The sequence below is a fragment of the Phoenix dactylifera genome, chromosome 8 (genome assembly GCF_051530095.1).
Source record: "Phoenix dactylifera cultivar Ajwa chromosome 8, Ajwa_hap1_PhDact_Kaust_v1.1, whole genome shotgun sequence".
NCBI lineage: Eukaryota > Viridiplantae > Streptophyta > Magnoliopsida > Arecales > Arecaceae > Phoenix > Phoenix dactylifera.
This window is the reverse complement of record NC_143197.1, coordinates 22,102,199-22,174,039: the sequence shown is the minus strand read 5'-3', so window position 1 is coordinate 22,174,039 and position 71,841 is coordinate 22,102,199. Positions and strand designations below refer to the sequence as shown.

Sequence of the window (71,841 nt, the reverse complement as noted above, 5' to 3'; positions counted from 1 at the left end):
CGCAGATCCCTCTTGGGGAATCAGGGCAACCTGGGAGACGCCGATGAAGTCCCCGATTGGCCTATCGAGGTTGTCGAGGGAGGAATCCGATGGCGTCGCCGTCTTGAAGGAGTTGGTTGCCGAGGGCCGGCTCCCCCCGGTGGCTCGCCTTATTTCTGAGGATACCTTGGTGAACGTCGGTCTGAGCTCGGTCCCCGCTGACCGTGAGCCCGCCACCATTTCTTTTTTAGCTCTTTTCTCCTCTTTCGTCTCGTTCTTTCCTTCAGTTTCTCAACCTCCGACCACCTCGTCCTTTTTGCAGAGATCGACGACGTCATGCGGTCGGACAAGGCAACGGCTGTTGGTAGGACGTCCCTACTGGAAGCAGTCCGGAGGAAGAAACGAGCTCCTCCGAGCGGGGCCCCACCGGCGAAGAAGTCCCGCCGGCAGGCGACTCCGACGCCGACAGACGGGTCCGGACCCACCGATCAGGGGGACGCCATGGGCGCGGACCGGGAGTTGACGCTGTATCAGCCCTCCGATGCCGAGACTACCGTTTCTCCGGAGGCATCACCCGGGCGCGCCCGAGATGGACGGGTCGGACGTGATCGGTTCCCAGCCCAGCCTTCGACTCGGTCGGCTCCGGATGATACGAGGAGGGACGCGCCGAGGCCCCGGCCGAGCGGGACCCTGTCAATTCCAGGGGCGGTCCCCGCCCCGAGCATGGTCAGCATGATTCTTCCCCAAGCGATGGGTAAGGGTAAGGCTGCAGAACCACCGTCCGACTCCGGGGAGAAGTCGGGGTCAGCCTTCACTTTCGCCGGCGCCCGAAACCTCATCGAGACGGTGCTGCTGGAGAAGGACCGCAGGCGGGTCCGGGAGATGAGGGTCCCTGATGTTGGGGCTGCCAGCTGCGTCTGTCTCATGTCGGTGAGTGCTCTTTTGGTCACTTTCATCATTTATAGGCTTTGTTGATCCCCGCCTGACGCCCTCGTTTTTCCTATCTCTTAGCTCGCCCAGTACATGATCCGCCTGGAGGAGTGCTACGAGGAACAGGCGAGGCTTCTGGCGAGGGCCGAGAGCCAACTGAAGGCAGTAGAGGAGGGAGGTCAGGCTGCGGCGGGGAGGACGACCAGGGACCTCGAGACGAGGCTCCAGGTGGCCGAAGAGCGGGCACTCGGCTTCGCCACCCTCGAGAAGCAACTGTTGGAGGCTCGGGAGCAACTCAAGGTTGCCTCGGGTCTCGAGGGCGAGATCAAGAAGGCGGAGGAGCGGGCCGAGAAGCAGTCCCGGAAGGCTGCCGACTACCGGGAGAGGTGGGAGAAGGCCCAGCGGTCAGCCGACAACGCCCGCAACCGAACCCGGTCTCTTGAAGCCAAGCTGGGCGAATTGGAGTCGGCCTTGGAGAAGTTCCGCGCGAGCGACCAGGAGCTTCATTCGCGCCTGGAGGAGGCTGAGGCTGCTCGCATTGCTGCCGAGGCGAAGCACAAGGAGGCTCAGGCTGATCTGCTGAGGGTCTCCTCCGAGGCGGATGACCGGATTGTGGCGAAGGTCTTGGAGGCGAAGGCTCAGATTATGGAGCGGGCAGAGGCGGCGCTGGCCGAGAAGAGTGCGGAGATCGGGCGTCAGGCGGTACAGGCTTATCGTCAGTCCGCCGAGTTCACCCGTGATATGTCGGAGGCGGTACAGGCCTATCGTCAGTCCGACGAGTTCGTCCGTGACATGTCAGACGCGGGATCCGACTCCTTTGTCTTAGGCTTCGAGAAAGGCCTGGCAAGGGTGTCGGCTAAGTACCCCGAAATTGACCTGAGTGGGATCTCCCTTCTCGACTCCCCTCCGGCGCCATTGCCTGCTGCTTCTCCAACCGTCTCCCTACCCCCTGCGGACGTGCCCGGCGTTCCCGACCCGGGGGTTCCTCCAAGCTGACCTTCTGTATTTTTCTTTGTGTGTTGGCGTTTTGCCAAGTTGTATGAGTCTCGGCCCTAAAACAATGAAAGTTAATGCAAATAGAGTTTCTTCATTTCACTTTCGTCCTTCTTTTTAACTCTTGGTAGCGTCTCGCTGACTCCCGACTCTTGAAATTCTTTTGGCGCTAGGCCAGGTATCTGAGGGTTAGGCCTCAGGAAATTCTTCCGGCACTAAGCCAGGCGTCCGAGGGTTAGGCCTCAGGAAATTCTTCCGGCGCTAAGCCAGGCATCCGAGGGTTAGGCCTCAGGAAATTCTTCCGGCGCTAAGCCAGGCATCCGAGGGTTAGGCCTCAGGAAATTCTTCCGGCGCTAAGCCAGGCATCCGAGGGTTAGGCCTCAGAAAATTCTTCCGGCGCTAAGCCAGGCATCCGAGGGTTAGGCCTCAGGAAATTCTTCCGGCGCTAAGCCAGGCATCCGAGGGTTAGGCCTCAGGAAATTCCGCTTGTTGGTCGGCCAAGGCTGGCGCAAGCCGAGGCGACCGGTCGGGGCTTCAGGCTAGTCTGCTCCCGGGATGATCATCGGGTTAGCCTGGCATCCGAGGGCCGAGCCTCGGGAGATTCCGCTCGTTGGTCGGCCAAGGCTGGCGCAAGCCGAGGCGACCGGTCGGGGCTTCAGGCTAGTCTGCTCCCGGGATGAGCATCGGGTTAGCCTGGCATCCGAGGGCCGAGCCTCGGAAAATTCTGCTCGTTGGTCGGCCAAGGCTGGCGCAAGCCGAGGCGACCGGTCGGGGCTTCAGGCTAGTCTGCTCCCGGGATGACCATCGGGTTAGCCTGGCATCCGAGGGCCGAGCCTCGGAAAATTCCGCTCGTTGGTCGGCCAAGGCTGGCGCAAGCCGAGGCGACCGGTCGGGGCTTCAGGCTAGTCTGCTCCCGGGATGATCATCGGGTTAGCCTGGCATCCGAGGGCCGAGCCTCGGAAAATTCCGCTCGTTGGTCGGCCAAGGCTGGCGCAAGCCGAGGCGACCGGTCGGGGCTTCAGGCTAGTCTGCTCCCGGGATGATCATCGGGTTAGCCTGGCATCCGAGGGCCGAGCCTCGGGAGATTCCGCTCGTTGGTCGGCCAAGGCTGGCGCAAGCCGAGGCGACCGGTCGGGGCTTCAGGCTAGTCTGCTCCCGGGATGATCATCGGGTTAGCCTGGCATCCGAGGGCCGAGCCTCGGGAAATTCCGCTCGTTGGTCGGCCAAGGTTGGCGCAAGCCGAGGCGACCGGTCGGGGCTTCAGGCTAGTCTGCTCTCGGGATGACCATCGGGTTAGCCTGGCATCCGAGGGCCGAGCCTCGGGAAATTCCGCTCGTTGGTCGGCCAAGGCTGGCGCAAGCCGAGGCGACCGGTCGGGGCTTCAGGCTAGTCTGCTCCCGGGATGATCATCGGGTTAGCCTGGCATCCGAGGGCCGAGCCTCGGGAAATTCCGCTCGTTGGTCGTGCGCCTGTCGCTTGCCGCCCGACGGGATTTCTCCGTGGCCAGCTGCGATCGTGTTTCTCCTCCTCTCCAAGCGTCGCCTGGGGAACACCAGATGGGCATTAAATGCTAATTAAGGGGTTACCTGGGAAATCGGATTGCCAGTTGCTGCTTGCGAGGAGTGTCAGTTAAGCGGCCGCGATACGCGCGTTCTTCGAGGCGGATGCGGCCTGGGCGCTAGCGGAGATATGTGGACCTAGGGGTACAGGCCACCCAGAGTGTCCTGCACAAAGAATGCGATTAAGGAGAACAACGCTTAGGAAATCGCGGGAAGATACGCCTCGAGAGCCGGATCGGCTCCGGATTCAATGCGCCCGCATTTATTGGAGCCACCCGCAGCGGAACGACCGGGGGGGCCGCAGCTTGGCTATAAATATAGGTGCAGGTGTGATGGAGCCTGCCAAGCCGGAGCTGTTCAGGTTGCCATGGATCGTGGGCCTCCTCTCCGGCGCATGGTTGAAAGACCTCTACCGAAAGAACGGGAGGCGCGCCCTTCGCGATTTCCGCCAACTAGCCGTTTCATCTGGGATCAACAAGGAGGTTCTCCCCGGCGGAACTCCGCTCTAGGCATTTCATCCGGGATCACGTCTCCCCTCCTTGAAGTTCGGCCTCCCGATTGAGCTCCGCACCAGGCGCTTGATCCGGGACCGCGCCTCCATATGCTCTTCTCCCTTGTATTCCTTCTCTCCCCTAACACTGGGGAGGACCGGAATATCCCTTGGAGGTGGCGTTCCCCTGGAGGCAGCGTGAGCTTCGTCTGCGGCGGCTCCTCGTCTTTTTCGTGAGGCGTGGATGGCGCCTCTGGGTAGGAGCAGTGTGGACTTCTCCTTCGTCCACTTCTTCTTCATCCGCGCTGGCTCTTCGACTTTTTCGCGGGACGTCGATGGCACCTCCGGTTGGAAGCACCCACTTCCGGTGGGATTGCAGCCGCTTCGGATGGAGGTTTCAGGATCCCAGATCTCCAGCTCCTCGGAGTCTCCACCTCTTCTTTACTTTCTTTACACCCTAATTTCCCTCTGGGAATTCCTTGTAATCACACGAGCACGCCGTTGTAACCAGAAATTATTGAAATGAAAAGTGTTATACATTTTTGAACTGTCTTTCTGGCATCGTCGTTCTACTGGTAATACATCCGCAGGTTAGCGGAATTCCAGCTCTTTGGAATTTCTCGACCATCTAGGGCCTCCAACTGGTAGGAGCCAGGTCGGTTTTGTTAGATGTATGCCCTAGAAGCCAATTTGGCTGACACATTGTTGATTCTAGGGACATAATTTTGTACTTGACTATTTATTATTGAATAAATAAAAGGCATCTTTTTCATTCATATTGTTTATGTGTCTATGAATCGTCCAAGAAATTAATAAGATGATGATACATATTCTCAAGAGTTGAGAATTTGAGCCATGTATCATTGGTGATTAATTTCTAAATGCTCCTGATCAAAGAATCATCACGAGGACGGTGATCGATCCGATCAGTGCACAGATCACTCTCCTTCTGGATGGACGAGACTTGAGTCCACAGTGTAGGGACACTGAAGTGATAGTGCAGGTGCTTGTTAGAGAACAAGGGTACTGAGCGTGACCAATACAAGAAGTCACTTGGATGTCTATCCACTCGTCAGTGACTTGCTTGATGTTGCAGTAGTGTGACTGGTTCTTTGACCTGCGGTGCTTCGGCTACTCACAGTGAGGTTATTGTAGTTTGACTGCACACATACATGGTCTCTAGCCATATGGGTCCATGCAGTGTAGATTGGCTGCAGTAAGTTCACTGTAGGAGTAGGGTATGCACCTATATGGAATCTATCGACCTTGATAGATAAGGAGAGATCCTATGTGATTTATAAGACTGAGTTCGTAAAGACCTCGGCCGGGGCAGTATGCACAGTGGAGAAAGAGTTTTTCACTATCGAACTCGAGTCGAATAAATCTTGACATATGACAGACGATGGGGTTTGACGAGTTGTCCATGATCTCCGTCCTGTAGGGATCCACGATAGTAGGACTGTATCACATGTTAACTGCACCTAGAGGTTCATCATTCCATTCTGCTGGGTAGCCACTACATGCTGCTAGGTGTCACTGGTGGATGGTGGGACTCATAGGGATTATCTTGATGATCGATAAACCCTAATGAGTTGAGTTGGAATCGTTCCAACCCATTGAAAGGAGTTTTCAATGATATAGTGATAGAGATCACAATATATCTCACTACCAGTCAGAATAGAACCTATGGGGTCACACACACTAGAAGTATTGACCGATCCGATGGTTGAAATCGTGATTAGGAATCACAAGAAATCAATTTGATTGATAAGAAGTTGAAGAAGGAAAAAGGAATTAATTAATTGGACTTGAAACAAGAATCCTACTTCGGGTAGGATACCTAGAGTTCTAATTGGATTAGGACTGGGATTCCTACTTGGAATAGGATTCCTCAATCCTAATGAGATTAGGAGTTTTGAATTAAAATTGGATTCCTACTTGGAGTAGGATTCCTAGAAATCCTAATAGGATTAGGACTTCGGATTCAAATAGAGTCCTAATTAGATTAGGACTAAAATTAAACAAATCCTAATTGGATTAGGATTTCTTAAGTCTAAATTAATTATTAATCTAATGAATCAACATGACTCCTAATTGGATTAGGATTGAAGAGTTCAATTGAGTCATGGTTCATTCAAGTCCTAATTGGATTAGGACTAGCATAGATTGAACAAAATTTGGCCAATCCTAATTAGATTAGGATGAAACCATGAGAGAGGCACCTAATCCTCTTTGGAAGAGGATTAGGTTAACCAACTAAGAGGGGCATCAGCCCCTCTCCAAATGCTTGGGGCGACAAGAAGAGAGGAGCTAGGGCCGGCGCCCCCTTCTTATTTGGTAGGTTGTCATTGGAACTCCTAAAAGTTAGGAGCTCCAATCCCTTTTTAAAGAGGACTAGAGGCCGGCGCCCTAAGAGAGCTTTTCATCCTCCTCTTGCTGCCGCCACCCTCCCCTCTCCTCTCTTGGTTCAGCCGCAAGCAAAGGAAGAGCAAGGTCCAAGCGTTGGCGTCTTCCTCTTCCTCCAATCCTTCTTCCAACGCAGGGAAAAGAAAGAAGGCTGCAGAAGCTGTGTTCTTCTTCCTTGAGTTCCTTCTTCTTCTTCCTCCTCTCAAGCACTTTCAAGAGTTGAAAGAAAGAGAAGAGATCAGCCATCAAAGGAGTCTTTGCAAGGGAGCTAGCACCCCGGGAAGACAAGAAAGCTTTGATCGGTTCTCTACTTCGTGTGGATACCCGTAGAGGCCGGACGTTTGAACGGCTTCAAACGAACCCTCTTCCAAAACCACGAATTCAGATTCGCGGTGATCATCTACCCGCGCAAGGTGAAGATTTGATCTTCCTATTAGTTCTAAAAGTTTTAATTCTTACCTAATTACGAAAGGTCTCGAAACAAGCGTTCATGCGATGAACGTCGAACCCGTGCATGCCGATTCCGCTGCCATCTGAAATTTTTTGAAATATCAGCGGCATGGGCGGGTTCCCAACAGTGGTATCAGAGCCTAGGCTTCGTAGATTAAGGTAAGAATTAAATATCTAAAGGCATATTAGATCTGAAAATTAAATGATCATGCATGCTGAAAAATTCTGCATGCAGATTTTTTCAGGGGTGCTGATTTTTACATGCTGATTTTATGTGATAAAAAGATGATTCTAATTGCATTGTTAATGGGATTGCAAAGTTTAGAATCATGATTAGCATGATCAGCGACCTATGTCATGATATAATCAGTTAAGTTTCAGATCTGAAAATTATAATTGTAGCATACGGTGATGATCATAGGATTCAACCCCTTTTGGTATCAAATGTAATGACCTGCGATGTGATCTGCGATGTCATGTAATTTTTCAGATGCTTGCATGCATCTTATTTGATGTTTTGAGAGGCCTGCGTGCCCCCTAAAAGGAGATGTAAATTATTTTTATTTTTATTTTACATCTGGTTGTATTTCTGTGATGTAATGTACATCAACGATCAAGTCGAAGACGATGCATGAGATGAACAGGGGTCTAAGCGGTTGATGGCGATGGGATCAAGAGTTGATCAAGGATCCAATCAAGAAAGCTTGGATCCAATTCAAGAGTTGAAGACCACTTGATCGATTGATGTGCATGTGCTTGTAATACGACCTAATTAGAATCCATGATCATCACCTAGTTAAAGTTTAGCTTTAATTTGATGCCGCGATTATAACTGCCTGCAATGCGCCGTTTGCATGTGATGTGAATGAGAGTCGGGTAGATAGGTCTACATGTGATGTAGCAAACCCAATTGAGACCTAAATTAAAACCTCCTCAATCAAGTCGAGAGTGAACCGACATGAGCAAGTCATATTAGATTAATTGATCTAATTGGTGTCTAGAAAAGCATGAAAGGTGGTTACTTAATTAGGACCTTACTCTCTGAGTAAGGGGAGCCTCCCACCTGCTTACCTGGCCAATTGTTCGATTACCTCTTATGAAAGGCTCAAGTTGCAAACACTAAGACCTGATTAACCAATATTAAGTCAATAGGTCTTCCACTGTAGTAGAGCTGCTAAGGCCTTTCTGATGTTGACTTGTCTCGGCTGGATACAGTGGTCAAGTTGCATTGGGGGGCTGGACCTCTCTATAGACATGAGATGTTGTAGGGTAAAGGTGGGGTTGGGCACCAATAACTGTTAGGTGAGGACCCAATGACGACTTTATTCCTACGGTTATACGGTGGGTCTGACTTAACTAAGAAATGGGACCAATAACTGTTAGGTGAGGTCTTCATGGCTTAGAGACCAAGTTGCACTGCAACATGCTTGAGAAGCATTGTACAAAAGTTGTACACTCATCCATCTATGTGTCACCAATAACTGTTAGGTGAGGTGGCATGTAAATCGGTGGGACCGCAGTACCCACTAGAAACCCTAGTCGTGTGGGATTTCCGTTTTCCTACCAGGGGAGTGTGAGGAATTCGAGAAAATAGTGGGAGCCACAATTTGTTCTAAAAGACCTTAGGACAGATTAGGATCAAGTACAAAAGTCTAACTAGAATCTTTACTCTCTGCAGATACAATGTCGGCTTCAAACCCTTTGACCCGTATTCTTGAGACCAACCGACTGACCGGAACCAATTACAAGGACTGGCTTAGAAATCTCAAAATAGTTTTGGACTGTGAGAAGATAGGCTATATACTCGATTCAGATATCCCCACATTACCAGCACGTCCCACTGATGTTCAGCGTGAGATGCATAAAAAGTGGTTGGACGATGACATTAGAGTAAAATGCTATATGATGGCATCTATGTCTAATGAACTCCAATGCCAGCATGAAAATATAAAGACTGCTAGGGACATACTGGCACACCTACAAGAGTTGTATGGTGAGCAGAGTCGCACAGCTCGTTTTGAAGTGTCCAAGAGGCTTTTCAAAGCGAAGATGCGCGAAGGGCAGTCTGTCCATGATCACGGTCTGACCATGATCAAGGACCTAGAGGAGCTTGAGAAGCTCGGTATGGACATGCACAAGGAATTGCAAGTGGATTTGATCCTACAGTCACTTCCTGATTCATTTGGTCAGTTTATAGTAAACTACCACATGAATAAGATTGAATGCACTAAGACTGAACTAATCAACATGTTGGTAACTGCTGAGGGAGCCTTGAAAGGTTCAAGGGGCAATGTCCTCGCTGCTGAGTTGACTTCTGGTTCCAAGAGAAAGTCTACTTGGAAGAAAAAGAAGCCTGCAAAGAAGCAGAAGAAAGACAAGAAGCCAAAGAAGGAAGTTCAAAAGAAAAAGGCTAACGACAAAGGAAAATGTTTCCACTGCAATGTCGAAGGCCACTGGAAGAGAAACTGTCCTTCATACCTCGAGAGCCTAAAGAACAAGAAAGGTGACACACCTTCAGAAGGTATAGACTTGCTCATTATTGAAACTAATCTAACGGTTTCTTCTACTTCTAGTTGGGTTATAGATTCTGGTTCTAGTGCTCATTTGTGCACTACCATGCAGGGTCTAAAGGAAAGTAGAAGGCTGGCGGAAGGTGCGGTAACCCTTCGGGTTGGCAACGGGGCAAAAGTTGCTGCTGTGGCTGTGGGCACCTACCATCTGCGACTACCGTCTGGATTTAGTTTAATACTTAGAGACTGTTATTATGTACCTGTTGCTAGCAGAAATTTGATTTCTGTTTCATGTCTAGCACAGGAAGGTCATGTTTTTACATTTGACAAAGACTGCTGTTCTATTTATTTAAGAAATAAAATAGTCGCACGTGGTTTTATGATTGACAGTCTCTACCATTTACATATGGATGTATCTGTGAATGTTACCGAGCAAGATGTGAGTGCCAAAGGATCCAAAAGATCCAGAGATGAGATAAACCAAAGATATTTGTGGCACCTCAGACTTGGCCATATTGGAGAAGATAGAATGAACAAAATGGATAAAGATGGGCTCTTAGGCTCATTGACTTCCGAGTCATATCCAGTTTGCGAGTCCTGTCTTCAAGGAAAGATGGCTAGACTACCCTTTGTAGGACATGGGGAGAGGACCACTGAAATACTTACCCTAATACATACAGATGTATGTGGCCCATTCGATGTGCTAGCCAGGAGACGTTATTCCTACTTCATTATCTTTACCGATGATTATTCACGGTATGGGTATGTGTATCTTATGAGACACAAATCTGAATCCTTTGAAAAGTTCAAAGAGTTCAAAAATGAAGTAGAAAAACAAACTGGAAAACCTCTTAAGGCTCTTCGATCAGATCAAGAAGGAGAATACCTTAGTGGGGAATTTCGGGACTATCTCAAAGAAAACGGCATAGTCTCACAATGGACACCTCCGGGTACACCTCAACTCAACGGGGTGTCAGAAAGGAGGAATCGGACCCTATTGGATATGGTCAGGTCCATGATGAGCTTCACTGATTTACCTATGTTCCTTTGGGGAGATGCCTTACTCACAGCGATTTATTTATTGAATAGAGTTCCCTCTAAATCCGTTCCTACCACACCGTATGAGATATGGCATGGTAAGAAACCAAGTCTGGGTCATCTCAAGATTTGGGGATGTCCGGCCCATGTCAAGAGACTACAGAAGGACAAGTTAGAGGCTAGGACCATAAGTGCTCGTTTTATAGGATATCCTAAAGAGTCATTAGGATACAATTTTTACGTCTCAGAGGATCACAATGTGTTTGTGAGCCGTCATGCCATCTTCTTGGAAAATCAGTTTATCCTTGATAGAGGCAGTGAGAGGAAAATTGAGCTTGAAGAGAAAGTCTCTGAAAAGCAACGAGTCATGGATCCTATAGAACCCATTCATACAGAGCCAGTACACGATGTCCCTCGACCACCTCGTAGATCTAGTAGGGTCTCCCATCCTCCCGATAGATACTTAGGTATACTAGAAGAGGATACAGAGGAAATGTTCCTAGTGGGGGATAGGGATCACATACAGGATCCCAAAACCTACAACGAGGCGATATCTGATATCGATTCCGAGAAATGGCTGGAAGCTATGAAGTCAGAGATAGACTCCATGCATTCCAACCAAGTCTGGACCTTAGTAGATCCACCAGAAGGTATTGTACCTATTGGATGCAAATGGATCTACAAAAGGAAGATAGGTTCGGATGGAGAGGTAGAGACCTATAAGGCAAGGCTTGTGGCGAAAGGGTATAGTCAGCGCGAAGGCATTGACTATCAGGAGACCTTTTTACCTGTAGCCATGTTAAAATCCATCCGAACATTGCTTGCCATTGCAGCATTTCATGATTATGAAATCTGGCAGATGGATGTGAAAACTGCTTTCCTGAATGGATATCTTGATGAAGATATCTATATGGAACAGCCTTTGGGTTTCACTTCCAGTGATGGAGATCACAAGGTCTGCAAGCTGCAAAGGTCCATCTATGGACTAAAGCAAGCATCTCGGAGTTGGAACACTCGTTTCGATGATGCAATCAAAACGTTTGATTTCATCAAAAACGAGGAGGAACCATGTGTTTATAAAAAGGTTAGTGGGAGTGCTGTCGTTTTTCTCGTACTGTACGTAGATGACATTCTCCTGATTGGGAATGATATTCCCATGCTAACCTCGGTCAAGGTCTGGTTGTCAAAAGAATTCTCCATGAAAGACCTTGGAGAAGCATCCTATATTTTGGAAATAAAGGTCTATAGAGATAGATCTAAAAGAATGCTTGGCCTTTCACAGAAGATGTACATAGAGGAGGTGCTGAAGAGATTCAACACATGAGCAAGATTCCCTATGCATCGGCAATGGGAAGCCTCATGTATGCCATGCTGTGTACATAACCTGATATAGCTCTTGCTGTGAGTGTCACAAGCAGATATCAGTCGGATCCAGGCAAGAAGCACTGGATAGCTGTGAAAGAACAGTCTTAAGTACTTGAGAAGAACTAAGGACATGTTCTTGGTCTTTGGGAGAAGATCAGAGTTGAAGGTAGAAGGATGCACACATATTGATGATAGAAAGTCTACATCAGAATATGTGCAATTGTGGTTCAGTAAATTGGAAGAGTTCCAAACAACCGATCATTATAGATTTTACCTTAGAAGCTGAATGTTAAGCCGTATCTAAGGGTGCAGTGGAAACCTTCTGATTAAAAGTTAATTGCAGAGTTAGGTGTAATGTCATTAGATGCCATAACACTTTACTGCGATAACATTGGCACCATAGCACTAGCTATAGGAGCCATGGTCTCATCAGAAGTCCAAGCACATAGAGCGGCGCTTCCATTTCATACGCGACTATGATGTAGAGGTGCAGAGAGTAGACTCCGCGGATAACGTGGCAGACCCTTTCACTAAGCAGCTGAGTCAGCAAAAGACTGAAGCCCACCTTGAGAAGATGGGCCTAAGATATATGACCAATTGGCTTTAGTGCAAGTGGGAGATTGTTAGATGTATGCCCTAGAAGCCAATTTGGCTGACACATTGTTGATTCTAGGGACATAATTTTGTACTTGACTATTTATTATTGAATAAATAAAAGGCATCTTTTTCATTCATATTGTTTATGTGTCTATGAATCGTCCAAGAAATTAATAAGATGATGATACATATTCTCAAGAGTTGAGAAGCTTTAGCAAGCGATAAACCGCATTGCTTTAGATAAAGCGCTTTTCTTTTTTCCTTTGTCTCGAACTTCGTGAAGAACTCCATTCTTTGAGCCATGTATCATTGGTGATTAATTTCTAAATGCTCCTGATCAAAGAATCATCACGAGGACGGTGATCGATCCGATCAGTGCACAGATCACTCTCCTTCTGGATGGACGAGACTTGAGTCCACAGTGTAGGGACACTGAAGTGATAGTGCAGGTGCTTGTTAGAGAACAAGGGTACTGAGCGTGACCAATACAAGAAGTCACTTGGATGTCTATCCACTCGTCAGTGACTTGCTTGATGTTGCAGTAGTGTGACTGGTCCTTTGACCTGCGGTGCTTCGGCTACTCACAGTGAGGTTATTGTAGTTTGACTGCACACATACATGGTCTCTAGCCATATGGGTCCATGCAGTGTAGATTGGCTGCAGTAAGTTCACTGTAGGAGTAGGGTATGCACCTATATGGAATCTATCGACCTTGATAGATAAGGAGAGATCCTATGTGATTTATAAGACTGAGTTCGTAAAGACCTCGGCCGGGGCAGTATGCACAGTGGAGAAAGAGTTTTTCACTATCGAACTCGAGTCGAATAAATCTTGACATATGACAGACGATGGGGTTTGACGAGTTGTCCATGACCTCCGTCCTGTAGGGATCCACGATAGTAGGACTGTATCACATGTTAACTGCACCTAGAGGTTCATCATTCCATTCTGCTGGGTAGCCACTACATGCTGCTAGGTGTCACTGGTGGATGGTGGGACTCATAGGGATTATCTTGATGATCGATAAACCCTAATGAGTTGAGTTGGAATCGTTCCAACCCATTGAAAGGAGTTTTCAATGATATAGTGATAGAGATCACAATATATCTCACTACCAGTCAGAATAGAACCTATGGGGTCACACACACTAGAAGTATTGACCGATCCGATGGTTGAAATCGTGATTAGGAATCACAAGAAATCAATTTGATTGATAAGAAGTTGAAGAAGGAAAAAGGAATTAATTAATTGGACTTGAAACAAGAATCCTACTTCGGGTAGGATACCTAGAGTTCTAATTGGATTAGGACTGGGATTCCTACTTGGAATAGGATTCCTCAATCCTAATGAGATTAGGAGTTTTGAATTAAAATTGGATTCCTACTTGGAGTAGGATTCCTAGAAATCCTAATAGGATTAGGACTTCGGATTCAAATAGAGTCCTAATTAGATTAGGACTAAAATTAAACAAATCCTAATTGGATTAGGATTCCTTAAGTCTAAATTAATTATTAATCTAATGAATCAACATGACTCCTAATTGGATTAGGATTGAAGAGTTCAATTGAGTCATGGTTCATTCAAGTCCTAATTGGATTAGGACTAGCATAGATTGAACAAAATTTGGCCAATCCTAATTAGATTAGGATGAAACCATGAGAGAGGCACCTAATCCTCTTTGGAAGAGGATTAGGTTAACCAACTAAGAGGGGCATCAGCCCCTCTCCAAATGCTTGGGGCGACAAGAAGAGAGGAGCTAGGGCCGGCGCCCCCTTCTTATTTGGTAGGTTGTCATTGGAACTCCTAAAAGTTAGGAGCTCCAATCCCTTTTTAAAGAGGACTAGAGGCCGGCGCCCTAAGAGAGCTTTTCATCCTCCTCTTGCTGCCGCCACCCTCCCCTCTCCTCTCTTGGTTCAGCCGCAAGCAAAGGAAGAGCAAGGTCCAAGCGTTGGCGTCTTCCTCTTCCTCCAATCCTTCTTCCAACGCAGGGAAAAGAAAGAAGGCTGCAGAAGCTGTGTTCTTCTTCCTTGAGTTCCTTCTTCTTCTTCCTCCTCTCAAGCACTTTCAAGAGTTGAAAGAAAGAGAAGAGATCAGCCATCAAAGGAGTCTTTGCAAGGGAGCTAGCACCCCGGGAAGACAAGAAAGCTTTGATCGGTTCTCTACTTCGTGTGGATACCCGTAGAGGCCGGACGTTTGAACGGCTTCAAACGAACCCTCTTCCAAAACCACGAATTCAGATTCGCGGTGATCATCTACCCGCGCAAGGTGAAGATTTGATCTTCCTATTAGTTCTAAAAGTTTTAATTCTTACCTAATTACGAAAGGTCTCGAAACAAGCGTTCATGCGATGAACGTCGAACCCGTGCATGCCGATTCCGCTGCCATCTGAAATTTTTTGAAATATCAGCGGCATGGGCGGGTTCCCAACAGGTTTACCCAGCGAACCCTATACGGGCCTTCCCAATTTGGTGCTAGCTTCCCACCTTCCGCAGGTTGAGACGCTTTAGCTCGCCTTAGCACCAGATCTCCGATTCTGAAAAGCTTCGGTCGGACCTTGGAGTTGTAATATCGGGCCACCCTCCGCTGATACATCGCCATCCGAACCTGCGCCATTTCCCTCGCTTCTTCCAAGAGATCCAGGTTCCCTCGGAGTTGCTCCGAATTGGCCTCGGGTCGGTGCGCGACCACCCGAGGTGAGGGGAGTCCGAGCTCCACGGGGACAACGGCTTCCGTGCCATAGGTTAGGCTGAAAGGCGTCTCCCCGGTAGGGGTCCGATGCGTGGTCCGATACGCCCAAAGGACATTCTCGAGTTCTTCGACCCAAGCTTGCCCCGTTCGACCGATTCGTGCTTTGATTCCTTGGAGGATTGTCCGATTTGTGACCTCGGCCTCGCCGTTGGTTTGGGGATGCGACACAGATGTGAACTGATGCTCGATCCCGAACTCCTCGCAGAAGTCACGGAAATGCTTGTTGTCGAACTGTCGGCCATTATCCGAGATGAGGACCCGAGGTACCCCAAATCGGACAATGATGTTCTTCTTCACGAACTTCCGGACTTGCGCCTCCGTGATAGTGGCCAGCGGCTCTGCCTCCACCCACTTGGTGAAGTAGTCGATTGCAACAATCAAAAATTTCCGCTGGGCTGAAGCGACGGGGAATGGTCCGAGGATATCCATTCCCCACTGGGCGAAGGGCCAGGGTGCAGTGATTGGTGCCAAGGGGACAGAAGGGACTCTCTGGACGTTGGCGTGGCGCTGGCAGGCGTCGCATTTCCGTACATGATCCTTTGAGTCCTCCAACAAGGTAGGCCAATAATAGCCTTGCCTCATGATCTTGTGCGCCAAGGACCTAGCCCCCAAGTGTGATCCGCAAACGCCTTCGTGGACTTCGCCGAGGACGTAGGCCGCTTCCGAGGGGCGGAGGCACTTTAAGAGGGGGGCGGTGAACGAGGTCCGATACAGCCTCCCTTCATAGAGTACGTAGTGGGCGGACTTCATAACAAATCGCCGAGCTTGATCTTCGTCTTCAGGGAGGATCCCTTCGGCGAGGTAGGCGACAAGCGGGTCCATCCAAGACGGCTCCGGATCAATCGCCATCACCGCTCCAGCCTCGCCGATGCTCGGGGCATCCAGAGTCTCCAGGTAGATCGCCCTCGACAAGTTGTGCGCGTCTGCGCTCACTAAGCGGGACAACCTGTCGGCCCTGGCATTTTCACTTCTTGGGACCTGCTGGATTTCGACACTGCCGAGGTCGGAAATGAGTGCTTGCACCTTCCGGACGTAATTCTGCATGGTCGGGTTCCGGGCTTCGAACTCCCCACGGACCTGCCCGACCACGAGCTGGGAGTCGGTGAAGACCTTCAGGCGCCGGATGCCGAGCTCCTTGGTGAGTTTGAGTCCCGTGACTAGGGCCTCGTACTCCGCCTCGTTGTTGGTCACTGAAAATTCGAACCTCAAGGCATACTCGGCTATCACTCCATCAGGGCTGGTGAGGACCAGCCCGGCCCCTCCACCTTCGGGGTTCGACGACCCATCGATGTGAAGCGTCCAAATCGGGAGGTCGAGGCTGGGTGTTTCCGGCGACCTAGGTTCCGCCTCCCGCACCGTGCACTCAGCGAGGAAATCCGCGAGCGCTTGGGCCTTGATGGCGGGTCGGGGCTAGTAGCGGATGTCGAACTCACCAAGTTCTACTGCCCACTTCACCAGCCGTCCCGCATTCTCAGGATTGCTGAGGATCTGCCGCAGCGGTTGATCGGTCAAGAGGGTGACAGAATGGGCCTGGAAATAGGGGCGAAGCCTCCTGGTCGCGGTCAGCAGCGCGAAAGCGATCTTTTCAGCCTTCGTATACCGCGTCTCGGCATCCCGTAGGACCCGGCTGATGTAGTACACAGGTTTCTGGAGCTTTGCCTCTTCCCGAACCAGTACCGCACTGACTGCGGTTGGGGAGACCGCCAGATAGAGGTAGAGCATCTCCCCTTCTTGCGGCTTGGACAGCAGGGGAGGAGACGCCAAGTATTCCTTGAGCTGGTCGAATGCTGCTTGACATTCGGCCGTCCAGAGGAAGTCTTTCGGGCGTTTCAGCACCTTGAAGAAAGGTTGGCAGCGTTCGGCCGATTTTGCCACAAATCGTCCGAGCGCGGCGACCCTCCCAGCGAGCTCCTGAACCTCCTTCACTTTGGTCGGAGGGGACATATCTTGGATGGCCTTGATTTTGTCCGGGTTGGCTTCGATCCCCCGCTGGTTGACAATGAAACCGAGGAACCTCCCGGCCGAAGCGCCAAAGGCGCACTTCGCTGCTGGTGGTCCAAATCGAGAACGATTGGCACAGCGGTGTGAACGGAATTCCGTCTGAGTTGTCTTGGTTGGTGTTGATTGCGCTCCACCTTCCACCGGGAAACCTGCAAGCAAGCCTCGCACCACCACTGGGGTAGTGGGGGCCCTCCGACGATCAAGTCAGAGGAGATTGGAGGAGAAGGAGAGATAATAGTAGCAAGTAAGAGAATGCACTGGAAGTTCTTGCTTACCCTCCCCCTTCTCCCCCCAGCCGCATATATACCAGGCTGGGGGGTCCTTCGGGGGGGTTGGTCATCGTGTGGCACGATGGAGTTGCCACTGACATGGCCGTTACAGGGCGTCGTGGGGTAGCGCTGGGTACGGCCATGACAGGGCGTAGTGGAGCTCCGCTTTGTACGGCTGTTACAGGAGATCGTGGAGCAGCACCGGATACGACCGTTGGCAGGGGGTCGCGGCGTGCTTCAGGGGAACAGCCTGTCGTTGTCGAGAGATTGCCGACTCGGGGTCGGACTGCTGGATCAAGGGGCAGCCGACTCGGGGTCGGGCTGCGAAGCCGAAGATATCCGACTCGGGGTCGGACTGCTGGATCAAGGGGCAGCCGACTCGGGGTCGGGCTGCGAAGTCGAAGATATCCAACTCGGGGTCGGGTTACTGGATCAAGGGGCAGCCGACTCGGGGTCGGGCTGCGAAGCCGAAGATATCCGACTCGGGGTCGGGTTACTGGATCAAGGGGCAGCTGTAGTCTTCTTGGGCGCGCGTGCCGGTCACGTGGGGCATGGTGGCTGAGTTCCCCCGTAACAGTAGCCCCCCACTTCCGAGCCTGGAACCAGAAGGGGAACGGGTGAAGGAAGTGATGCTTCGAGATTGCCGCCATCCCTCGGAGAGGCGCGCGCGCTTCGAGCTCCCCGCCTTCTTTGTGGCGTATGGCGGTTGTTGCTGACCTGGCAGTCTGAGGATTTCGGCGGACATCCTTCCTTAATGGCGTCGATTCGCCTTTGGGGCGCGAGCGACCCTTCGGCAGCCAGGCGTCCGAGGGTTAGGCCTCAGGAAATTCTTCCGGCACTAAGCCAGGCATCCGAGGGTTAGGCCTCAGGAAATTCTTCCGGCGCTAATCCAGGCATCCGAGGGTTAGGCCTCAGGAAATTCTTCCGGCGCTAAGCCAGGCATCCGAGGGTTAGGCCTCAGGAAATTCTTCCGGCGCTAAGCCAGGCATCCGAGGGTTAGGCCTCAGGAAATTCTTCCGGCGCTAAGTCAGGCATCCGAGGGTTAGGCCTCAGGAAATTCTTCCGGCGCTAAGCCAGGCATCCGAGGGTTAGGCCTCAGGAAATTCTTCCTGCACTAAGCCAGGCATCCGAGGGTTAGGCCTCAGGAAATTCTTCCGGCGCTAAGCCAGGCATCCGAGGATTAGGCCTCAGGAAATTCTTCCGGCGCTAAGCCAAGCATCCGAGGGTTAGGCCTCAGGAAATTCTTCCGGCGCTAAGCCAGGCATCCGAGGGTTAGGCCTCAGGAAATTCTTCCGGCGCTAAGCCAGGCATCCGAGGGTTAGGCCTCAGGAAATTCTTCCGGCACTAAGCCAGGCATCCGAGGGTTAGGCCTCAGGAAATTCTTCCGGCGCTAAGCCAGGCATCCGAGGGTTAGGCCTCAGGAAATTCTTCCGGCGCTAAGCCAGGCATCCGAGGATTAGGCCTCAGGAAATTCTTCCGGCGCTAAGCCAGGCATCCGAGGATTAGGCCTCAGGAAATTCTTCCGGCGCTAAGCCAGGCATCCGAGGGTTAGGCCTCAGAAAATTCTTCCGGCGCTAAGCCAGGCATCCGAGGGTTAGGCCTCAGGAAATTCTTCCGGCGCTAAGCCAGGCATCCGAGGATTAGGCCTCAGGAAATTCTTCCGGCGCTAAGCCAGGCATCCGAGGGTTAGGCCTCAGGAAATTCTTCCGGCGCTAAGCCAGGCATCCGAGGGTTAGGCCTCAGAAAATTCTTCCGGCGCTAAGCCAGGCATCCGAGGGTTAGGCCTCAGAAAATTCTTCCGGCGCTAAGCCAGGCATCCGAGGGTTAGGCCTCAGGAAATTCTTCCGGCACTAAGCCAGGCATCCGAGGGTTAGGCCTCAGGAAATTCTTCCGGCGCTAAGCCAGGCATCCGAGGGTTAGGCCTCAGGAAATTCTTCCGGCACTAAGCCAGGCATCCGAGGGTTAGGCCTCAGGAAATTCTTCCGGCACTAAGCCAGGCATCCGAGGGTTAGGCCTCAGGAAATTCTTCCGGCGCTAAGCCAGGCATCCGAGGGTTAGGCCTCAGAAAATTCTTCCGGCGCTAAGCCAGGCATCCGAGGGTTAGGCCTCAGGAAATTCTTCCGGCGCTAAGCCAGGCATCCGAGGGTTAGGCCTCAGAAAATTCTTCCGGCGCTAAGCCAGGCATCCGAGGGTTAGGCCTCAGGAAATTCTTCCGGCACTAAGCCAGGCATCCGAGGGTTAGGCCTCAGGAAATTCTTCCGGCGCTAAGCCAAGCATCCGAGGGTTAGGCCTCAGGAAATTCTTCCGGCGCTAAGCCAGGCATCCGAGGGTTAGGCCTCAGGAAATTCTTCCGGCGCTAAGCCAGGCATCCGAGGGTTAGGCCTCAGGAAATTCTTCCGGCGCTAAGCCAGGCATCCGAGGGTTAGGCCTCAGGAAATTCTTCCGGCACTAAGCCAGGCATCCGAGGGTTAAACTGTTGCTGGTGGTCCAAACCGAGAACGATTGGCACAGCGGTGTGAACGGGATTCCGTCTGAGTTGTCTTGGTTGGTGTTGATTGCGCTCCACCTTCCACCGAAAAACCTGCAAGCAAGCCTCGCACCACCACTGGGGTAGTGGGGGCCCTCCGACGATCAAGTCAGAGGAGATTGGAGGGCCCCGAATCTCAGAGCCCCGAATCTCGGAGCCCCGAATCTTGTTCATATGGTAATTTACTATAAATTGTTCATATGAAGCTAGAAGGGATTACGGGATCAAATCTATTTGCAGTTCTTTGTGCATGGTCATGCCGAGCTTCTCAAGCTTCTTTAAGTCCTTTATCATGGTCAAACCATGATCATGGGCATACTGCCCATCGTGTATCTTGGCTTTGAAGAGCCTCTTGGACACTTCAAACCGAGCTGCGTGACTCTGATCATTATACAACTCTTGCAGGTGATTTAATATGTCCCTGGCAGTCTTCATGTTCTCATGCTGGCATTGTAATGCATTGGACATGGATGCCATTGTGCAGCACCTAACTTTATTGTCATTGTTCGTCCACTTAACAAGTGTCTTACGCCGATCAGTGATCGGACGGATTGGTAACACAGGGATTCCATGGTCTAGCATGTACCCGAATTTCTCATAATTCAAAACGATTTTTGAAATTTGCTGAGCCAATCTTTATAATTGGGTTTGGTCAAACGGTTGTTCTATAGGATATGAGTTAAGAGTTTAGAAGCTGACTTTATAATCCTCAGAGAGTAAAGATTCTAATTAGACTTTTGTACTTGATCCTAATCTGTTCTAAGGTCTTTTAGAACAAATGTAACTCCCACTATTTTCTCGAATTCCTCACACTCCCCTGGTAGGAAAACGAAAATTCCACACGACTAGGGTTTCTAGTGGGTACTGCGGTCCCACCGATTTACATGCCACCTCACCTAACAGTTATTGGTGACACATAGATTGATGAATGTACAACTCTTGTACAATGCTTCTCAAGCATGTTGCAGTGTAACTTGGTCTCTAAGCCATGAAAACCTCACCTAACAGTTATTGGTCTCATTTCTTAGTTAAGTCAGACCCACCGTATAACCGTAGGAATAAAGTCGTCATTGGGTCCTCACCTAACAGTTATTGGTGCCCAACCCCACCTTTACCCTACAACATCTCATGTCTATAGAGAGGTCCAGCCCCCCGATGCAACTTGACCACTGTATCCAGCCGAGACAAATCAACATCAGAAAGGCCTTAGCAGCTCTACTACAGTGGAAGACCTATTGACTTAATATTGGTTAATCAGGTCTTAGTGTTTGCAACTTGAGCTCTTCATAAGAGGTAATCGAACAATTGGCCAGGTAAGCAGGTGGGAGGCTCCCCTTACTCAGAGAGTAAGGTCCTAATTAAGTAACCACCTTTCATGCTTTCCTAGACACCAATTAGATCAATTAATCTAATATGACTCGCTCATGTCGGTTCACTCTCGACTTGATTGAGGAGATTTTAATTTAGGTCTCAATTGGGTTTGCTACATCACATGTAAACCTATCTACCCCGCTCTCATTCACATCACATGCAAACGGCACATCACAGGCAGTTATAATCGCAGCATCAAAATAAAGCTAAACTTTAAATAGGTGATGATCATGGATTCTAATTAGGTCGTATTACAAGCACATGCACGTCAATCGATCAATTGGTCTTCAACTCTTGAATTGGTTCCAAGCCTCCTTGATTCGATCCTTGACCAACTCTTGATCCAATCGCCATCAACCGCTTAGACCCCTGTTCATCTCATGCCTTGTCTTCAACTTGATCGTTGACGTACATCACATCACAGAAATACAACCAGATGTAAAATAAAAATAATAATAAATTACATCTTCTTTTAGGAGGCACGCAGGCCTCTCAAAACATCAAATAAGATGCATGCAAGCATCTAAAAAATTACATGACATTGCAGATCACATCGCAGGTCTTTACATTTAATACCAAAAGGGTTTCAATCCTATGATCATCACCACATGCAGCAATTATAATTTTCAGATCTGAAAACTAACTGATTATCTCATGACATAGGTTGCTGATCATGCTAATCATGATTCTAAACTTTGTAATCTCATTAATAATGCAATTAGAATCATCATCTTATCACATAAAAATCAGCATGCAAAAATCAGCACCCTAGAAAAAATCTGCATGCAGAAAATTTTCAGCATGCATAATCTTTCAATTTTCAGATCTAATAAACCTATTAATAATTAATCCTTATCTTAATCTACGATGCCTAGGCTCTGATACCACTGTTGGGAACCCGCCCATGCCGCAGAAAATTCAAAAAATTCAGATGCAGCGGAAGAGGCATGTGCGGGATCAACCGTTTATCGCATGAACGTTGTTTAAAAACCGTTCGTAGATAGATAAGGATTAAAAACTTTTAAATAGCATTAGCAAGATCAGATCTTCACCTTTGTGCGGGTAGATGATCACCGCAAACTGATGATCGTGGTTTAGGATGAAGGTTCGCTTGAAGCCGTTCAAGTGCCCGGCCTCTACGGGTATCCACACGAAGCAGAAAACCGATCCAAGCTTTCTATCTCTCCGGGGTGCTAGCTCCCTTGCAGAGATAACTTTGATGGCTGATATCCTTCCTTTCAATCAATCCTTGATTGTGCTTGGAAGGAGGAAGAAGAAGGATGAAGAGAAGAAGAGGAACGAAGCCCTGCAGCCTTCTTTTTCTTCCTTGCGTTGGAACCAAACGGTGGAGGAAGAAGGAGGCCACCAAGATCCTTTTCTTCCCTTTGTTGTTGGTGGCTGAAAAGAGAGGAGAGGAGGGTGGCCACGTGATGGAGAGGAGGAGGGCTTCACTTATCATTAGGGCACCTCCTTTCAAAGCCTTATAAAGGCATCTAGGGCTCCTATTTGGTTTAGTCCAAATCATGAATCAATTGGGTTCAATCTATGCTAGTCCTAATCCAATTAGAACTTGAATGAACCACGACTCAATTGAACTCTTCAATCCTAATCCAATTAGGAGTCATGTTGATTCATTAGATTAATAATTAATTAGGACTTAAGAAATCCTAATCCAATTAGGACTTGTTTAATTCTAGTCCTAATCCAATTAGGACTCTAATTTGAATTCGAAGTCCTAATCCGATTAGGACTCTAGGAATCCAAATTTAATTCAAAACTCCTAATCTAATTAGGATTGTAGGAATCCTACTCCAAGTAGGAATCCCAGTCCTACTCCAAATAGGATTCCCAGTCCAAGTAGGAATCCCAGTCCAAGTTGGAATCTCAGTCCAAGTAGGATTCCTAGTCCTAATCCAATTAGGACTCTAGGAATCCTACTCCAAGTAGGACTCTTGTTTTAAGTCTAATTAATTAATTCTCTTTATTCCTTCTTCAGCTTATTATCAATCGAATTGATTACTTGTGATTCCTAATCACGATTCAACCATCGGATCGGTCAATGCCTCTAGTGTGTGTGACCCCATAGGTTCTACTCTGACTGGTAGTGAGATATATTGTGATCTCTATCACAATATCATTGAAAACTCCTTTCAATGGGTCGGAACGATTCCAACTCTACTCATTAGGGCTTATCGATCATCGAGATAATCCCTATGAGTACCACCATCCACTAGTGACACCTAGCAGCATGTAGTGGCTACCCAGCAGAATAGAATGATGAACCTCTAGGTGCAGTTATCATGTGATACAGTCCTTCTATCGTGGATCCCTACAGGACGGAGGTCATGGATAACTCGTCAAATCCCTTCGTCTGTCATATGTCAAGATTTATTTGACTCGAGTTCGATAGTGAAAAACTCTTTCTCCACTTTATATTACTGCCCTGGCCAAGGTCTTAGAACTCAGTCTAACAAATCACATAGGATCACTCCTCTTCTATCAAGGTCGATAGATTCCATGTAAGTGCATACCCTACTCCTACAGTGAACTTACTGCAGCCAATCTACACTAGAAGGACCCATATGACTAGAGACCATGTATACGTGTAGTCAAACTACAATAACCTCACTGTGAGTAGCCGAAGCACCGCAGGTCAAAGGACCAGTCATACTACTGCAACATCAAGCAAGTCACTGACGAGTGGATAGACGTCCAAGTAACTTCTTGTCTTGGTCACGCTCAGTACCCTTGTTCTCTAACAAGCACCTGCACTATCACTTCAGTGTCCCTACACTGTGGACTCAAGTCTCGTCCATCCAGAAGGAAAGTGATCTGTGCACTGATCGGATCGATCACCGTCCTCGTGATGATCCATTGATCAGGAGCATTTAGAAATTAATCACCAATGATACATGGCTCAAATTCTCAACTTTTGAGAATATGCATCATCATTTTATTAATTTCTTGGACGATTCATAGACACATAATTAATATGAATGAAAAGATGCATTTTATTTATTCAATAATAAATAGTCAAGTACAAAATTATGTCCCTAGAATTAACAATGTGTCAGCCAGATTGGCTTCTAGGGCATACATCTAACAGACCCCAGCTCTTCATGAGTCGACCCCAGCTTTCCATGAGTCGACCCCAGCCTTGCAGAAACTGAATTTTGAGCTGGTTTTCCTTTGAATGCGCCACACATGAGCCTACAATTGGTATCTGTTAGGATCGTAGGTGCTGCCATCTCACTAAAACCCGCAGGTGATAGTGAAGGCTTAACCATGGTCTTTAAATCGACCATTCCAAGCGCCCCCCGGCGTTCGATTGCGACTTGGCCCACATCGGCCTCCGCCGCGGGCGAGCCTTGCTGACTTTGCCCACACCGGCCTCTACCAACAATCTCTCCCCCAGCAAACGAGCCCTGCTGACTTGGCCCACACCGGCCTCCGCCAACAATCTCCCCCCAGCAAGGGAGTTTTTTTTCTTTTAATCGCATATCCTGGGAATTGAACCCGACTGTTAGGACCGTAGGCGCTGCCATCTCACTAAAACCCGCAGGTAATAGTGAAGGCTTAACCATGGTCTTTAAACCGACCATTCCAAGCGCCCCCCCGGTGTTCGATTGCGACTTAGCCCACACCGGCCTCCGCCGCGGGCGAGCCTTGCTGACTTGGCCCACACCGGCCTCCACCAACACTTATATGCATGTGTTTGATTTGTGAGGCGCCAATTATCATCAGTTTTGAATTCTCTATGATCCTGTACTCAATAATGGTTTAGTTGGATGTATGGATGAGGACTATATTAGTGAATACATGTTCATCCCAAGGTTTCTGATGCACTGCTATTTCCAATTCTCAAATGACCTGCAAAGTTTTTTTATACTGCAATTTATGTAACATTTTCTTTGTTGTAAGCATATGAACACACGTGAGGTTGATTTGTCAAATGCCAAATTTGCTCGGATTGATTACATTGACGGGTCTGTTTGGGAAAACCAACTAATCAATGAACTGTCTTTTCTCAAAGAATCAATGAGTGTTGGATGACGAGGCAAGCTTATTAGTATTAGCAGAAAAATTTGGTATGTTCTTGCTGTTCCAATGAATATTTGTAGCACGAATGATGAACACAGCATGTCCATTCATTGAACATGTGTTGTAACGGACCATCCTAGAAAATCTGAGATTAATGGATGTCTCTAGTTGTCTAGTTTTGATGTTGCATGCAAGCAAATGTATATCGGATATGCTTATTTGCACATTTACATATCATGAAAAATATGTAGTGGGGATGATCCCTCTTATGGCTATGCTGTTATCTAAGATTGGTTTACCAAGCACCCGGGATTTTTGGTTAAGTGCGGATTTCTATATTAGCAGACTGATCAATAGTTCATGTGATTGCTTAAAAAGATCTGAACTAGCCTCCATTTATACGACCTAAATACTACATAGCATTATCTCATGCCTTGTATTTTTGGCACAACATTGCATTTCACCTTGTAAATTGGTTTGTGGACCCTTGCGGCTTTTTTGATTGCCTGCAATTGATTAAATAACTTGTTCCTCTTTTGGGTACTTCTTTGGCACAATCTTCTCCCATCATATCTTTATAGTTACATAATTAATGTGTTTTTATTGGAAAATATTACCTTGTTGAAAAGTATTGGGATTTGTAAGTGATGTTATAGCCAACTTCTCCCCTTCAAGGTTATTTTCCCTCTTGAAGAAGTGTGGCCTGTGGGGAGTTCTACCCTGTTGGTGGATATAATGGTGATGGTTCTTTGCTCATCGGAGATGTACAACTGATTTTCTTTTGAATATTGAACGCCTCCTCGCCAGGACTAAAATCAGATTACTACTAAACTTTAGTATTGTATGACTTATCTATTCATATTCCTCGTTATTGTAGCCAACAAGGATGTGTTTCACTTTGTTCACCTAGTTTATCTTTTCATGTCAATAAATATACAATTCATGGCCACATCCTGCATGAGGCCTTGTAGTGGTCTCCTCCTCCACAGCGAAGCCAAACCCTTGCTTTGAATAGATGGAGGTGAGGTTTTGGAGGACCCGAGAGGTTGTAGGATGAGATGGTGGTCGGTATGGTTGGGGTTGCAGCAAGCAGTCCGCGGCCATACCTGAGCAGTTTCTCAGATTTCAATGCGACATGCCCAGGGAGGTGGCAGTGTCTTCGTGATGGCTTTTTGACTACTTCGGCAAAGGAGCTTCGCTTCTGGAGTGGTGGTGGGTGGGATGGTAAGGATGCCTAGTCTTTCTATAGTCATTACTTTTCAGATACGTCCTTCGATTTCTTATTAAGGTTTCTTAGAAAAATCAAAACTACAATCAGAGTCTGTCGCAGCTAACTAATGGAGACAATATTCTTTGGAAGAGAACTGTTGATCTGGTTCATAATTTATTGGGAAAAAGAAAATCAACAATCAGCAATTTCTCCATCTATCAAGATGCAAGTTGGATTTGAGGGGGTGCTTTGATACAAATAATTTTTTATAGTTGTTGCTCTGTGTCTTTTATGATAGACATAAATTTGCTTGCTTGAGTCTGTCGAGAACATTATGCCTATGTTGCAAGACTTCGTTCTCAATATAAGTTTCCATTTCTGAAGATAGGGTCTTGTTAATGAATGACCTGGGGCATTTGTTAAGAATCAGTTATGATACATGCATGGTAACTAGAAATATTAGATTTGGAATAATTGAACTCAATTTTGTTCTAGAAAATCTGAAAATAGTTTTTTTTTTTATCAAGATTTTTCTATTTCATTAAATCTTGGTCTATTAAACATTAAGAGGTGCCAATTGTGTCAAGTGTAAAGTTATTGTGGATTGGTTACTGTACCTGTAATTTGGGTTTATAGTAAGGCACCATTTCATTGCCAGTGATTCAATTGCCTAAAATTAAATTATAATTAGAATTGCAGCCATAGAAATGGGCTTTGTTTAGTTGACTATAATTGAAAACTGCATATGCAATAATAGCTCTCGAAAGAGATACCCTTACCCTGTTATTGAGGTAATAATATTACCTCTTGAGAAATGACGAACTGTTCATATTTTCATTACAATATGATACAATATTATAGGATAAAATGGAGAAGTAAATGAAGATAAAGTGGATGCATGCAAGAATGTTCATGGCTTGAGATTATAATCAATTGTAACATATGATCTAAGATCAGAGGTGTGACTAAATGAGAACTCATTTTGACTGGGGCCTGAAAATAAAAATGCACGAAGTCAAGAAATGCTACATTATTTCTTGACGCAATCACAATTAGTTCAAACAAGTTGTTCACTAAGATAATGACTTTGGATTAGATCAACAATTCTACATTATTTTTTGTTTTTAAATTGTGTCCAGTTTATTCACCATCAAACTACATTCTTGAGCTGAGTAGCTTGCAACGAAGCCATTGATTTTAGACCTTCAGAGAAATGTTTTACTCAACGGGTAGACGACGGAGCTTTGCCAGCAAGAAAGGCAGTGAAGAAAGCCAAGGAACTGCTTGGTTTGAACGTTGGCACATCATGGCCAGCTCCTCTAAATGTTGCAAAAGTTAGCCCCTCGTACTCTTGTAGCCATCCAGCCACCTGGGGACGAAATGTACCAGATTTTTGTTAGCACATCGGTTTACGTAGAATCGAAGTATGTGGTTTCATGCATGCGTGCACCTGTCGGCACTCGTATGCATGAATATGTCAGTGCATCATAAATCAAGTGATGTATGATTCACTGCAGCACCTGTTTCTTATGGTACCATGGCCTCCAGGGACCAACTGTAGGCAATCCTAGGGTGTCCAAACAGTATCTTGTTGACAGCACTGGGACTCTTCCATCTGTGTCACCACTGGACAAGCAAACAAGGATTTCATGGATGTCATGATCATGGAAATATTAACATAGTAAGCTGATGGATCATGGGATGTCAGCTTCGAGATCATACCTATAGACCCATATCCTGAGCCCTCCTGCAATCAGCTTCTTGTATATGGGGAGAACAGAGGGCATCGAGTCCTTCCACTCGTTAAAAATTTGTTTGCTGTGCTCAGTTTAAACATTTCTATAAGCACAATCACCAAAAATAAGAAAAACACACTCACACATAGAAAGAGAGAGAGAGAGAGAGTTACTTGCAGATGCTCCAGTTCCTGATGTTGTGGCCATCACTAGCATGGAGGGCCTTCTGAACATCTGGTCTGTTGTAGAAAGATGTTGTGTAACCATCAAGGCATGGATCGTAGCTACCCATGATCCTCGGTATCTAATCAATCATGTTAATCATAGTCAATCATTGTAGGCGCAGTAAAAAAATCCGATTTTTGGGTTATTATTATGCAGTAAACTCCTGAGATATTTAAAACAATTTTGCTTCTCTCACATTTTATATGGGAAATTCTTGAATTAAAATTGTATAGGATACCTAGTATCATAGCTCATAAAAATTTAAAAATCTCGATAAACATTGAAATGATCAAGCACTTTGCATATATTTCCATAAAATCATTATGATAACTTGGTATTTATTATTGAAATTGATACTGTTTATTTGATCACCATAATGTGTCCGCACTTCATAATGAAGAAGAATTATATATTTTATATGACTAAAAATAATCTTGTTTTGGTAGGTAATTTCAAATAATCATTCTTATTTGGAAATTTTCCCTTCAAAATAATTATCAATATTGCTCAGGCATTAGTCTTTTTTGTGAACTCTCAGAAAAATGTCAGATCCTTGTGGAAAACGGAGTGGTCTGTTGCAATATTTATAGGTAATTGGTGGTGGCAACTAAAACTGCAATCAACAAGTCTCTTACCATCTTGGAGGTGGACTTGAACATGAGTAGTCTTCTTCCACCATTGTTGGAACCTGATGAGTTCTGGATGCAGGTTGGAGTGTATAGACTGTAGATATCAATTTCACCATATTGTTTAAGGACCTCATCGACAGCATCCCGACATTTAGTGTTGTTCCATGGGTCATCACTGTCAAATTTGCAGTTATCTCTGGTGATGTCATGTGTTGCATCCGAGACGATGGCATGGCTCCAAGCATAATCCACCAAACCTTGCCAGTCATGACTATCAGAGGTTTCAGGATTACCCAACTACAAAAAACAGGAACAAGAATAGTGAACTCGAGTTAATGAGATCATGAGACATCCATCCATCAGACTACTTGTGTGTGAAAATTACCGCAGACATAACATACAAGGAGACAATCAAGAAAACCTTACAGCCTTGTTAGTTTCGGTATCCTTGACTATGAGAAACATGCGCCATTGACTCTTATCAGTCAAGCTATGTATGCTTCATAAAAATTTGGTAAGCAAGACATGTCACTGCTCAGTCTTGCAGGACTAATGACAGATGCTTGTTGAACATATGATTAACTTATTTAAGCAGTAAACCGGTGTTGTCCACTAATCAACATCCATAGAAGAAATAAAGGAATTTTAATTGCTGTTATGGGCTGAAATCAGACTGGAGATTATAGATAATAAAACACAAGAGGATGGAATACCAAGAAACCCTTGAGGTCTATAAACAATGAAGGATTCTTGTTCATGTCATAGATGAGCTCAGCCAACTCCGGAACATACTTTCCTGGCAGTGCAGTACCAGAGAATATTAGACTTATGAAGCAACAAATTAAACACCAAAAGAGTCCAGAGCTGAAGCATACCTGCATAGCTCTCTCCTGCCATGTAAAAGGTTCGGTTTCTGTAGGATGGGAACTTTTCGAACCAGTTGTGCAGAAAAGTGTATGTATCATTTGCTAATCAACAATGGTTCCATAGAAATAACAACGAAGCAAGGTAAGAACTCCAAAAAGCTAAAAATGATTATAACTAGGTGAAGTCATATTGACAAATTAAGTGCATCTCTAGCTAGTGAGTACACATGCACACGCTCACCCAACATATACTACTAATAATATTCTCGTAATTATTGACATGTTCTCGAATTACTCATGATTTCTGTACATATTTTTCACTAAAAGCTTACTGATTACAACTTAATGATATTACTCGTTGCTGTTAGTGCTGATTTTGTTTGCAACTGTTTGGTACTCTTAGTTCTCCCTTTTTTTTTTCTTGCACGAGCAAAACATTTAATGTTCATATTACATGTACCTTGTCTTCTTCTACTTTGTTTTTCTAAACTTTAAGTATCCCAATTCCTTCCAGATATTGCTGAAGTTACAACATTAACATCCAAATTCTGAATCTTTCCCCAAACCAAATTGTTGTTATACCAAACTTGTGACTCTAAGGCATGCAAAAGTTACCTAGTTATAGAGACTTCTACCTCATCCATCACATGGATGATGAAGTCTATATAATAGAGCAAATGAAGATGTGATGGGTAAGAATTCAAATTACAACTGCACATTTTTAAAATTGGATACGAAGAAAATAAACAAAACTTTGTTTAAATCAACAAATCTTGGCACAGAAAGGAAACTCCCAAGAAATTTGAAACATGCTATATTTTTCTGCAGTTTAACAAAGAACAAAAAATTAAAATTTATCATAGATCACCTGTATTGCTGCATATGCCTAGTAAATTTGTAAACATTAAAGAAATTAACTATGTTAGCGTATTTCCATAATGCTTTCATGATAATTTGTTAAAATTATTAAAATAATATGTATGTTTTATTTAAGAATATATTTATAATGAATAGATCAGACAAATTACACACCCATATTATGTTTTAATTAAAGAGTATATTTTACTCTCTAAATTTCTCATGTTTTAATCATTTCTTAAATCTCGAAATAGAGTGGAATATTTTTAGAAAAACCAGTGAGATGTGCGTGCGCTGCACAGGTATGTTGATGCAAAAAAGTAACCTTGTTTGAAGTATTGAAGGTTGGGCTCTTCTGATGCCATATCCTTTGTATATGGAAAGGTTTGGTGGGAGGTGACTGTTATTTTCAAGGACCAAGCATCTTGGGTATTAGACAACAATGGCTACTAGAGGGTGATCACTGCAAAAGAATGGGCTGCTATATTTTTAGAGGTGAAAAATTTTCTATTCCACTTAAGACCTAAGGCTAAACCAGATCGGATACGGATTGGATACCGGCATATCCATATCTATATTTGTTTTATTTGATGAATACATATACGAATATGAATGTTAGTCGGATGCAAAAATTTATATCAATATTTTTCTATATAGGTACTGATATAAATCCGATACTAAAAGTATGAATATAAATATGGATATAAGTCAGAAAATTAAAAATTTATGACTATAAAATCAAAGAAATTACTAAGTAAAAGGTAAAACAAGCTAAGGTCATTCATTTTCTTTAAAAGTTCATTAGTGCTACAAAAATTAAATAGAACCACAAACTAATTTGCATGAACATGTTGTCTCGCTGCAATGCTTGTCTCTCGCCTTCAACCTATGACAATCTCCAACATCAGATTATAATTATATAACTCTTCCTTTCAGTGGGCAACTTTTTTTATTTGATGATATTTTGTTGTGAAAAAGGGTGCTAAATGTGCTATACTTCAAATTCCATAAAAGAAGCATGACAAAAATGTAAGTAATATGTAAATCAAACTAAAAAACTCAGGCAAACATGAATAGTGGTATTAATTCTTAGATGCTTGTGGTATAAGAAGAGCTTAAGTAGGTATTTCAATAAGCATAGTTCACATAGTTCACCTGTAAAGGAATCTCCAAGAATCTCATAGTCGCTGGTTGTGTTTGAGTAGGAAAAGCCTACACCTACTGGAGACTCAAGGAACAGTAAGTTGGCCTCTGCAAAATTAGTTAACAATTATTAGCGCATTTATTTTGGTTAACCAAAGAAAGTTTATGTGTATTGAATTGTTACTGCTCTTGGTTATGTTAATGTGAATGACTGTTATGCAGGTAAAGTACATATTCTGGTATATTTTATATCCTTACATTCTTTTTATCCATTTTTATGAATGTAGATGCTTATTTTGGTGGTATAAGATTACATGGTGTGAGTAATTTTGTTAAAAAGCGGTTTGGATTAGTTAATTACATAATTTAAAGTAATCAAATCTAGTTTATATATTGATGTTTTAAATGAAGTCCTATGTGAAGTTCTTAGAATCATTGAAGAATTAAGTTGGCTTACCACTTTTTTTATAACAACGAAGGAAACTAGGAATTATATGATATGTTGGTCATTCAAATTAAGGATGACAAAAACACACTTATCTTCTGCTACTTATGGGATGCAAACAGCAAGTGGTGGTCCTAAAATATTTTTATTGGATTGCTGGCCAAGAATTAAAATCATTAGATCTATGTTATGGAGCAACCACAAATGTTTTGTACCTTCATGCATTGCAAAGAGCTAAACATTGCATAGCTAACGGAACAGTGGAGGCTACACCAAAAATAGTCTATAGCGATGGAATTTTAGTAATGTTCGGCAAAATGTGTTTCTATGAAAGTTTTCTTGTAATAGATTTTAAAAAAATATTACAAAAGATATATAATATTGTAGCAGTTTGTCAAGAAGTGTTACTGAAAAGTTATTATATAATGATGGTATATATACCATAAAATCGGCACATATTCTATAGTAACAGTTATAATTTTTTTTTAAAAGATCTATATAATATTATAATGGCTATTTATAGATATTGCAATAATTTTTTTTATGTTGGGATAATTTTTTTCTAGTTAAATAAAACTTAATTAGCATTATATACAATTTTGTTGCACGATACTGACTATTTATTGATGAAATAAATTTTGCTCCCCATACATCATTGTATAACTAATAGTTTTGATTGCTAATTTTCTATAATTTATTTTTTATGATAAATTAGTATCATTGCAAACTAATTTGGATTCTTTGTGATGATAGTATTTCATCACTAAATATATTACATTTGCCTAATGATGTTTAGAAGTAATGAGGTTTTAAATACATATATTGATCAACTATTATATGTTCTATTTGTACTTAACAAATTTTAGCAGGTTAAATATGCTATTTTCAACTTCATTTGGCCAAACCTACTAACTGAACGGGTTACATGATCAGTCAAGTTGGATAAATAGTTGGAGAAATGTAGGTTTGCTTTAGCTTGGGATTTTTAATCTATTTTATAATAATTTTACAAACATTCATAACTATTAATTTAGTAAAGATGTGTTATAAATAATTTATTAATATAGAGGGTGCATAACGTACCTACTTTTAAGATAGGTAATCTTTAATGCTTATTGAATATTAGAAGCATTGTAAATTAAAAGAAATTGATTATGTATTATATTTTCACCTAAATTTTTTTATGGGTTAAATATATTATTGTCAACTTGATTTGACCAGAACCATTTAATGGACAAATTACATGAGTCGAGTCAGTTTAATAAATAGACAAAAATAGTTCTCGGTATAAAATTCACTATCAATATTGCAGATGACACACCATAACTAGGTACTGATCCAATATATAATTATTAAAAACTTGCATGGAGACCGATCTAACCAAGGATTTAGATTAAAATATGTAAAAAATGAAAACTACTTAGATAAAATATGTAATATAACGTATTAAAAATATTCTATATTAAATACCATTACTTTTTAATTATAACATGGATAAAAAGAACCATATGCATTATCTATTTTTAAAGGACTTTAGAAAAAAATTAAATGATTATATAAATATATTGAAATTATTAGTATTTTTAAATATTTTAAATAAAAATATTTTCAAGATATTATAAAGAAGAAAATAGAGTTATTTATTTTACTAAAAGGAAGAGGATTGAATTTTTACAAGAACAATTAATTATTAACAAATAAAATACCATAATATAATTGGAATAAGTTTATTTTATAATTTAAATAAGTTTTGAATAAGTATAATAAACTATAACTTCATACTAGAAGTTTATGTTGTTGGCTACTATAAACTTTTTTAATGGTAGTCAATACAAATAGATCTTAACCAAGGTGAGTGGAAGACTATTGTGAATACTAGATAATTAAGCTAGCTAGAGCAGCAAAGATCCTTTGGATTTCTTTTTGTAAAATCATCCTGAATGAGTTTCAACACACTAATTATTATATTCTTTTTCTGTACATAAAATGGAGAACTACTAAATATTAAATTCAAGACATAAATGTTTAGTTTTTAAACCATATTTTGGCCAATAGACCTTCGGATATATCGTTGAATTGATGTAGTCCTCCTCCTGTATCTAGAAAGAGCAAATCTTGGCTCATTGATCTCCAAGACCAAATCTCGGATAATGTCTCTTTATCACCAAGAATCAGCTTTCTTCTCGTTAGAACAAAATTATTATATATGCATACTATTATATATGCATGCATGCATATATGTATATATATGTACGCCATTTTATTTCTAGCAATACCTGTGTTTCAAGAGAATTGATTGAACTTGAGCTTACTCCCATCTTTTTCAACAAAAAAGGAAGAAAACGGGGCTTGAAAGGCTCTTTCTTCGCGTGAAACTGTGATATTGGATGGAGGTAGGAGAGGTGGGGCTGGATTCGTCATCGGAGGGCCGAGTTCTGGTGCGGTGGCAGCGGGTAGCTGTTAGATTTTCGACATTTCGGTTTCTGGGGCAGAGATGCGGGTGGCTTGGATGGGTATGAGTTACACATGGCGAGTACTTCAGGCGAGTTCAATCCTACTGGAGAGAGATTCGGCCACAATGATCAGCTGGGTCTGAAAGGGCTTGAGCAGTTATGGAGTAGTTCATCCCCTGCTCCGTGACATTTAGGAGATGGCGAGGGAAGGTGTCACATTCCAGGCTATGCATGTATATCATGAGGCCAATGGGGCGGCCAATTGGGTGGCGGCATATGTTGCAAGCCACTTAGGAGGTATCCTATGGACTGGAGAGAGAAAGATGCCCGGAGCACTTCAGGACGTTTTGTTTTTCGATTTTATTAGGTGTATTCGTATCCGTAATGTATGAAATGTCCGTTTTAGCCAAAAAAAAATGAAAATAAGAGGACCTTCTCTTTCCCTCTTGGTGAGGCCCTTTTTAGGCTTCACCTAAAGAAACATTGGTCTCTATTCAAGAAGGTTTTGATAACGGGTTGAGTTTTTTCAACAGGCAAATCATTCAAGTTGATAATGGCTGTTCATTAAGTTCTTCAACGGGCAAATTTCAGTTTAAATTTCAAAAAACCTCTTACATATATGTATATATATGTATGTTATATATACGTATGTCATTTTATTTCAAGCAATACCTTTGTTCCAAGAGAATGGATTGAACTTGAGCTTACTCCCATCTTTTTCAACCAGGAAAGGACCAATCTCCTGCGCTGCACCATAGCCAACGGAGGAACACCCGGGACCTACACCAAAATTTAAACAGCTCAGTAGGATGGTTGTAATCCCCATCGTATCACGAACAAGCAAGGATCCTTACCTCCATTGAGCCACAAGACTAGAGGCTTCTCATCAGCATGAGATGCAGCCTCGTAGAACCAATAGAAGAGGCCCCTCCCATTCTTCTTGTTCACCGTCACGTATCCGGCGTAATGCCGGAACTTGACTACTGGTTGGCCAGGCAAATCGGTGACAAGGTCTCCATTCTCAACGAAGCTATTTCCTAGCCTACCACAAGATACTGGGTGTAGTTCATGAACAAGAAGAAAGGCTGAAGCAGCCCATATGAAGAGACCCAAACCCTTAAACAATCTCATTTCTTTATAGAGCATCAAACTGACACCCTTGAGATGAAAATAAAACTTGCTATCAACCTGCTGGTATTTATAGCATTTTTAGCATGGGACTAGATCTTTCAACATATACCAAGAATATGGTCTTATACAAATCATAACGCACAGTATCTTAAGACTGACCTCCCTCTCTCTCTCTTCTCTCTCTCATTAAATGGTACGTAACAACAATATTGAATAAATAGGGCATTAAATTATTCCAACTCATGCAGGGTAGGAATTAAGTGCTTAAATATATTTTAATGTGTAGGTTTCAAAATTTTTAAACGGAGTAATTATAATAATGATAATAACTAAAACATAATAATGTGCATTAGTGGGGTTATAAAAAAAGTATTAAATACTAAACACTAATAGAGCAGTGAAATAATGGATTGGATATTATATTTCCCAATGGAAAATAGTCAAGCCATGCATGCTTCTAAAAGAAATTCTCTTGTATGATCACCTATTGTCATGAATAATATACATGAATTTAAAATCGCTAGAGCACTTACTATTATATATGAAGTATTAGTAATAAAGAGTAGCTATATCTATTGTTTCACTCTTTCTTATTGGTCATTATCATTTTATATGGATGAAATATAAATACAGTAGCAAGTGTAAAATTTGAGCAACAAAGCTATCAAATCAAGTTATCATGAAGCTGAACCCAACTTGATCACCAACCATATGACGTTGGTGTTGTTGGAGCACATTCACATGTAAAAGATATGACATTGACTACCTGCATATTATGGCAGTTTTACAAGCATTTTTTGTCACGCCCCACCTTCACGGGGTACATGCGGCACTAAGTGCCCACGTGGGGGCTACATGAGAGGGGAACACGGAGCCCCCCTGCCAGATATTGTCCGGTTCCGGAGCCAGCACGCGCGCACACGCGCCGCTCAGACCCCTCCTCGGTTTTGTTTTCCGCCCAAAACATGTCTGCAAGATTTGGAAACACCCGCCTCATATCCCCAGGCTCTGGAACGAGTCTTTCCGATGTGGAACTATTAGACCTGGTATCCTGCAGACGCATTTTGGGTGTAAAACAAAACCGGGAAGGGGTCTGAGCGGCATGTGTGCATGCGTGCGAGCTCTGGAACCAGACAATATTTGATAGGAGAGCCCCATGTTCCTTCCTCATATGGCCCCCACGTGAGCACTGGGTGCTTCACGTGCTCCGCGCAGCGGGGGCGTAACATTTGATATCAGAGCTGAGAACAGCTCTTGTCCGATGGTGGAAAGGGTGTGAGGCCTAATAGTCCCGCATCGGAAAGACTCGTTCCAGAGCCTGGGCATATGAGGCGGGTGTCTCCAAATCCTGCAGACACATTTTAGGTGGAAAATAAAATCGGAAAGGGGTCTGAGCGGTTCGTGCGGGCCTCGAAACCGAACAATATCTAGTAGGGAAGCCTTGCGGTCCCCCCTCATGTGGTCCCCACGTGGGCACTGGGTGCCACACGTGCCCTGCGGAGGTGGGGGTCACCAATGGAACAACTCTGGTTTTTCTTAGTTATATTCCCAAATGCAAGATATAACATCAATAGCTTATGTTAGGGTAAGCATTTGGCGGACATAGATATAATCCTATACAAACTTACGATCTTTAGATTCTCATGAGCGTGCAATATTATAAGAATAACAATGAAATTATACTGGAAACAAATAAACCATATGTATGCACAAAGATTTACATACATCACTAGAATCCAAGGCCTACTCTAAATCTAAAGGTGGGAGTACATACAAATTTTTTTATCTTTGAGAAAAAAAATAGAGTGCAAAACAACAACAACAACAACAACAACAACAAGGATAAATTATTATTATTATTATTATTATTATTATTATTATTATTATTATTATTATTATTATTATTATTATATGATTTATCACTACCCAGCATTTCAATTAAGGATTTCCTATTCCTTATGATTCATGTTCAAAGGTTGAGCTTTTTTCATTTTCAATGGCTAATCTAACTCTTTTGTAATAAAATAATCTTCTCTCATTATTTTCTACATCAATTGCTCATGCATTTTTTCAAACTCCAGTGCTTTTCACTAGAAAAAACAAGTATATGAACACTAGCATATAAGTCAGTCAGTTTCAAAACAAGTATGAATCAAAAGAATAAAATTCAAGAAACCAATGTTTGATAGCAATTGTTATGACGGAATACCCAACCTGGTCACGAGTGGAATAACTCTGGTTTTCCTTTGTTATATTCCCAAATGCAAGATATGACACCAATTTGTATTAGGATAAACATTTTAGTGGACATCAAATAATCCTATAAAAACTTACAATCTTTAAATTCTCATGAGCGCACAATATGATAAAAATAACAATAAAATTATAATAGAAATAAATAAATCATATATATACATTAAGACTTACATACTTCACTCGAATCCAAGGTCTACTCTAAATTTGAAGGTGGGAGTACATATAAAGGGCAAAATAACAACAACAACAAAAATAAAGAATTATTATTATAATAATATAATTTATATTTATATTTATTATTATTGTTATTATTATATTTATAATAATAATAATAGTAATTATTATTATTATGATGATGATGATGATGATGATGGTGATGATAAAGACAGTGGCTAATCTAACTGGACACACAAGAAATATATAGAGAAGCAAGGTTCGCCGCCTCACCAGTTCCTCTCGCGATGCGAAGGACGCTGAAGCGATCCCCTTCATCCCTTCGACTCGCCCGCTTGTCCTCCTCCCTCCTCCGAATCCAAACAATTTCTACCCACCCGTCCTCCCATGGCGGCGGCGGCGGCGGCGGAACGCCAAGCCCTTCTCCTCTTCCGGCCTCCGTTCGCCGCCTGTCCGCTGCCCCCTCCCCCCTTCCCCCTCCCGAGTGGATCGACCCTTACCTTGACGTATCCGACCTCGCCCGCCGCCGCCCCGACGACACCCCGCTTCCCCCCTCTCCCTGGCTCGCACGCGTCGTCTCCCTTGTCCTCGACCCGCCTCCCCCCTCACTCGAGCCCTCCCTCGACGCCTTCTGCCGCCGCTTCCTCCTCCGCCTCCCTCCCGCCTTCGTCTCTGCCGTCCTCCGCCACCCTGACCTCCGCCGCCACCCCGCCGCGTCCCTCCGCTTCTTCCGCTGGGCCGCCCGTCAGAAGAACTATCCCGGCCACAATCTCGACTCCTACATCTCCCTCATCGACGCCCTCTCCTCCTTGACCCCCGCCGAATCCCACGAAATACGGGAGCTGGTGGCCGAGATCCGGGACCGGGCGGAGCTTCGCTTCACCCCGCCCGCCGCCGCCTCCCTTATCCGCACCCTCGGGTCGCTCGGCATGGTGGAGGAGCTGCTCTGGGTTTGGCGCCGTATGAAGGAGGGCGGTGTCGAGCCATCCCTGGTGAGCTACAACTGTTTGATGGATGGCCTCGTGAACGCCGCCTTCGTGGATTCCGCCGAGAAAGTGTTCGAGGCCATGGAGACCCAAGGAGACGTCCGTCCCGATGCTGTCTCCTATAACACTCTGATCAAAGGGTACGGCAAGGTGGGAAAGACACAAAAGGCGGTCCAGAAGTTCGAAGAAATGCAACAAAGGAAAGATCTTGCGCCGGATAAGATCACGTATCTCACTCTGATCCAGTGCCACTATTCCGAGGGTCGGTTCTATGAATGCTTGGCCCTCTATCACGAGATGGAAGAGAGGGGATTGGAGATCCCTCCTCATGCTTACAGCTTGGTGATCGGTGGACTTTGCAAGGACGGGAAGTCCTTTGAGGGATTGGCCGTATTGGAAAGCATGGTTCGAAGAGGCTGCAGGGGCAATGTGGCTATCTATACTGCACTCATCGATTCATTTGCCAAGAATGGTAATGAGGGCCAGGCAATGGTGATCTTTGATAGGATGAAAAATGATGGATTTACACCAGATGAAGTCACTTATGGAGTGGTTGTCAATTGCCTGTGCAAGGCTGGGAAGCTGGAGAAGGCAATGGAGTGGTTTAACTTTTGTAAAGAGAGTGCTGTGCCAGTGAATGCCATATTCTATTCTAGTCTTATTGATGGGTTTGGGAAAGCTGGGATGGTTGATGAAGCCAAGAAGCTCTTCAGTGAGATGGTGGAGAAGGGGCTTGTTCGTGACTCATACTGCTACAATGCCCTTATAGATGCATTTGGTAAATCAGGGAGGATTGATGAAGCTTGTGCATTATTTAACAAAATGGAGAAAGAGGGCTGTGATCAAACAGTTTACACTTACACCATAGTCATTGATGCATTGTTCAGAAAGCATAAAAATGAGGAGGCGATAAAGCTGTGGAACACAATGATTGATAAGGGTATCACTCCAACTGATGCAGCTTTTAGGGCCTTTTCGACAGGACTTTGTCTCTCAGGGAAGTTTGCATTGGCTTGCAAAGTACTGGATGAATTAGCCCCAGTGGGAGTAATTCCGGAGACGGCACATGAAGATATGATTAATGTGTTGTGTAAGGCTGGCCGGTTCAGGCATGCTTGCAAGCTGGCTGATGGAATTGTGGATAGAGGCCGTGAGATTCCAGGGAGAGTTCGAACAATTATGATCAACGCTCTGAGGAAGGCAGGGAATGCTGATTTGGCTCTCAAGCTGGTGCACAGTAAGATTGGCATAGGCTATGACAGATTTGGTAGCATCAAAAGGCGAGTAAAGTTCCAAACTCTGTTGGATCCATAGGGTTGAGTATTCCTGATAGGCACTAGCTGCTTGCAAGATTGAGTCCGTTAATTAAGTTATTCTGTTGGTTCTCTTTCCAATTTGAAGCACTTGCTTGATGGTATATGTCTGTATGGTTGCAAGTATGCAGTCACTGGTTCTGTGGTTCATTCTCTGCTGCAGATGTTCTTGAACTAATTTACCATGGGCCTCGATGAGATGTTATTGGAGTGTCACATCATCTTTCTGGTCTGGCATTATGACTAGATTAATGATCACTTTCCTTTTTTACTATCTGTACTCAGGAGGCTCTGCCATTCCAAGAAGTGGGAATTGCATGAAAAAAACAAAAGAAAACCCGAAAGCCTGTAAGAGGGAGTCCACAGGACATGAATTAAGTCCTAGCAAGTGCATTGTTTCCACCTCCAAAGCAACCCTGCTCTGTACTTGAAAACTAGCCAGTCCATGGGTAGCCCCAAAAACTGGAAAAACATGAAATAGAAGAAGGTATTGACAGATCAATTCCAGTGCAAGAATGAGAAGCTACAGAAGATCTCAAGGGGATTGAGCCCCAGTGAGCAATGAGGGATCATAAAGTTGATGGAGATGTTAGCAGGCATGTAGCAACATTTTGTTAAGGCAGGATCTTGGTATGTATATCATTCAGGCCTTGATTTCTTTTGCCTAAGTAGGTTATCAAGATTTATATCTTTATGTCCATATGCACACTTTAGCTTGAGCATTAAAGCTTATAATGTCTGACACTTTCTATTATTTTGTGATTAACACCATCAGATGGGTAAAAGCAGGATTGTCTGCAGGAAAACCATGATATCGATTGCTTATTCCTACCAATGACCAAATATGTTCACATGAAAATTTCTAATAATTGATCACAAGCTTGCAGCTGAACAAAGTTACCCTGCAAATGCTTTAATTCTAGATCCTGTTAGAATCTGAGATCTGTCAAGCTGGATACTGTCCTTAGACTCCTTACTATTATAAGAGGTCACTTGTTTCAATGCTTTTTCTTCACTATGACTGTCCTAATCTATACACGCTGGTCCTTGACGTACCTTAGGGATCATGTCAAGCAAATATTTCTCTTCTGTTTCTGTTTGTTCATGTTCAAGCCTTTTCTACTTTAATGTTTTCTACCTCTCTGACTATATAAACAATAATCAGTATCAAGTATCAATTATAGTTTTGTTAAATGACAGAAGGAGAAGTTCTGAACTTGCTGAAGATACTGTTATGGTCTCAAAACCAACATGACAAGTAGGCTGCTGATCCGTGCATCACAACTTATCTATTGCAATGCTTGAATACCTAGCCATTCGAACCTACAGAAGTTTTCTATGTTGGCAAGCAGGTAAGTTTCTCTAGTATTATATGTGTCAGGATAATACATTAGAGGATTGAAGCATCATGTGAATAGCTTTGTATAGGCTATTTTTAGTTGCTTATTTGAATTTAAATTCTAAATAACTTAATGGTGTAGGTTTTTAGTAAATTAGCCTTTTCATGGCACATAGTGATATCAATATGAATCTTGCTTTTCCCTCTTAATTTGTGGAAATCTTGAGTTTAGTTTCTGGATGCTAAGTTTATGGATTGCATCAAGGTCTGTTGAACCGGCTCGTTTCACACCAGTACGGGGTGTTCTTCATGGGAGACAGCGCGTAGCTAAAGTCACACGCTAAGTGCCACGCGCTGTGGCACTTTCAGTACGGTACCGGTTAGGCTTGGTTCGGTACCGGTACCATACCGGTACCGGACTGCACCGGTACGTCGGTACGGCTAACCTTGGATTGCATGGTCTTGTGTATTGTAATATCTATCTGTTACTAATTAATTTGTGTGAAGATGTTTGATCGCTTGTTGATTGTTTTAGTTTTGTGTCAATGTCCTTTGTTCAAACTGAAAGAAGAAAAATCATTTGATTTGGGAAATACCTATTTGATTTTTTTTTTTGAGTCCGGTTGTGAAGTCTGAATAGTAAATAGTAGGTATGATTTAACTAACAGATGCAGGAGTGTAGTTCATTCTATTATCATTATATAGTACAAAAATTTTATTTGCTAGACAATGGGTAATTCATGCTCTAGCAAGTCCTCTACAATCAGCTACATCACTTAAGATTAGAAAATTAGGAAGTGACTGGGGTACTGTTACTGATGCAAAACAATGTGCCTATCACATTTGAATATGTAGAAATCAATGCCAAGAACACATTTTGCTTGATGTAAAGGAAGTAAACAACTCTGTATACAAGTCTAGATGATATGAAGCCAATTAATCTTTCTTTCGTGACTGAGATGCTAGCTTCTATTTGTAGTTTGCCAGAACAAGTTCTTCAGATAGAAGATAAGAAACGAAAACCTTTAATTCTCAAGATGGTAATTCAACTATTGCATAGTTTTGTTTTAATATATGATTCACTAGAATGGAGCAAGCACATGTTTTTCTTTTGGTAACGAGCAAGTACATGTTTTGAACCTAAATATACTAGCTGAAAAAGCATGCATGCATGCATGCATTCATGTATGTATTCGTGTATGTATGTATGCATGCATGCATGCATGTGTTCATATGTGCATGTATGTGTTTATAGATGTGTGTTCATATGCGCATGTATGTGTTTATGGATGTATCCATGTACATACATATTGGGGGGCAGGTGCGCAGGTGGGGGAGGAAGGAAAGAGGAGGAGAAGATGAGGGAAGAGAAGGGAAGTGGCTGCTCTAAGAGAGTGCAAGACGAGAGAGAGGGCAGCATAAGAGAAGAGGAGATGGCAAGAGGCGGGGGGGGGGGGGGGGGGGGGGGAAGGGAGGGAGGGAGGGAGGGAGAGAGAGAGAGAATGGGTGGGCTAGGCAGATGTGATCTTTTCTTCTTTGTTTTCGCTATTGTTTCCTCAGTTGCTGCAGTTCAAGCTGACGGAAGAGAAACTGCCTTTTGGGCCTTAAAATGCTCTTCAGAAATGTTCCTTTTGAGCCTCTGTCATGGAGCTGATCTGATGGCAAAGACAAGAATCTCTAAATGCTCTACAGAGTGAAAGGAAAAAGTTGTGCATGTTCAGCTAGGCAAAAGATATGCAACTTGCTTAATTATAAGAGAGTAAATACCAGTACAGGGAACAACATTTAGGTTTCCTACAGACTAAAGTGATGAGCATAAGGAAATTATAAGGTGGAAGGTACCAAGTTGACAACCACTTAGATGATGGAAGAACGAAGAATAGGAAGAAAAAAGAGGAAGAGAAAATAGAAGAACTATGTCAAATGCCAATTTTTCCTTGGAACATAATCACATTCTGAATTTCCATGTAATCCATGTTCCTGAGTTTTCTTGCTGAGGACTACATTTGCTACTCTTAAATTAGAGCATCCATCATCAAAGTTGAGGACATTACCCAACGGATCGTACTGAAACTTGACCGCCCTTTGTTTGCTTCCTTTCCTTATGGCTCTCTTAATTTTTTGCTCTAATCCTCCAGAGAAGGCTTCTGTGATGCTTCCTACTGTAGTTATTTACACATACCACCTTCCCTGCCCGTATCATCTCTGCTGCTTTGGTTTTTTTTTATGTATGTTTGCTTAAAAATTGGGCAAAAAATTGGAATATGTGACAGAAAACCTCCCATTACACCTGAGACAGAGGACAAGAGAAGCCCTTCACCATCTTGCAGCCTTTGGATGTCTATGAACCACCATTTCTGAATCTTGATGTTATCCCAGGGTTGTGAAAGGTTACTGCTGACTGGAGTTGCTACTTTCTTCGAGTTGGATGCATTTTTCTGCTTCTCTACTTATCTACCAGTTCAAGAGAGTCCAAAGAAGCTTGCAGGTTTGGAGGCTTGACGGTCGAAAACACTAGCAACATCTCATTTTCTCCGCTAGCTTCCTAGTTAGTTCTTTGACGTGACCATGTTAGTCACAGCCAGAAGATACAACTCTACAGATTATCACCTGCTCCTGCAGTTCACTTGACTTTCAGTTGCCTTAGAAATTGAGTGATGCAGGAGTCAAAAATAAAATAACATCAATCTTTAGCAAGTTCATCATGGTGCTTACCGGAGTGGCTGAGAAACACAGGTTCCATGGTTCAAGTCCATCTTCTAATGGTGGAGGATTCGAGAGACTGGTACATCGCTCTCTCAGATACTTGGGACCTTTGCAACAGCTTTGGGTAGCTCACAGGAATGTAAGTTCGCCCGCAATTCGTGAGCCTTTGAGCAGCTTTAACTAGTCTGAGGTCCAGAGACAATAAACTTGCCATTTTCTGGCATATGTTCTTAGGTTGTGACAACTGAAAATAAAATACTGCATTTCAAGAGGTGTGCATTGTCATTTCACAAGATATTGGGGATCTTTTTCGGTTCTTTCTAGTTTAGTCTTTGTGAAGGCTGCATTTCAATAGTGTTTTTGTGCTTTTAAGAAGCTTTGCTGCTGCCATAGCATACGGGAAAGGAGAAAACCTCTCAGAGAACCATGAACTGGGTGATGATAGTGGGATTCTTTTGTATGATGGATCAAATCATCATGGCTGTCCTGTCCTCCATCCATGGGCCACTTTTCATCAATCAGTAGCTGGAGAAAGAGGAAATTATAGTCTTTGTATACAGATTCTGCATGCCTTCCTCTCCTGTAGTGGGAGAGACTGGGATCACCTGGCCATGCGCTATGCTGTCTCAAACTGCTCCACTTGTTTGAACTTGCTCGGATTATGTGGGCTAGATGCCCTAGGCTCAGCCTTGTTATCTGAGACTGATGGCCTCTGGCTCCTCCACCTGTGTCACATGGTTTTCATAAAAGCCGTTTGCATGATGATCTGATGATTGTACTGATGAGATCATGATGATAATTCAGGTGATCTATCCTGTCAGGTTGTTCGATCGATGATTGTTTGACCTTTCTAGCCCATGAACAGGACAGATGGTGATGGGTCTTTACTCACTTTGACCTGAAGCTTTTGTGCTCAATTACTAGATGGAATGATATCCAAGGTTTCAATATAGATGTACTCCCACATACTGGGCTCTTCCAAAATTATTATTGGCTACTATAACAGTAACGACTGCTGTTATTTATACGGTCAACAATTGACCAACTCGCTTTAGAATATGATTATGGGCCATGTTATTGAACTAAGTAACTATTATAATGAGAAATAAGTTATGGTAATAAAGGCATGATTTGCTGAAGCCGCTATGTGTACAAGCAGGTTTTTTTAACTGTTTACGGAATTTTAAAAAAATAATTTTCTGGTCTTGTATTGATATTTGAGTTTAAAATAGTTGTTTCTTTTTGGCATATTTGAATTTTCTTTTTCCACGTGTCCCATTGGTCATCAGGGGTGGCAATCGGGTCGGGTCGGATCATAAACGGGTCGGGTCACATGCAGGTCGGGTCAGAAAATCATAAATCTGAACCCGATCTGTTTATTAAACAGGTCAGAAATTACAACCTGAACCTGACCTGTTTATTAAATAGGTAACCCGATCCGATCCGTTTAACCTGTTTAATAAACAGGTAACCTGTTTATCCAACTTGACCCGACCTGTTTAACCTGTTTGCCCAACCTGATCCGTTTAACCTGTTTAGACCTGTTTAATCTGCCCAACCCGACCTGTTTAACCTGCCCAACCCGATCTGTTTAGACCTGTTTAGACCCGTTTAACCTGTTTAGACCTGTTTAGATCCGTTTGACCCGTTTAACCTGTTTAGACCTGTTTAACCTGCCAACGGGTTAAATGGGTTAGACATCTAAAATCCGTATTCGACCCAATTAATAAACAGGTTAAACGGGTCGACCTGTTTACGACCCGAACCTGTTTAGGCCAAACCCAAACCTGTTTATGGCGGGTCGAACACGGGTCGGATTGGCGAATCGGGTCATATTTTGCCATCCCTACTCATCTATCATTATAAGCTCATTCCTAGCTGATCCTGGGAGTATGTCAAAAGTGTTTTCAATTTCGCATAAAAGTCTAATCAGCTAATTTACATATCTTCGAGTATCAGAACATGTATTAGAGGCTTCTACCTTGAAACAGAATCCATGTTGATCCTTGCAACGAGCACTCCATGATATTATTTCTTCTAGGTGAGCGAGAATTCGAATCATAAGTAAGACACCTGAAAGCCTTGAAAGCGTGATGGTATCGAAAGCCGTTGGCGTAGGCGTGGCATTTCGATTCCGAAAGCAAGTAGGAATCGAACTGGAAAAGACCGTTAGCGCAGGTGATTTTTTGAAACCAAGCAGGAATCTAACTGAAAAAGACCGTTAGCACAGGCAATTGTCCGAAACCAAGCAGGAATCGAAAAGTTTCCTCTAATTTCTGACCTGATCGGAACAGTCTAAAAAACTATAAATAAAACCCTACTTCATGCTTTCACCCATACGTCTTCAAGCTCTCTTTCGCTATAATCTCTCTCTTTATTTCTCTCTCCGAGCCAACCATGGATCTATGGTTGAACCTTGTCCGCGGCAATGCATCGTTGCAGTTTAGGGCCTTCTTCAAAGCAGGAGGCCACCGCACAGCAGAGCCCATGGTGAAAGTCAAGCTCCAAGTTTCGAGGTCCTGCATCCCCCTGCAGCCGAGCTGCATCGTCTAGGTCTACGTTCTTGGCTTCCTCCTCCCCCTCTCCGACCTCTTGCCCCACCGGTGCCATTAGCTCCAAGTCGAGTGCATGCTCTCGCACGTCGGCCATCCCCATCGCGGCGACATCCACTTCTAGACGGTCCTGACATCCTGCTACGCCTTTTATGTCGCAAATGTCACTCTTCGTCAAGGCTGTAGCGGGTTCTTGATTGTCGTCGACCTTAATATCTCGTTCTCTGAGCCAATGATCCACGAAAGGTTGTGGCGCTCTTTCGAGGAGGCGGCGGGTACCGGAAGGGCATTTGGTGCCGCGCCGATGTCCGAGTCTTTGATCGAGGCTTTGGAGACGTAGAGGTATCAAGGGGACGGAAAGGATGGGTCAGCTTGTGCTGTTTGCTTGGAGGATTTCAAGGCCGGACACAAGCTGACCGTAATGCCGTGTCACCATGAGTTTCACCGGTCTTGCGTGACCAAGTGGCTGGAACGAAGCAACATCTGCCTGCAATGTCGTTATGCGTTGCCGACGGTTTTTGGAGAATGTGTGATAACATAGGTTTTGATGCTCCAATGATGATTTGGTGCATGGATGGTGGTGTGCATTTGGGGTGTATATATATATACATACATATATCTATATACATATATACATACATATATCTATATACATATATACATACATATATATACATACATATATCTATATACATATATACATACATATATCTATATACATATATACATACATATATATACATATATATATATACATATATATATACATATATATATATACATATATATATACATATATACATATATACATATATACATATATACATATATACATATATACATATATATATATATACATATATATATATATATATATATATATATATATATATACATATATATATATATATATATATATACACACATATATATACATATATATACATATACATATATATACATATATATACATATACATATATATACATATAGATATATATACATATATATATATATATATATATATATATATATACATATATATATATATACATATATATATATATATACATATATATCCCCTAATCTTTGACCTCCATGTCTTTCTAAACCCAAATAATTGACCAAACTGGTACCCGCCAACAATAAGATGAGGCTGCTCTCTGTTGTATTGTCCGGATTAAAGGATCTAAGAGCTCCCTCCCCTCAATATAGTAGCATAATACTACCTGCACCATAGAAGTTAGCGTTTGGCCATTCTTTAGCATTCCATAGAAACCGAAATTCCCCCTTGGTTACCCTTCTATCTTTGTCCGGGCAACAGAAAACATCCTGATGCGGATCACTTGCATCCTATCTTGCACCATAATTGGCTTGGGATGATGCAAAAACAAGATAGTTCATCAAAAAAGATGTTGGAAAATCTTAGACTGAATAACAAATTACATAACAAGACAAAAAAAAGGCAATTTCACTAATTATGCAACGACTCAACATTAAGAGAAGCAAACCATCATGCACTTTATCTGGCCTTGCAATTTCTTTTCTTTTCTTTTTTTCTTTTTGAGTTGGAAGCATGGGCATAGCCCCGCAAGTAAATGAAAATGAAAATGCAAGAGGAATTACAAGTAAGAAACAACAAAAAAACGATAGCCAAAGGCATCTACGGTAACGAAATACTGGAGATACCCTCCATGCAACTTTTATCAAAAAATGCAGCGACCTTCACATGATTAATTAGATTATATAGCATTGCACACTGATTCCATGGCTCATTAAAGTTGATAAAATGTGCAGAAATTAGAATGAAAAAAAATGTAGCATATGTGAGAACTGGCTTTGATGGGCCATACTAGGCTAAAGTTGGTAGGCCCAACCGACTTCAGCTCATGGCCAAGAAAGAACCAGAACAGAAGATCGCGATCGTGATATTCTGCTCCTTCTTCGAGAAGATAAGGCCGTAGAGTCGTGGCCGACTTCGCGGGCAAATGAACCCTGACTCAGGGGAAGTTTGAACGGCTGGTGGTCATTCGGTCGAGCCCATCCGCCGCGAGAATCACGACGAAGCAACGACCCCCGACTTTATCCCTTCGAAAGCTCTCCTATAAATGTCCCATCCCTCTACAATTGATCCACCACCGAGCCCTCTCCTCCCTATTTCTTCTCCTTCTCCAATGGTCGGTGTGCCACCCCGGCCGAGCACCATCGCCCGAAGCACTCTTCTCTCCCTCGATTTTCTCCGTATACTTTGTTCCAAGGCTCCTTCTCCCTATTTCGAGGGCCGCCGCCGCTAGCAAGCCGGACCAAACTTCTCAGCTGAGATCTTCCATCTCCGCCACCAGTCGGTAAGCCTCCTTCCCCTGTTCCTCTGGTCGAAGCTAACAGAGATGTTTTCCTTCTCCTATTTTGGGCCAAATTGAGAATGATCTCGGTTTCTCTTTCTCACTAGCCACCGCAGCTGCCGCTGGCCGCCACCTGTTGTCGACGGCTGGCCATCGACCATCCAGGCCCGCCCGCCGCCAGACCTTCTTCCCCGGCCTCTTCTTTCTCCTCTTCCCTCTCTTCCTCCTCTTAGTTCTTCTTCTTCTTATTTCCTCTATTTTTCTTCCCATTTTTTTCTCTATTTGTAATTAATTAAAATAAGGGGAAAACCCTTCTCTCTACTTGACTTGTGGACCAGATATATTGATGATCCTGGATGGCCCGTGCCATCGACAGACCAAACCTAGACCCCTGACTGAACCCGAGCTAAGATTCTCTCTCCTCTCCCTCTTTCTCTCTCTAGACAGGTTTAAGGATCCTAGTGTAATCTTTGCTTTTCTTGTTGCTCGGATCTAAGTTGACCTAGTTTGGAGACTTTGAACCACCCCAGTACATGAGTGGTGGACCGGCCTATTATTATAGTCCCTACGAGATCTTTTAAAATTTGGCTACTTCTGTTCTTCACCTGACCGACCTGATTTGGGGGCATGAGGCCATTCTTCAGTAGTGTTTAATTTTGCTTTGCTTGACTTCTGGAATGATGATGAAATTTATGATGTTTTAATTATATTAAAATAGGTGCTAAAGTCAGATTTTTGAAGCGAGAAGAGTTAAGTAACTAATGCTTTAAAGTATGTTTTCTGGAATCTTGGTAAAATAATAATTAGTTAATTAAATTTAATTATGATATCTATTTTATACTTAGCTAAACGGGTTAAGCATGTTATGTTATGATAGTAGTTATTTTAAAATATGTTATGTGTTATGTTATGAAATCTGAAAAATTTAACTAGGCAAATTATGAAAAAATAGTTTTATATGTATGCGTTCTCAATATGGATATGATCTGATTTGGCCCCACCAATGGAGATTATTTGTTGGCCTTGTTGACTTATAATCTGTGAGAAACTAGTTTCGACACAGCACCACATGTTACTAAAATAGTGGTATTTGGATACTATACTATCGATGGTTAATAATAGTGGTATTTGGCACTTTGAGCATCTAACCCATGCCACTGGGTTATATGGCCATAGCCTGATATCTTGTTTCTGACATTTGTTTATGAAAACAATAGCACACTTCAAAAAGAAATATGCATTATTTGAGAAATAATTTATTTTTCAATCAATATTTTGTGCTTTTGATTAATTATTTGGCATGCTTTGATCCCACTTTAGAGTCTTATGTTGCTTACTGGGCTAGTGTAGCTCATTATTATATTTTTTTAATTTTTTAGATCCGAATGCATAATTGCTCGGGATTTGGGGAGTGCGCTAATTTTTTGAAGATACTTTCAGTTATTGGAGTTTTAGACAGACTAATTAGAATACTTTATTTGATTTATGTTAACAGTTGGCAAATATTGACTTGTGTCACTTTGAAACTATTGTAAGAACAATTTGGATAAGTTCTTGATTAAATAAATTTTTAGAAATTATTATTGGTTTGATATATTTTGTACCCTTGCATTATGGTTTGCCATACAAATATGCGGCATTTGTTATGCTCTAGATTTGAGGCATGAGAGCATATACATTTAAAATAGTGTTTTTTTTTCGCATATAACTTGCATATAAGAACTCTTATTTGCATGATTGTAAAGATGAACCTGACAACATCAAGAAACAAAAGTTAGCTTGCTAGTTAGAAGCTTCAAAGAGCTAAATGAAGTGAGGCTTGAGAATAAGTGAAGGAAGGGCTATGATTGTAGCCGGTGAGACCATCTTTTATAACAGATAAGATGAGGAAAATTGGTCAATAATTTTAAAAGGTTAGCTCAAACGAAAATATTCGATAACATTCCATTATTGGTGTTGAAATGTTGATGGATCTCTAGCGGAAAATTTCTAGAAGAAAGGTATTAATTTGCAAATGTGGGGTTTATCTGCAAATAATCTATAAAAAGAAGATATTTTAGACAAAAAATTTATTTGATGCACAGTGAAAAAATCATATCATGGCCAGTACATATCTAATGGTAAAAGACTCCTTCCCTTTTCCTTGGATATCAGGGAGGTAAAAGCCATCCCTGACCTCTTACTTGAAGGCCAGAGGTTGTATCACTGAGTTAATTTTCTGGTGTATGGGTAAAATCATCCTTACCATAAGGATCTAAAAAGTGAACCAACGTCCCTTCTTAATTAGAATAATGTTGGGTCACCATTAATCATTTCTTAAAAAATGATTTGAGAATTACCTAGGTCAAATAATCAGATAAACTCCTGCTTGAAAACAGAATCTCATCTTTCCAATGGATGAGCTATAGCCCACTTCGCCAAATAGCAGCTGCTATAAGCTTGTTGCTGCTGTTATTTTGAACCCTGGTGATCATCTTAATTGCAGTTTCCAGACTTGATAACCTTGCTGTTTGCCCTATTTTGATGGGGCTGTTCCACTTAACATATCCTTGTATGACATCCCAGATGGCACTGGATGCATGCTGCAGGAAATCCTCGGAGATATTACGTTGAAATAGTGCTGTCTATTTGCAGAAGGGCGAAGCTTTAGACAGGCTGAGTGAAACAATTAGCAGTGCAAGTTGATGCTGTACGTGTTAGCAGATTGTGGCTTGAGAGAGCATGAACTCGAACCATCCATAATCTAATCCTCCACCTTTCCTCTCAAAAACGGATTCTCGATCTCTATTTTATAGTGGAACTGACAAGAAATATATCTTACAAGTGATTACATTAGTTGATACAAATTGTGGAAGGAGCCCAAGATTGAGGTGTCTTAAAATATGTCTAAGAGTTTCACTTGGGAACCAACTTAATTACGTGCCTTAAGGTGTTGTAAGACGATAGGTTGTGAACTAGCTGTTGAGAAGAATATTTTTAAAGATATTTACTGGGAAGAAGACTAGATTAATGGCACGATAAAAATAATTGCAAGAGTAGCACAGCTGTGAAGGAGAAGAGTGATTACACTACCTGTAGTTCTGCCGAACTGTTGAAAGATCAACCACTACTAATTAAACTAGTAGAATTGCCTTCCATTGTCAAGTCATTCCATTGGAAGACTTGATCCAGAAGTTAATAACATCCATATGAGGCTTGTGATCGTGATCGAGAAAAAAAAAATATTGTAGAAATTCTAAAGTTTGCGGACCCTGACAAGGATAGGACTTGTACAAAAAACATTAGTGTGGCGTTGTACTGCTCATTGACAGATATGCAATGAGTTTCATGGCATTAAGAACTCCCTTAACGAGATTAAGGGTAAATTCAATTTATTTTTAGTGGGCAGTCATAGGGGGCTCCCTTCAAGATATTCCTTTGATATTGAAAGCTTGGCCATGAAAACCAACATTTACCAATTAGAAATAACTGAGAGGATAGAGATATACACATGTTCAATGGATTTTGAAATACTGGAATCTTTTCAAGATATTTAGAGAAAGGAAGTCAACCTAATGGAACATAATTACTAGATGCGAAAAAGAATATAGAGAGACTTTTTTTTTTTACCCGGTGAATCAGAAAATTAAACCATTAAACATTCGAGAATAAATATATATATGGGAATCAGAAAATAATATATTCAAAAATTGAGCACGAAAATCTGAAGTAGGATTTTACAGTATAGTTTTAGTATGGTTGGCTACACAAGCCACCATCCAATGAGCTGTATTATTTGTTTTTAATAAAAGAAATATATAGTGATTGATATAAAAGGGCTTAAGAAATCCCGCATTGACAGCTGTAGGCCCTATGATGCTCGCATGGTTGTAGCTGTGGTTAGAAGTAGCTTGAGTTGTAACTTGGGTTCAGAGTTCAGAGAAACGTACGGAATCTCGGCATGGGTTGGGCGTGCGTGTGTTCGTTCGCGCGTGTGTGTGTGAGAGAGAGAGCAGCTTTTGGACCATGACCAAGATATTTTCCCCCGGTGCCACGTTGCACTCTAGGCTCCGAGGATGGTCCAAGTGATAAATTCCAAAGACACCATCCATCTCCTTACAACAAAGTACAGAATTCCATTTCACCAAAGCTGGACAAAATTTCCCACATCTCAAGCCTTGTGTTCTCCTCCAAAAGCACATGCTCTTTCCATCCAACTGTTGTTTGCTATGTCCCTTGGTCGATGCTCTCAAACTAACACACACCCCTCCTCCTTGGGTATCTCCGCCACCCCCCACTATATCTTCCCACTCTCTCCTACTTTGAACACTCCCTTAGCCAACCCCCACCCTCTCCCCAATGGGCTCCTTGCCTTCCCGTCCTCCACCACCACTCTCGCCGGGAAACCGGGCCGTCTCCAGGATCTACGTCCCCTTGTGCCCCCGAGACCCCGCCGCCGGCCTGTCCAACTGGCTCGACTTCTACGACCTGTCCGACGACACATGGCGACGCGCCGGGCCAATTCCCGGCATCCCGGAGAACCACGTTCTCAAAGGCTTCGTCATGGTCTCCCTCGGCAGTTCTCTTTACATCATCGGCGGCCGGCTTTGCCGCAAAGAACCCGATACCTCCGGCATCAGTGATTCCGTCGAGGTGGACGTCGCCGTCCGGCCGGACGTCCTCCGCCACGACGCCGTCACAGGGGAGTGGTCCGCATGCGCGCCGCTCGTCGTCCCACGTTTCGACTTCGCGTGCATGGCTTGCGACGGGAAAATCTACGTCGCCGGGGGGCAGTGCATGCTGTCGAGCGCCCGTGGGACGTCGGCGGCCGAGGTTTTCGACCCCACGCTTGACAGGTGGGACCCGCTCCCCCCCATGAGCACGCTGCGGCACAAATGCGTCGGAGTCACGTGGCAGGGGAGGTTCTACGTCGTCGGCGGGTTCACCGACGGGAGGGTGCCGTCGCCGGTGGCCCGGAGCTCGGCGGAGGTGTTCGATGCCCAGCGGGGGGAGTGGGAACTCGTGCCAGGGATGTGGCAGCTAGACGTACCGCCCAACCAGATCGTGGAGGTGGAGGGGCAGCTGTTCAGCTCCGGCGACTGCCTCAACACGTGGAAGGGACACATCGAGGCCTACGACGGGAAGCTCAACATCTGGAATATCGTCGAGCGGTCGCACCTCCACGACCCATCGTCGCTTGTCGTCGGAGTCGACCTGGGTGGTGGGCCGGCGGTGCGGATGCTGTACCTCACGATGGCTTCAATTGGGACGCAGCTATACTTCCTCGCCGGGTACCGGATGCCGGGGGACGAGGTCAGGTCGGTGTCGGTGGTGCACACGTTCGACACGGTGTCGGGGACCGGGGAGGCGTGGCGGAGCTCTGAGCCGATGGAGGTTGATGAGGTGAAGGAGCTGTGCAGTCACTGCTGTGTGCTGCAGCTCTCTTGAGCGCTTGGTTCTCTCTCTCCAGTGAGTCTAGCAGCAGTTTGCTCTGTTCTAGTTGAAGTTATGAGCACAAACTCCTACATATATATACATATATATAGATACATAAAGCTCATACCTCTGTGCTGAAATTGTCGATGCAGCGTTGTACTCAGTGTCTCATGAATATATACGTTATGTATTTGTGTACTACTAGGAAAGTGATTGTCCTACCCGGCTTTTATAAGTTGGAGTTGATGCATCTGCAAATATATGGACATCATTTGCCCCAATAGATTTTATTTTGCTTTCTCTGAAACTGATGAAAAAAAAATAGGGAAAAGAATCAATTGAATCCAATTAACCTTGAAGGGCTATCCAAATTCAGCATGAGTTGCCGTAATCCAGCTTAAAATCTGCCTTGGATCATTTTGAGGCCTAAAATAAGCCATTTTAATAAATAAATGATTCCTCATTTGCCTGCCTAGACACACTAGTATGTGTGAATCTTGAGAGCATTTTGTTAGATCTAGATCATTTAAGGTTGATCGTTATTTCCATTTGATATACTTCTGCTAATTGTTTCCTTTAAAACTAAAAGAGGGTGTGTTTGTTATGAGATGACGAAAAATAAGTGGGTCATGTAGAAGGAAGGAGCATGGCAGCATATTTCTCAAGCCAGAAGGTTTTCACTGGTGAGAAATCTTGAAGTGCCCAAGCTACAGGCTTACAAGCTCAAGTTTGTAACCAGGCACAAAAATGTGGATTAAGTTGCACCAAGAACTGCATTTCTTCGAGGATTTATCTTCCACTCCCTCCCAAGCTATATGCCAACAATTCCACTTTATCGCCACTTAAGATCTATTTGGATATTCTTGACGTCTCTTAGCCCACCCAACCCGCATCTTCTAAGAGCCTGCTAAAGTTCCAGCCTAATCCCTAGAAAGAAGAAATATTCATAAAAGTATTTTCTTTTTTTTCAAGCTGGGAGGTGGGGGTGTTTGGGTTGATATGAGCCATGCTCAAATGGACTTCTCCGGTTCCGATCCACGAATCCAACAAAAAATTCAGCCCAAATCCTGCTATATACATTACTCTTACAAGCCCTTATTAGTACGACGTCAATTGAATTGGATTAAGAATTCCTGCTTTTTCTTGAGGGCATGCATTTATCTTCCAGTCCAGCTCAATTCAGGCTTCTTGCAGTCTCAAGCTTTGTTGAGCTCATGTGGAGCTAGCTTGACTCGTTTACACCACTAAATTTCCATGGCAATGGACATTCATTTGGTGGTGTGGCAGCGAAGCAGTCAGCAATTAAATTTCTGAGCAAGGCTTGTGAATCTCTATCCTTCATCTTGCTGGACGTGCTTGGCTGTTTCACAAGCTTTGGTTCAATTTGTGGACTTAAGTTTCACTTAAAAATGGCAAGTATGCCTGGTCAAAGCATGGCTATTAGAAGAAATATAACAACTAGCTTTCACTCGAATTAATGGAGTTAAAAATAAGTTGCAGCTAAGAGTATTGCAATCCAAATGGCAGAGTCCTGTTTTCTCCTCTCCAGTTCTTGGCTTCACCTTATTCAAGAGCAGCTCATCCAAGGCAGAGGCTTTGGACTCCAGAGTTTGATGGCTTCGTCTGCCATGTTGATGTGGGGGTAGGAGATCCATCCACTGCCCAGTAATGACGGCAATATCTTCATAAAAGATATTTATCAGTGACAAGAATAAAATGTCAGAGAAACAATCTTTCAAATATTGAAAAACAAATCCAACAGTTGCAGTAATCGGTCAGAACCCTGATCTAAAATTTTATGCTAACTAGTGAAAGCCCCGAATAATGTGGCAAGATGTTAGATCTAAGATCATGAAACATTATAAGCGCTGCACTTCATGCATGTTTGCACACTAAGGGAATGGGTTTTACTTTAGCATGCACCTGATGGCGGCATGATGTACAATCCTTGCCCTGTAGGATGATTTAACAACTCTGGATCCAATTCTCTTTTCTTGCTTCAATCTAACATAAGAGTGATATAATTCTGTAGTATAATTAAGTTTGTCCTTACTGAAGCAAAGTTTGACCAAACAAGCTCAAAATTATTAATGATCCAGGTCCGTGACTAAGAAGAGAGCAAGTTGGCAACTCAGCGATCGCAATTCCAAAGAAGAATCGATGCACATGCCACAACAAAATAAAGTGAATTGAATCTCTAAAGTGATAGCAAAAAGCTTTCAGTAATTGGAAATAATCAACATGTAAACATCTCTGAAACATGACACAACAATAGCAAAATTATATAAGACGGTAATGCCATTACCATCGGGAGTTAACTGCATTCATAACCTACTAGAAGAATGGCAGATTGGCAGAGTGGCCTTGCTGTACTGATTTCAGAATGAAAATGATAAGCAGAGAGGTCGTTCATCATATCCTTTCCGAGAGATAGCATGCAAGTGTATCAATTGGCCTTTTATTGTCGAACCTTCCCCTATCTCCAGACCTTATCTTGATTCGAACCAGGTAATCAGCCGCTATCCATGCAAAGCTAAGCCGCGCAGGCACTGCATCCCCATCTGCCTCCTCGATTTCACTTAACTTCTTAATCCAGCGGGGTTGATAAGTCACTTGGTACCATGCTGAAGCCTTTTGTTCATATGATAAGCACTTCTCATCATCTGTGAGTTGTTGAAAATCAGGCCCCATATTCTCGAATATGCGTCTGAATTCCTTGTGGAGAGCAGAGTACGCATTCCTTAGCCGCTCCTTCAGCTCCCCTTGCTTCCTGCTATTGTATTTTGGCAGGGACCAAATATGCCCGGTTACAACCTCCCCTTCTGATCTAACTCTGTACTGCGCCAACAACGCATTTAGCTGCCCATCATATGAGCATTTGTTTTGCCAAGCATCAGCAAGGTAATCAGAGGCCCCAGGTATATCAAGATCTGCATCATATGGTAATTCCTCAGCAGTACAGAGCAGTTCAGATGACACATCATTGTCGGTGGCATCTTTAATGTTCCGATAAAGAATTCCCAAGACCTTCTGTGACTGGTAGGACATATGGTCATCCTTGCCCATGAAGTCAGGATAAACTTTGGGTTTTAGGGCTGGTGGCATCATTACAAGCTTCCCTGTTTTGGGGAAGTCTACAGCAGTAGCTGCCAGCTCAGCCAGTTGGAGGCACTTTTCATCCAATGCTCCATATTCACTGCAGTCTGCATGAACAACGTGAGCATTGCAAATGACACCAAGATTTTCATTGACCATGTTCTTCAAGAAGAAGTCAATAATGTCCTGTCGCACAACAGAAACAAAAATTTGTAAGTTGGGGTATTTTGATAGTTTCAAAGCTTTTCATGCATTATAACTGAAATAATGGCGTGATGCAGAAATCCATATGTGATAAACCCCAGATCAAGTGGATTTGAATATTTCAACAATAGAATCTCAGTAATGTGGTGAAGACATCCATATAAGGCCCGAATGTCTAGCTATTCTGCACTGTGGAATTTATTAAACTATCAAAATGAATAGATATAAAACAACTCACATGTAAAAGAATTATAACCATAAGTAGGCTGTCAAATCAGCTTCAGGTACAGATATCATTTTCTTTTTTTCCTTGAGCACACAATTTGATCAATTTATCACCATCCATGTAGAGTCACACAAAGAAACTTGGAGCAACACAGTCAGCAACATAATTGCAAGCCTCCTTAATCCATTTTAATTTACAAATTTTGAGAAGTTGTTCACATTGAATATGATATACTAACACCACATGGAGCACTGAACTTGAGCTTAAAAGTTCCACAAGTTTAAATCAACATCTTTCGCAACAAATCTAGCACATTAGGCCTAATGTAGAATCTCTTCACCTTTGAGTTAGAATATTCGCTGTGGCTGCAAATAAGCCGAGCAAATCTGAGTTTTAGGCTGCTCGGGCTCAGCTTGACATACAACAGATGTTTTATGGTTCAGCTCAAGCTTGAGTTCAGGCTGCTTTCAACAGAAGCTGTTCAAGCTTAGCAGGATAAGCAATAAGCCATTCTAGGCAAGCTTCCCATTGTTTCTGCAAGTCCCCGGTGTGTTCCTAATTTCCTAACTTAGCTGAACTGAAATGAGCTCTTAAATAGCCAATCCTGAGCTGCTCAAGAGCAGCTCATTTGCAGCACTAATATTAGCAACCATGACCAAACCACCATCTGATTGTACTAGGAACTAATAAACACATCCAAAAAGGCCACAGGCACATGCAGTCCATTCCACCATAACATTGACTCCACTCTATGGAGTCGACAAAGGTGTAACTACAGGGAAGCAGATCTATCAAATACATGCACCCAAACACACAAACATATGTATATATGTACCTATGTCTATGTATATATTTATGTATGTATATATACATAGATACATGTACATATATACATAATGTATATATGTATGTATGCACCTATGTATTTATGTATATATGTGTATGTGTATGTATGTATGTACGTATATACATATGCTTATGTATTTATGTATTTATATGTATATAGATATGTATGTATATATATAGATATATGTATATGTGCATATATTTTATATAGGTATGCATGTATGTATTTACACATGTATATAGCAAGTGCTTAGGAAGCAGATGCAGGGGTAATTCTCCTAGTAGATTCTGAAACAAATGCCGTAGCATAGGCAGAAGTCTCCTGCTACTTGGTCTACATTTACTCTTTTAAACTTTCTTTCCTACCTTCTCACTGCTCAAAATCACATTAACTAAAAATCTCCCAATAAGTCAAATATATTTGCATCTCGATATAGGGCAGTCTCAAATTTGACTTCCACGTGGTGTTAAATTTTAGATTTCCTCTGGATTTACTCTCTCAAACAGAGAACAAAACTCATGTATTTTTAATATTAGCTATCGTGAAAACCAGTCAAGCCCCAAGTTTTTAAGTTGGGCTTTTGAATTTAGGTGAATAGCTCTAGCATCTGTACTTTTGAGCTAAAACTAGTTCTAAAGTTCAGATACAGTAATATAGTGAATAAAAAGAACAAACGATGGTTATTCAAGGGATTTACCTCAATTCACTCTGAAAATCAGCGACACTTGTTTTTATTAGTTATCTGCGGTGAACTCACTCCACCTGAGTTAATATTGTCCTCCCACCAGTAACATTCTTTAACCAAGAAGAACATGGCTCCAACTTTTATTGATGCTATGAAATACAAGCTCATTACAACAAAAAAGAGGGGTACTCTTTAACAGACCCAAAAACTATTTCTATATGCATCCTACCTTCAACTAATGGCAGTTTTAATATTCACTAAATACTAACTTAAATTTATAAAAATGGATTATTAAGACTACTATAAAATAGAATATTTGTGACCTAGCATTTATGATCCAGGATATACCTAGAGTATGACCACTAGACACAGATTGTCCTTGGAATAAGTCTTGAAAACCTTTCATGAAAAAGAATAAACATTTAATCCAAAAAATAATCAGAAAATATAAAATATCTAACCTATCCCTAGACACTAAATAGAGGGAGTTTCACTTAAATCTTGGCCTTCCATGGGTGCTTCACAATGGATAAACATTATTTCATAATTAAAAAATGCCAAATCGTGGTCCTAAATAAGGATTTCTCCAATTGTAGGTTCCAACAGTTGTCCCCTCTGATCAACAGATCCAAAAAATTAAGTTCTGATAGGTCGAGAATAACTAATTCATGATCCTTCTAATCATTGGATCTGTGGTCATGCAATCACCAATCGGAAACATTTCTTTATTTCCCAATCACAATCTTCATTGGGTAAAAACCTGCAATCTTTATCGCCGTTAGATTTATTATCCCATATAATACAGAATGTTAAATCATTTAACTTGTGACTTCTCAATGCCATATCACTAAACAATTATTCTACAGAAGCAGTGCGTACATGATCACTTTTAGTGATATCAAACACAATACATGGCCAATAAAGTACAAATTGGTTTAATTCCTCAGAAACTAACAGAGATGTATAAAATATCATACAAAAGGATCATATAAAACACGTTCATTATACCTAACACAAATCCTCCTCAAAACAAAGCAAGCTTGATGACACAACTTACATAGGAATAACTTCAGGTGAGAAAATTAGATATCATTTTCTTTTCTTAGAGCAATTTCTCTCTACCTACTAAAGCGAACCCTTAGGAGGAAAGAAAAAGCATGAGAGGTGAAAGAAAATCTTCCACTAAAACGACAAGTACAACTATAACACTGCAATTTTATTTGAATTGATAAACAAATGCATTAGTTACCATGCCTGCAAACTTAATCATAATCATTAAATTAATGAAGCTAGGATATTTGTCTTATCAAAATCTGCAGAATGCTCATACTTTCACTCCATAAACTGAGCTCAAACTACTTCTACAAGGGCTCAACCACCATTTTGCTTCAACCTTTGCACCAGACCAGTCCAACCATCTTCCTTGAAGAGTTTTAGCCTGAATCTTCACATCCTAAGCCCTCCCGCTCTAGAATTTGCTTCAAATAAGCCCTCACTATGAGGGAACCATATTTAACTTATAAAATGACTACCATCTCTAATACCAATTTTAGAGACATCCATTGCTAATACCAATTTTAGAGATTCTACCACCATAGTTTATGTGTAAAGAAATCACATGTTCAAAAATAAGAATTTAGAAGTAGGTATTGTTCTTCCTATATTTGACATCAACCTTAATGGAACTGATCTAATCAGGGAGAAGGAAGGACTTCCTTCAACCCACTTAGCTCGAACTTTTAGAATAGAATAAAAGAAAATAAGGTAAATGGTGAAAGTAAGGTTTAGATATCCTTTACTTTCATTGTTTATTCATGATCCACAAATTGTGTAGTCGAAACTAGAGTTTATTCTCATTTCTTTCAATCCCTTTGTTGGGGTTCTAGTGAGTGGGAAGTAGAGTCTATGCTCTTTGCTTTCACTCCCTCTATTTCTATTCTCCAAAATCATAATATATTCCCTCTATTCATACTAGCAAGGTCCTCCTTATTTGAGTCGGATTCTTCTAGCTAAAAAAGGAGAAGTTGCAAATTCTCTATTATTATATAGAGGTCCAAGCTCTTTATTTCAGTCGGATTCCTCTTTTACCTACAAGAAGATAGAACTTCCCACACGTTATACTAGCAGAGTCCAATCCAAATTGGATTAGATCCAAATTACAAAAATAACAAAAACATTTAAAAATTTCAATTTGAGCAGGAACTAGATCTTAACTCCTATATCATTTTTGTCTTCAATCGCATTGCCAAATTCCTCCCAGATTAGAAGTTATGGTTTCTCAATGTTTTGTGACTCCATTAACTCCTAGATGTGATGGATCTTGCTCTTGGAGCTTGTCAAATTAGTCCATGACAGGTTAGATGATCCTCCTGAATCAAAGCACCCAATATTTAAGGAATTTAGCTTATGCTAGATTAAAAATGGAGTTGGAGAAATTCCTGCTTCCTCATCTTATGGCTGAGCCTCTTATCTTTTTGGCTTGAATTTGTCCTTTGCTATATAGTATCCACCTTTTTCAGCATTAGCAGCATAAACTTCTCGACATACCTCCATGTTACAGATAAATTTTTGCCAAGAATTGCAAGTATTAAAGCTGAAGGCATCAATCGAGTCACAAGCTCTATATCGTATGATTTTTCTCCTCCAATTAACTGAGACATGATTTCACATCATCATTCGCCAAGGTAGGGATCCTAGGCTCTAATACCAACTTTGATTCGATCTGGGAGAAGGAAGAATTTCCTTTGACCCGCTCAACTTGAACCTTTAGAATAGAATAAAAGAAAATGACTTAAATGATGAAAGTAGGATCTAGATCTCCTTTGCTTTTATTGGTTTTTTTCATGATCCACAAATTATGGTCATATCGGATGTGGAAGTAGAGTCTATTCTCTTTACTGTCACTCTCTCTATTGGGGTTCTAGTGGGTGAAAAGTAGAGTCCATGCTCTTTACTTTCACTCCCTCTATTCTAATTCTTTAAAGCCATAGCAAGTGATGTCATCCTTATCTGAGTCGGATTCTTCTTCTAGATATAAAAAAAAAATTGCAAATTCTCTACTACTCTACAAAGGTTCGCTCTGATTCCTCTTCTTGAATACATTCCTATTTTTATACTAGTGAAGTCCAGTCCAAATCAAATGGGATTCCTCCTATGCAAAAACAATAAAAAAATTTAAAAAATTCAAATTTTGTAGAAGCTAGATCTTGACTCCTATATAAACTTTATCTTCAATTGCATCATCAAATTCTTACAGGATTGGAAGTTATGGATCCCCGAAGTTTTGGTACTCAACTAAGTCCTAGATGTGGTGGATATTACTCCTAGAGCTTGTCCAAACTTTACTTGAGTGGCCAGAGTGGGCCACGATGATCAGATGATCCTCCTAGATCAGAGCTTCTCCTATTTGAAAAATTTAGCTCCTGGTAGATTAAAACTAGAGGTGGAGAAACTCCTGCCTCCCAATCTAGCGACTAAGCTTCTTAGATTTTTAGTTTAAATTCATCTTCTGTTGTGACGTATCCACCTCTTTCAACATTAGTAGCATAAACTTCTCATAATACCTAGATGTTAGAGAGAATTTTGTGACAAGAGCTGCAAGTATTGAAGCTGAAGGAATCCATCGAGTCACAAACTCTGTGAATTGTATGATTTTCTCCTACAATTGAGACATGACTTCACATCATCATCCATCAAGGTAGAAGCTATCCACATCTTTGTCTTTAGATGTACTTCAAGCATCAAAAGCTTTTCTTCAATTTGCTTGCACTGCTCTTATGTCTAGACCATATACTAAGACTTCATAGAATAGCGATCCTAGACTCTAATACCAACTTGATCCGACATGGGAGAAGGAAGAATTTCCTTCAACTTGCTCACTTAAATATTTAGAATAGAACAAAAAATTTAATTGGTGAAAGTGAGGTCATGACCTCCTTTACTTTCATTAATTTTTCACCATATACAAATCGCGGTACATATTATGGTGGAAAGTAGAATCTATCCTATTTGCTTTCACTCCTACTGAGGTTCTAGTAAATCAAAAGTAGAGTTTATGCTCTTTGCTTTCATCCCTTTATTCTTGTTCTGCAAAACCATAGCGTATACCCTTTATTTATAGTGTTTGAGGTCCTCCTTATTTGAGTCAGATTCTTCTTTTACTTAGAAGAGGAGGAAAACTTATCCCTTTTTATACTAGTGAGGCCCAATCCAAATCAATTTGGATTCCTCTCCTAATTTAAAAAAAAAAAAATTAGAACACTAAAAAAATTAAAATTTTAAAGTTGGGCAAAAGCTAGGTCTTAACTTGTATATCAACTTCATCTTCAATTGCATCACCAAATTCTTTTCAGATTAGAAGTTATGGCTTTCCGAAGTTTAGGTACTCAATTGAGTATTGGTTAATGGCGAATCATTCTCCCAGAGCTTGTCCAGACCTACCGAAGTGGCCACATTGGTCCACGACAAGTCAGATGATCTTCTTAGATCAGGAACCCAAAATCTTCAACCATTAGGGTATACTTTAACCATCCATCACTTATTCTCCTTAGGAAAACTTTCTTTTTAGTTCATTTAATTCAAACCTCAGCTCCAGTCTTAATTTCCAGCAAACCATAAATTTGCTTAGGCCTTCCTCAATCCATCATCCCCTTCTAACCCTCAAACACATATAGACTACATATATGTGTTTCTATGTACACGTGTCTGATTCTGTGCATGCAACTATATATAGTTTATATGTATAAGAGCATATATTTATCATTATGAGTCGCATACATTTCTGGATTTGTCACCACAAGCATGACTAACAATTGCAAGCACATCTATATGAGTAGCTGTCTAGATCCAAGTATGGTCCGCTACGGTTTGGGAACATTTTAGGACCAGATCTCAACCTGATGTCAACACTCATGAATAGGTGAAGGCAACCTTGCATTAGAGAGAGACCTGCATAAACCTAAAAGGCCGTTTATAAGTAACAAGACTTGCCTAATTGATGCTGTACTCTACGCTCATGCAACTAGAACGTGCATCATACACACTATTCCACCTCTCTATTCTGATAAGTAGAACTAGTAACATGTTTCCAACTACGTAATTTTCAAGGGAAGAAAACACACAACAACATTTGACCTTTCAACACATTTATGACTCATAATCATTGACTACAAAATGATAGGTCCAAACCAATTACCAATTTGTGGACTGGCCAAAAGCACCATTGGAATCTTCTCCGCAGTTGAAGTCTATGATCCATGATCCATCATGAACCCATAATGTAGGGAATTGTAAAAGACGCTGGTAGTATAAAGTTGAGTAATGCAATGGAAGTTATGGTAATGATGTGATTAAATGCTTCTAATGGTAAAATTTCCAGTTCAACTAAGAAGTAAGAGGTTACGGCTTGATGTGATTAAATGCTTCTAATGGTATGCTTCTGAAAGTTTGCTGAGAAACCAAGAATAACAGAATTACACATTGCAAGAAAACAATGGCCACGAGAGGCTCCACTGGTTAAAAGGAAAAGAAAATTGCCTGCATCTTAAGTACCAGTTGAAAAGTATCTTAACATGTTTTAACTGTAGCGTTAAGTTATGGAATGTGCACCATGCTAATCCACCTATGGCTAGAGAAGACTAATCTAGAAAGGAGACTAGTAGAAAGGTTTCATTTAGATCAAGTCACTTACTCGAGGAGTCACCCCGCGTGGCTCAAGTTTGGGCTTAGCAGGGGTGTAGTCCATTGGGATCCAACTCTTCTTGCCTGGAGGTATAAGATTTTCATCCCATGTAACAAAATAAAGATCACCATCAAGGTCACTTCCTGATGCCTCATTTGCATGAGGCCTATCTCCTTTCTGTGGGAATACCAAGCAATCAACAAGATGGTGCAAGCTAGGCACATCAACTGCTTCCAAAATCCGAATATCTCCTGGATGAAGACAGGGGTTCTTGGCTATGGCCACAGTACCCACAATTACTTGTCTATTTTTCTTTATTCCAGAAAATCTTGAGCCATGCTTCATGAAACAATTTTCTAATGAAGGAATTGAGGACTGAATGAAGCATTGTCCATGCTCGAGTACCCCAAGTTCATCAAGACAACCCATCAACCACCTTCCCTTTGGAACAAAAATTCTTGCTTTTGCCAAAAGATCTCCTAACTGCGCAGACCTTATGCATGAAAGCATTGCTTTCAAATGAGGCTCCGTTTGAGGTTTAAAGCCAGCACTCAGCATTATTGCTGCTGTATTCCCTTGCTCAGCACACGAACTGGTAAGGACATCGAATGCAACATCAGTGTCTACAAGCATCTGGTTCAGCTTATAGATCATTGAATCTTGCATGCTTGCAAATACACTGTCAGGAACATTCAAGGATGAAAGCAATGTCACGATTTGTCGGTTTAAGAAGCCTGGCTGGAACCTCGTCCATGATACAACCTCCAACATCGTGTGGCTGGACTCAAACTTATTCATGCTTGGCCTTAGTGATAGCCGGATCCCATCATCATCTCCTGGCCAAACAGCTACAACCCCCTTGGTGCCAGCATATCTGATTTGATAGGCAGAAGGGGGATTCTCAGTTAATTGCAATTTTTCAGCAACTTCCATTGCCAGCTCCGGTGTGATCTTTCCAATGCCATCTGAAAAGATGTACCCCTTTCTTTCAATATCTGGAAGTAATGGATTAACCTGGTCCGGTGGCACATCCACTGTGGCATATGTAGATGAAAAACATTGTCCCATTCTAGCTGCACATTTTGCCACATTTTTATTAGCAAACTTCCCCATCCAATCCCTGATGTCCTCCACAGATGTGTTGCTATCCTCTGCAAAAAACCATGCAGATCGGTCCCTAAGCTGATTAGATGAAAATGCTAGAAAGGAATACCTTCTACCACAGAGGTGGAATCCATCTATTAAAATACTCCTCACCCTCCTGAACACTGTCGTCTTCTGTGGGAATGAGTTTGATGTCAGTTCCTTGACGATTGGAGCAACATAATAATTTAGAACATTGTTATTCAGCTTCTGCATGCCTTCATCCATGAAAGTCACCCTCAAAAACCTATCAGCAACCTCTTTATAATTCCTAAGAACCCTGTTAGAAAGTTCTACCCCTGGGGGGAGACAATATGCCTTTGTCGGTGTTATAACCAGCCTCCTCACTTCACTGCTATCATCAGAAAGCTTGGAGCTCTTGAGAAACTTGGGGTTCTTTAGCAGCCAGTCCTGGACGAGCTTCAACCTTCTGCAAGCATCAAAAATAGGGGTTTTGTAAGCCCATATATGCCTCAGTGCTGTTTCATTCATCGAATCACTCTGGCTCCTCAGCAAGGCAAAGAACTCTTCGGATAGCTGGTGCTGATTGACAATTCCTTTGTGCACCAATGCATCTACCAAGAACATTATCGAGAAACTGATGCCTTCCTTATGCTGAACAGAGAAAAAAGGGTCAGGCATGAGTGTACCGAAGTCAGGCTCCTCTAGGACTACAAGTGGCCGTTTAGGCCGGTGCTCAGCTATCCTACGCTCCTTTAGATAGGCGAGGGATTCCTTCAATATACGCCCATAGCGAGGAGAGAATGAAATGCGATATGAACAACACCTACTAATGGCACCACCAGGAGTGAAGTCCGTCGTTCTGATCCATGGATCTTCATCATCCAACAGACTAAACGGGGCAGTCACAAGTATGTCATCATCAGCAGTTCTGTAATACACCCACGGGGTAGACGCGAGCTGAAAAAGCATCGCAGGGGGGTACTGGTCTGTAAACAGCTTAACCTCATTGATGTCCCTTGCCAAGAATTCCACCTTGAAATCACATTTTAACACTGCCATCTCTTTTATATCCTTGAAGGCGAATGCAGTCTCTTTAGAGAAAAGAATCCTGCAGCGCCCATCAAAGGGATCAATTAGGAAATCAACCCCCGACTTCGGTCCCTTCCATGCAACCAAGAATTCATCCCTGCTAGCCAGTGTTCCAATCTCGACACCAACATCGGTGAACCGAAAGGGATCCATCGTCCGCCGCCGGCTAATGCGGAACGAGCTGTCGGTCCCGGAATTTGCCCTCAGAGGGCAGCCTTGCAAGACAAGCTCGCACTTGCCAGCAGCATTGATCGCCCTCTTGGCGGCATCGAGAGTGGCAAAGTGAACAAAAGCGTGAGGAACCACCTTCGGATAGTCATCCTTCCTCCGGACGTCGGACACGTCGAGGACGTCATAGTCGGGGTAGGATTCAGGCGGCGTCCAGGAATTCTTCACTCTACACCGCCATATCAAGCCAGCTTCGTGCTCCAAGAAATCCGTGAGGTCCTTCGCGGAGACCCTCTCATCGAAGCCGCCGAAGCTGACCTGGCTGACGACCAACTCCTTCTGGTCCCTCTCATCTGCCCCTAGCGAACCCATCTGCCCTCACCTCGTGATCAAGCACTCCACAGTGAGGGATTTTCTCTCACTTCATCCAAATTTCAAATCGTAGCTATTTTCAGAATTAACTTTCGAAATAGATAATCATCCCCCCAAAAAAAATCGAAATTAGGGTTTAGGGGTCACCGACCTGGGTGTTTTTCCGGCGATCCGCCGGAAGATGGGGATGTCCGACGTGAGGACGCCGCCGCAGTTATTGCATCGGGTAACGGGCGGTAGGATGGCGGCGAGCGGAGCCTGTCCTCTTTCCTCTCTTCTTTTTCCGATGACTTCTTCGAATGTGGCTTCGAAGGAAGCTGATTTCAGTAATTCTTTTACTGGTAGTCTGTTGCCGGAGCGGCGATCAGCGGCCGAGGTCGTGGCCGGTCGCTGCGGTGGAGTCGGGGAAGTAGGGAAAGGAGTGGGAAAGGGAGCGAAAGGAGTGACCGAGTGAGGATTCGTGGGTTTGGTCTGGGTTTCATATCTGAATTCTTTTCCCAAAATGACCTCGCTTCCGGCTCTCGAACGATGCCGAATTCAGTAGTACTCAGGATGTTTTCGTCTTTTGAAGTCGGCAGATTAGCAAAGTCGGCATACGGTCTAGAGGGCATTCATGCAGTCCGCTGGGGCTGACAACTCTACATGCTATAAGTGCTACCACAAAAAAAAAAAAGAAAATTCCCGAAATGGCCCTCGCCCCGGTAGATACCGGAACTGGGCGATCCCCGCCATTGATTTGATGCAAAGAATCCAAAACCTTTTTTTTTTTCCGAAAAAACTCTCATATGGTAAGTATGAGATTATAATTGTTTCTCTTGACTTCATACCGAGAATGCCCCGTTGTTTTGATAAACATGAGAGGGAGAAAAGGATTAAAAAAAATTAAAATCTTGGCCAATCCCAGCCGCCACTATTAGGTCCAGTCCTCTTAATCCGGGACTTGGCTGTACGGGTCCAATATCGAAATCACAATTATTCGCATATTATACGGTCCAGATTTTCTTGGACCAATACAATGCATGAGATAGTACGTTTCCTGCACCGCATGCACAATATATGAATGACAGTGATTGTAAGCCAAGATCTCTTTGATCCAAACTTTGGATTGAATCAAACTTAAACATTTTAGCGGTCTTATAGGTCTCATAGATCAATCTAATGATAGGTTCGAGTTTTATAAGGCATTCGATTCCCAAAAAATGCAAGGCAAGATTTAATATTTGACTTTTAGTTCTTACAATAGGGATAGCTCGTTTTGAAAAGGCTTAATTATTCCAAAAACTCCAAATTTTTGAGAGGTCTTTATTTTTATCCTGAATTTTGATTCATTGCAATCAGGTCTTCGAACTTTCAAATCAGTGCAATTTCTTCGCCGGTTGTTACTTCCATCTAGTTGTCATAATAGAAGTAGTCACGTGCTATCATGTAACACATAATGGAAGCTGATGTTGCGGGGAAGTTGTTGATATGGACTAAGCTATTTTCCGCATTTTTCATTCTTTATCTGACTAAGGTTTATAGTTCTCTTTTTTTCCCTCCTTCCCATCCGACGATTGGAGATCGGCAAACCCTTGTGCTTCCCTTAGTCGATGAGTGGTGGTGACAGGTAGAATTTCTTCTCCACTTTGGCAACGAAAGTAAAATAATCGGCTTGCATTAGGCTTTCTTATTTTAAACATCTATGCCTGGTTTTTCCTATGATCCGTTAGTTTAATCAACTAGCATCTCTCATCAAACTTGAAAAAAGATAAATTTCTAGTGATTGTGAGCATTATTATTAGCATTTAATAAAAAGTGGTCCTAACACCTCTATTATTGTTATTTTTATATGGCCTTGAAGCCTCTGTTGTTTTACGAAAAGTGCTCTCGAAGTCTTTTTATACCTAATTGTGCACTTTAGAGCGGTATGTTACCTCTTTTTATTGCAAATAATTCTTTTGTTTGATTGTAACTTAATTTGTTGCATGCATGGCACTTGTTGAAAAAATTGTTGCTTGATACGTCATGTGGAATAGACAGTCTCACCATAGTTGTGCATCATTGTGGCAAATTTGTTGACAAGGATTGATACATCAACTATTCTGGATGAAGTGTGGTATTTTATGACATTGGGGACATGAAAAATGTGTTTAGTGAGAAGTTAAAAGATATGGTTGAGCAATTGTGCGAGGATAAAGTTATAAGGTTGTTCTATAGGGTGTCTATTCCGAATGATACTCAAAGAATGAGGATCTTGTTTGAAGACAGCTAGCTTAAAGAGATGATAGAACTTCCATTGGATACAATAGAGTTTCTTAATATTTATGTGGAACACGAAGAGGTGGTTGATGAAGCTATCAATGCTCTAATCAGTGAAGCAGCCAATATATCAATCAGTGAAGCAACCAATGTACCAACTAGTAAAGCAGTCAAAGAGAGAGGAGAAAGAGTTTGGGCTGGAAAAAAGAGTAGCAAAGAAAGAGACTAAAAAAGGATGAGAAGCAAAGGAAAAAAAGCAACTAGCAGAGAGACCTAGGGCTCGAAGCAAAGGAAAAAGAAAGTAGCAAAAACACTCAGGGCTCAAACGGATCAAGCTTCTTTAGATGATGACTACAGCCCAGATGGTGATAGTGAACATGCAAAGAGTGAAGATAGCTATTTTATAGATGTTGAACAACTAAGTGATGATGAGGAGCTGGGAGATGCAAGGAGAGTAGTAAAAGAACCAAGAAATAAAAACAATGACATGTTTGATGAGGTTCAAAAAGAGTAGCCACCACTTGTGAGTGTTAGTAAAGGACTAAGCCATTAGAGTGCTACTGTGGATGAAGTAGAAGACAACACCAGGTACTATAGTGAGTATTTTGATTCGTCAGAGTTTGAGATCCCTACATCAAGCTCTGAGAATGAGACAGCTGAGTTTAGGAGAAGGAAGAAGTGGGCATACTTCAACCCCAAAACTGGCATGCATGATGTGAAGTTTTGTAAAAATATGACTTTTAGTACAATTAAGGAGTTGAAAGATGTTGCGGTCAAATATAGTATTGCTCAGAGATATGATCTAAGCTTTAGCAAGAATGAGGCTAATAGAGCTGAGGTTAAATGCACAATCAGTGGCTGTCCTTTTTAGACTGTAGTATTCGTTTGAGAACACTATTAATAAATTTCAAACTAAGACATATATAGGAGAGCATTAATATGTAAAGACCTATAAGAACAGGCAAATAACTACCAAGTAAATTGCAATGAAGTTTATAAAGAAGCTGAGGGTATATCCTACATATAAGCCAAGGGACATAAAGCATGATATCAGGACAAAATATAAAGATGTAATT

General features: G+C 42.7%; 4 protein-coding genes across 5 annotated transcripts; 2 read left to right on the top strand and 2 right to left on the bottom strand.

Moving 5' to 3' along the window:
• Positions 1-27,350: 27,350 nt before the first annotated feature.
• Positions 27,351-35,806, bottom strand: LOC148702753 (serine carboxypeptidase-like 31). The gene is made up of 9 exons (XM_089924923.1): positions 35,512-35,806; positions 31,954-32,049; positions 29,950-30,042; positions 29,788-29,870; positions 29,081-29,371; positions 28,394-28,524; positions 28,207-28,302; positions 28,005-28,110; positions 27,351-27,853 (listed from the first exon to the last, which is right to left on the bottom strand). Exons 1-9 carry the CDS (start codon positions 35,663-35,665, stop codon positions 27,707-27,709), a joined length of 1,197 nt encoding a protein of 398 aa, XP_089781049.1. The 5' UTR covers positions 35,666-35,806; the 3' UTR covers positions 27,351-27,706.
• A 2,852-nt stretch (positions 35,807-38,658) lies between these two features.
• Positions 38,659-47,094, top strand: LOC103699260 (Pentatricopeptide repeat (PPR-like) superfamily protein). Its single transcript, XM_088703092.1, has 4 exons — positions 38,659-40,666; positions 40,985-41,329; positions 41,900-42,051; positions 44,312-47,094. The coding sequence occupies exons 1-2, from the start codon at positions 38,688-38,690 to the stop codon at positions 41,049-41,051; spliced, it is 2,046 nt and encodes a 681-aa protein (XP_088559218.1). The 5' UTR covers positions 38,659-38,687; the 3' UTR covers positions 41,052-41,329; positions 41,900-42,051; positions 44,312-47,094.
• A 6,874-nt stretch (positions 47,095-53,968) lies between these two features.
• On the top strand, positions 53,969-55,677 carry LOC103698620 (F-box/kelch-repeat protein At1g16250-like). Its single transcript, XM_008780658.5, has one exon. The coding sequence runs from the start codon at positions 53,977-53,979 to the stop codon at positions 55,063-55,065; it is 1,089 nt and encodes a 362-aa protein (XP_008778880.4). The 5' UTR covers positions 53,969-53,976; the 3' UTR covers positions 55,066-55,677.
• Positions 55,678-57,220: 1,543 nt separating this feature from the next.
• On the bottom strand, positions 57,221-69,035 carry RDR6 (RNA-dependent RNA polymerase 6). 2 transcript variants are annotated; one of them, XM_008780657.6, is made up of 3 exons: positions 68,679-69,035; positions 65,801-68,576; positions 57,221-58,335 (listed from the first exon to the last, which is right to left on the bottom strand). In XM_008780657.6, the coding sequence occupies exons 2-3, from the start codon at positions 68,525-68,527 to the stop codon at positions 57,466-57,468; spliced, it is 3,597 nt and encodes a 1,198-aa protein (XP_008778879.2). In that variant the 5' UTR covers positions 68,528-68,576; positions 68,679-69,035; the 3' UTR covers positions 57,221-57,465. The 2 variants fall into 2 exon arrangements, with proteins under 2 accessions (XP_008778879.2, XP_038979632.1); XM_039123704.3 differs by having other exon boundaries at positions 65,801-68,527; positions 68,679-68,996.
• Between the last annotated feature and the right edge of the window lie 2,806 nt (positions 69,036-71,841).

Bases quoted from the DNA above. Each gene is read 5' to 3' on its own strand.
- LOC148702753 (XM_089924923.1), bottom strand. From the start codon at position 35,665: ATGGGGATTACAACCATCCTACTGAGCTGTTTAAATTTTGGTGTAGGT. The intron at 29,871-29,949 runs GTATGCTTCAGC...CTGCACTGCCAG, and splicing joins GGCAGGAGAGAGCTATGCAG to GAAAGTATGTTCCGGAGTTG. The intron at 28,525-29,080 runs GTAAGAGACTTG...ATGATTGATTAG, and splicing joins TCAAGTCCACCTCCAAGATG to ATACCGAGGATCATGGGTAG.
- LOC103699260 (XM_088703092.1), top strand. From the start codon at position 38,688: ATGCGAAGGACGCTGAAGCGATCCCCTTCATCCCTTCGACTCGCCCGC. The intron at 40,667-40,984 runs GCGAGTAAAGTT...ATCTGTACTCAG, and splicing joins AGATTTGGTAGCATCAAAAG to GAGGCTCTGCCATTCCAAGA.
- LOC103698620 (XM_008780658.5), top strand. From the start codon at position 53,977: ATGGGCTCCTTGCCTTCCCGTCCTCCACCACCACTCTCGCCGGGAAAC.
- RDR6 (XM_008780657.6), bottom strand. From the start codon at position 68,527: ATGGGTTCGCTAGGGGCAGATGAGAGGGACCAGAAGGAGTTGGTCGTC. The intron at 58,336-65,800 runs GTAAGTGACTTG...GTTGTGCGACAG, and splicing joins CACGCGGGGTGACTCCTCGA to GACATTATTGACTTCTTCTT.